A 72089-nucleotide genomic window follows, 5' to 3' on the forward strand; every position below is an offset into this window, starting at 1 on the left:
AATGCTCGGTTGGACTTTTTCAGTTATAGAGTTTGAAAAAGGCCAAAAGAAACTGCTCTGGAGATCTAGGCAGAGGGTGTGCCAAACCTTTCGCGAAACCACAGAATACGTTTTACGGTACGGGTGGTCGATCTTCGTGAATGCTGTGTTCACTGCATCGCGATCAGTAGGGCGGCCGACACGGCTTCCTAAGGATAAAGGATAAATGCCTATAGGGGTCTCCCAATATACGCGACGGTACGCGGGAGCACAAGTCCGTATTAGTGCTATCGTCCCTCAGGAGGAATCACCCACCTTCGTAGAGATCGACAGTCACTACGTTTAACGACGCCGGAACACGTCTCTACCTAGACCTCTATTGTGAGCGTTATGTTACAATGCGTTTTTAGATTCATTCAATATATTTTAAGTTGATCTTGTTTAGCAGTTTGTCTTTCAGGATCACCACGAGATGTATTGGTACAAATTCCTAAATGCAGCTAAAATGATAAGCAAGCTTTACAATCTTTTTAGCTTTGAAAATCCTAACTACTGAGGGGAGAGAAAAACATTATCTTTCCACACAGAGCACAAAGCACAAACTAATGCACTTTCTCCTAGATCAATCACGCAAACTTATCAAAATGCAAATGCAAGATGCATGTATTTCTTTTCTTTTCCCTTAATGTTGATGTAGACAAAAGGAAACTGTTGTATAATTTTCGAATTCAATTTGAAGCGTAAACAAACAAGTTTTGTCTAAAATGAAAAGACACCTTACAGGTACTTGTTTCGACACTAAAAATATATGAATTCAAACCATAAGATGAAAAACAAACAAACTCAAACAGCCATGAACAGTAATAAAACTAGCTCTTAAGATCACAAAGACACTTTTACAGTTCAGGATCTAAGAGGCCACAGCTATACTGGTTCGCTTTTCACAATGGGAAACTGTAACTGAAGCAAGAAATACTGAAAGAACAATCACAGTTTCATCACACAACTGAGGCGGAATAATGTCAAGGAAAGTTGGTTTACAGCAAGTACAAATGACAAGCAATCAGCAGCAAAATAACAGTGAAAACAGGGCTAAGACACAGTGGGAAACCTCAGGAAGACATAGCCTAACTGGATCAGCGCAGGCTCTGGTCTGTCAAATTGACTCTCAGCGCAGTTCCCGAAGGGGGTACCTGCGCTGAAATGCAGACTGCCTGTGGACAGCCTGCACTGAGACACGAGAGTTGCGTTTACAAGGATTTCCGGGTTATAAAAAGCTCAAAAATGCACTGTTTTTGTTGAAATAAAAAGCTATAGGTCAAGTACAAGCTAGGGGATGATCAAGAGGATGAAAAGCTATCACAAAGAGTACAAGAGTCTTTTGTAGATCAGCTCTTCAAATCATGAATCTGCTCAGAAAAATGAGCAAGAGTAGCAGGCCCTCTACTTCGCTTTTGATATAGTCAAAAGCTTTTCGATTTGGTACTCTTTGGTTCAGGAAATGAATAGCAAAGATACTACAAACACCAACAAGATACTAGGCTCCCCAGCGGAGTTGCCAGTTTGTTGTGGGGAAAAGTATCCGACTCGGATGACCCTATCCCTACTCTAAGGGTGACAGTCCTTAGCAACAACTGAAAGTAAAGCTTTGATATTTTCCTTTATGAAAGTACAGAGAAGGGAGAAAAGATTGACCAACCGGTGTCTTTCGCTTTTGTCGATTCTGTCCTCTCTCTTTGTCTCTTGTTCCCAGCTCCTTGCTCCCTTTGCCGGCCCAGCTACACACAGATCCTGCACAAACAAGAGAGGGAAACTACAAGAAACATGTACTCATAACTGATGCATGGATTAGAGTGAATCAGATATACAAGTAAATACAATACATCAATGCAATACAAGTATATAGGAGAACATTCAAAGCTTTATTGATAGAAGTAAAAGGGTTCTGAGAAGGTTACAACCATCAATGGCTCCAATCCAGCAGCACCTCCCCAGCAACAAGAAATCTCCTCTTCACCTCTATAAAAGAAATCACCCAATAACCCTAACTGTAAACCAACAGCACTTCCTTGCTTTGCACAAAATTCCCGCCTCCTTAGACCTCATAGAAGAGCTCTATATATAGGAGATTTGGAGAAAGGATGAGTCAGCTTGAGGCTGGCATAAAGCTGACTAGTGTCCTCTCCCACTTTAGTTAAACTTCAGTTCTTGAGTCCACTTGGAGATCCTTGCTTACACATGGAGATCAAGTACCTCTTACTCATCACAGGGCGAATCCCTTGAACCAAGTGTCAGTTTGGAAGCTTCCTGGGCAATTGACACCTTGCAGAATGACTGTGCCACTTGGCCAATCTCGCCCAGCGCAGGTAGCCTTCATTAGATTTGACTTTCAGCGCAGGTACAAGGAGGAGCAGTTTCATTCCAGCGCAGATGCTCAGTGGAGCAGCTGACATGATCCAAAAATAGCCTGTTTCTGAGTGTTTTCAGGTGGAGAACTGATGGGAAGTGCTGTGGTTTGCTGACCTTGTTCTTCTAGGGGTAAGAACAACATGTTTAGGGACTGAGGATCCCTGTAATTATTGACATTTCATGCTCCATGCTGCGAGGCACAAAAATGTCTATAAAAATACTCTCATCACTATGCATCTTAAGAGTTTCATACTGAATTCTGAGAGTTTGAAGCTTAGCACGTTTTACCTGAGAGTCTCCTTCATAGCTCTGAACGATTTTGTCCCATATCTCTTTGGCTTATTTGAACTGCATGACTTTGACAAACTCTGATTGTGATAATCTTCACAATAAAGTATTGACAGCTTTGGCATTGGTTTCATATTGCTTTTTACTTGCCGTGTCTGTAGGAATTGCTGTTGGAAATTTATATCCTCCTTCCACAATTTCCTAGACATCTGTTCCAAGAGATTGTAGATCGGTTGTGGTTCTTAGTTTCCAATAAACAAAGTTGCTCCCATCAAATATTGGTGGTCTGATGGATCTCATGCTTTTGTGATTATTCATCTTGATGGATCTTCCTTCAAGTGATCAAGCTTCTTCTGAAGGACCTGCTCTAATAATAATTATTGTAAAAAATACTGAGAGGGGTGTGAATCAGTATTATCAGATCAAGAATTTTTCTTTATCATAATCAGATTTATATACACTACTTCAGAGAGGGGAACTAGCATGTACACGCAACTATCTTTAAGGAAACTAGCATTTATGCAGTAAACTTATGATTCAGTTAATTCATCATATAGTGTGGTTCATCCTCAGGACAAGGTGAGAAATCCATAGATCAGAAGGAATAAATAGTAAGGATTCAACATTGCCTAGAGCTAGCCATTAAAAATTAGCTGTTGGTGGATTAGTTAGAAGGTAAAGAAAATAATTATTTAGGGGCTAGAGGTAAGGAAAAATATTCTATATTTCGTTAAAAATTGTTGTTTAAAAAAAAAAAAGAGTAATTAAATATTATTTTGTCTGTTATGGGTTGACTTATTCATATTATAAAACTAGCTGTTAGGAAAATAAATTTAATATTTAACAAATATATATATCTATATATCTATATATATATATATGAACAAATATATAAATAAAAATAAATAAAAATAGGGAACCAGGCAGAAACAGAAGAAAATAAACCAAAAAGAGAAGAGGAGGAGAGAGGAAAAGAAGAATGATGAGTTAAGATGAGAGAGCTGGAATCCAGCTCTTACTCAATTTCCAACCATCATCCCTATTAAGATTTCTGGCGTGCCTTTCGATCTCAATCGCCTCCCTAAGCTTCATATGGTGGAAATGATCTACTTTAGCGATAACTTTGGATTCTTCAATGCAAACATGGTGCTTCGATTTTTCTGCATGTTCAACTAAGGCTGATGAGCAAGACGGATTGTGTCTGATGTCTGCTGCCTGCTCATTGATTTGTTAAAGACCCTATTGACCCTAAGGACTCAAAAGGGGTCTACCTTGTTCCCTGCTCCTGTGGTATCCCCTACATTGGAGAAACAGGTAGGTCTATTAAATAGAGGATCAATGAGCATGCAACAGACATTAGACACAATCGCTCCCACTCATCAGCCTTAGCTGAACATGCAGAAAAATTGAAGCACCATGTTTGCATTGAAGAATCCAAAGTTATCGCTAAAGTAGATCATTTCCACCATATGAAGCTTAGGGAGGCGATTGAGATCGAAAGGCACGCCAGAAATCTTAATAGGGATGATGGTTGGAAATTGAGTAAGAGCTGGATTCCAGCTCTCTCATCTTAACTCATCATTCTTCTTTTCCTCTCTCCTCCTCTTCTCTTTTTGGTTTATTTTCTTCTGTTTCTGCCTGGTTCCCTATTTTTATTTATTTATATATATATATTTGTTCATATATATATATATATATATATAATTTTATTTTTACTTTATTTTTATTTATTTTTTGCGCCCCTCTATTAGATAATTTTAAACATGTTAATATTATTTTTGATCCATTTTTATTAAATTTATTTTCATAACAACTAGTTTTATAATATGGATAAGTCAACCCATAACAGATAATATAATATTTAATTACTATTTCTTTTTTAAACAACTATTTTTAACTAAATGTATAATATTTTTCCTTACCTCTAGTCCCTAAATAATGATTTTCTTTACCTTCTAACTAATCCACCAACAATTAATTTTTAACGGCTAGCTCTCGGCAATGTTGCATCCTTACTATTTATTCCTTCTGATCTATGAATTTCTCACCTTGTCCTGAGGATGAACCACATTAGTTGGTTCGAAACATCGACCAAATCCTAACTATGTGATTAATCCGAAAGACTTTCTTCTACAATATGGATCACAAAAGTCTTAGATTTAACATAATTCATCATATGTTCATCTTTAATCAGTGCATGAGTACTTCATTAATCATTAAAAAGTAACCATGTGCATTATAAACTTAATAAACCATTACACATAAGAAACACACATGAACACCAAGATTTAAGGTGGAAACCCAATGTGGGTGAAAACCACCTACTACTGTCATCTCTGCCTTCTTTTAATAATAAGAAAATCTGTTTACAACCTTGTACTGGTGCAGATTCATACCAGTACGCAGGCTTCTACCTGCAGAAGGTTACAACCTTCTCTCATTCTCCAGCTTTTATTGGAAGGGAGCTACAACCCCCTAGCTCTTGTACTAGCCAATATGTTTACTAGTACGTAGGTGCCAGCCTATAGAAAACTCCACTCTTCCACCAGGGACCATGTTTCATGAATTTTTAGACTGGATGCTCCTAGCACATATCAAGACATATGAAGACCTTGACTGATCAATAACCCATTAGAAATTTAGAAACTCAAACTTCATCAACCAACATGCAGTTAATCTGAAACAATCAGATCACTGTCATCAGAACACCGTGCTGAATCCAGAAACTTGTATCAACATCCAAAACCAATTGAAACCTCAAAAATTCATGTGTTAGACTATATATGCTACTTCAATGAAGAAAACCTGCGTGTATACACTACTTCCTTCATCCCAACATGTGTATGCCTCTAAGATCTCTGAATCATAAACTGTACCAACCAGCAGTGTACTAAACATCTACTATCAACTTATAGAACTTTACACAGGCAAGAAATAGAAAACATTTCTTCTCACTTATAAAATCAATCAAATATCAACCTCCTTATGCATTCATATTTCCACTCAGACCTAAGAAGACTTCATTGAAAAAAAAACAGTAAAATAGCTGCAACAATGAATCAACAATACTGATATGATAGATTAGTCATCTCTGAACGTCAAGCCTTTCTTTTGTATATGCTACTTGAAAGAACAGAACTTGCATGTATATGCTCTTTTGCTGAGATGAACCTACATGCAGATATGCAAATATTGACTCAAAACTTTGTTGCAATTTCAGACTTCAGAAAAACCCAGATCATGATAGATAATGAATAAAGTAGACACAAAACATTAGATCTAGCCTCAACCAGTATCAGATCATTCAATAAGAAGTCATTTCAGGTCTCATGATCCTGATCCATTATTGAAGTCAAGGTGCACATAAATATTTCAGATGTAGTCCTAAACATAACCTTGCAACATAAAATATACTTCAGATAGAAGTATTCCTTAGAATCTTATTCACTTGCCCATATGGCCTTATGATCCTCTCTTCTTTACATAGTTTTTGGCCTTTTGAAATACCATGGATCGAATCTACTTAGGACCAATACCTTGGATCAAATACCACGGACCGAATGCCTCAGACTAAATACCTAGGGTCAATATCATGGTCCAAAGATACCTTGGACCAAATACCTCGGACCAAAACCATGGTTTTCAACATGTACGCGCTTCACCTTCTGTGGGAGTGCATGTGTATGTTATATGCTATTTCTGTCTTGAGTACCTACGTGTATATGCTGCTTGGACTAAGCTAACCTGCATGTATCTCTTAAACTGCTCTTACATCATATTTTTGCTTCAACTTATTTATTCTGATCAATAGACCTTAGTTCCATCTTCCTGATCCTCTGTATCGTTGCCCTATTGCCTCTGAATATTCCTATTAGCCTCTTATCAAAATTGAGTTTCTTGTAGATTTTCCATCAAGGACAATACTTGTATCATAATGCCAACACCAACCACCTTTGCTCCCCTCCGAAAGCTATTTTCTTCACCATAAAAAAACCACTACCCTATCCGTTACACTCCCGCTAATCCCCTCTCACCATCTCACTTGTCTGTTGCTCTCGTCAATCACATCCGTCCCTCCCAAATCAACCAATTAAGTAATTAAATTACCTAACCGTTAATGTAACAGACTCATGCCACCATCAACGAGAAATCTAGAAAACCATAAAGTCCCTTCTTTCGCCTATTCACAAGTTACTAATACCTCGTTATATTAATACCATCTTTCTGTGGCAGGTTTTCTATTCGAATTCCAATAGTTTCACCACCCGAGCATCACACCAACTAACGACCGTGCCCACCATTACCTCTGTTCAGCAGTATTATCAACCTATCGAATCATTTCTCCTAAAGATAAATCACAGGAAGAACCCGTAAGTCCTTTGATCCACCCTCTGATCAATTTTCACCGTATTCCTTTGGCAGACAGAGACTACAAAATCATGAAACCCTGTGAAAGTTTGATCTGTTTGAAATGTATTGTTGGCTTGAAGACAAATTCATTGACAAATCTAATGATATTTGACTATGGGAATCCAATTTAGCCCATTACATCTTTCCCCACACCCACAATTCCCTTGAATTCATTAGGAAATGCGAATATTCTTACGTACCCAGCCAAAGAACTATTATTGCTTGTACAGGAGAAGTTATATTCATCATAACTTGCAAAGATATAGAGAAAATTATGCAAGCTCCTATCATAGAATTCCACCCCTTTCTCTCATGAAGGACTCACTTAACTATATCATAAATTGGACTTTGCAAAAAGAGCCAAAATGCTTGAGATTTTCTTGACTGAAGATGCCCCATTACGTAAGAAAAACCCTCCTTATCCATCCTCCATTTTCCATAAGAAAGCCAAGTAGATCATTACAGTCATTTCCTACCTTGTTGGTTATTACTCAGATCAGTGGGTAGATGAGGCCATTATAGGTTTCCTTTTTATTTTATCTATAGATTCTAAGCCTTCCATGTTTTTCAACTTCAGCCAGTTCCTTGCAGATTCTATCCATGAATAGTTTTTCAATTTCCAAATTGAAGAAGTAGTTAAATATTCTTTCGTGTTAGTATATTTATTTTTGAATTTTTAGGGAGACAAGCTCAAGTTTGCATTACATAAATTGGATGAAGAGGGAAATCATTAATCAGTCATCTTCTGGACTACATTAGTAATGGAGCAAAAAGAATACTCATACAAACAATTCATAGAAATGTTTGTACATATGGCACTCAGTCTCCTAAGCAGCAATCCAGAGCCAATAACGATGAAGAAATATGAAAGGTTTTGCAATTATCATATCATGTCAGCATAGGGGATTGGTATCTTTACCAAAATTACACAGAGCTAAGGGTATATGTGTGTGAACTTGCTCCTTACAAATTGCCAAAATTCCTCCCAATGAGGATTTTTTCCCTGGAATACATCAGGAAAATTCTCAATATGGATGAGATTCATTTTGTATCTACCAAGAAGAAATATCAATTCAAAATCAAAACACAAATAGGGCCTTTCATCTGTAACAGTAGGGCAGTAGGGGAACAAGCAGACAAATTTATGAAATAAATCTAGTCTAGCCTCAGCTTCACATGGTCATATGATCTATTGGGTGTCATCTCCAAGTTAAGGGTAGAAAAAAAATCTACACCTTATCTTCATACATTCAAAACAGAGTTGTAAAGATACAAGAACCAGCTAGAATGGGTTGAAAACACTGTACAAGAGGTAGAGAAGAAATTATAGTCAACTTCAATAGTGCAAACTCCTGTCACTTAGCAGAAGACAGGAAAAAGGAATAGAGAGGAAGAGTCACCTCCAGTGACTAATATTCCCAGCAAAGACTTCAAAATCATGCACAGGAAGAGGACCAAGATCAATTCCAAACTAAACCTAAGCAAGGATTCAAATCAAGAGGTTATTATCACCACTAAAGAAACACCTCTTTCGTCACTACTAGGTGATCAAACTACACTTTCTACTACCACTTTGACAGCTTCATAGGATAAATAGAAAGTTAAGCAAACTAGTACATCTACCACAAGCTATAAAGAACATAGCGTATTTGATATATTCAAGGAGATTAAAGTGAGAAATGAAGATCTAAAGATCAATGCATATAATTAGTTTTGGAAGTAGACTTCCAGTTCTCAGAGCAGACTGTTGTCAACCATTTTCTTTTCAAAAGGGAAAATGTAGATGGCTTTTCTCCAAGCACAGATCCCACATCCCAAGGAAGCAGCATATTACAAAAGGACTTCATTTGAATTTGACATAAAAGACCTACATTAAACTGATCAAATGGAGATGCACAAACAAACTAGTCAGATGATTTCATCCACTCTCACTAAAACTTTTATGAGTTTGTCTAAATTGCAGGCTACTTTAGATAATGTTCAGTCACAATTGAAGATGGAGAAAGTCTCTTCACTTTCCAAAGACACAAGAATCAAAGCTTTGGAGGAATTGGTAATCAAATTAGGATATGATCCTGAAAATATCAATGCTGCAAAAGAGATCGTAAGGAAGAATAATACTGACATAGTAGCATTAAGAAAACAAGTGAAATTACTAGCCACAGAACATCCTCAGGCCAAAGAAATTGAAGAGACAAAAGCACAGAAGAAAAAAATGATGAAGTTCATCATGGAGAAAGATGTACAGTTGAAACAGATGGAAACCGAGATGGAGAAGATAATCAAAGAAAAAGAGCAAGCTGCTAGGATGTCTATTGTCCCTTTGGAAGTTGTTCCTCTTACAGTAATTCGTACATCTACATCTTCTATAGAAAACACAGGGAATACTGCAGATTAGTTGATAGGTGCAGTGCAGAATATGTCTCTCCAAATAGAAGAAATTAAAAGATTTCACGCTCAAGTTAATATTCTAGAAGATCACAAGGCAAGGGCTTAAATTTTTCGTGCAGTAGAGCTACAGAGAGCTCAGGAGCATATAGAAATATGGAAGAAGTCTGCAAGCGATTCCTCGATTGGCCACACACTGGGTCAAGTTAAGGAAATTATATGGACCAATATTATTGAAGCTATGGATGAAATTTTTCCATGTATTCAGATTACATTTGAGCATAAAGAGTTGACTCAGAGAGCTAATGAGGCCATTTCCACTATTAACCACAAATTGGGAGATATGCCTGCCACAGCCTACAACATCATCAAGCTTCTAAATTCCAAAAACAGATATGAGTTGGATGATTTGGGAGTGGATGACAGGACAAAGACAATATTGGAAGTGAAGAAAGTTCTTACAAAGAAAATATTGATTGTGCAGCTTAAGGAGAAATGTCACAGTTTGGAAATAGCAGTCAACATATTTTTTAGCAAAATAGAGTCATTAACCAAGAGGGGCCTGCCTCCTTTATTTGTAGTTAATGACAAAATGATGACCAGGGAAGAATATATGAATAAGCTTCAAGTTTTTGGGCCACTAGTTTGTCATTATTATTATCACTCTTTAACGCCTATTTCGCCCATTTCTACCATTCTTTATCATGCCATTTATCATTATTTATCATATAATTCCATTTTATAATTATTTATGCTCTTATGGATAAATATTATTTCTTCTCCTTTATTTTTAATAAATTGATTTTTATGCATGTTTTTACCAATGATGATTTATTAATAAATTTGTTGTAATATCACTCACCATTTTAGCCTCCAAGATATTTTCCAAATTACAGATTTGATCTCCAGCTCCTCATTAAATATGCCAATTCAGAAATTCGTTGGAATAAGTAGTGACAATTTTGCATTGGAAGTTTCAGGCGCATGGAGAAGAATCTGGAAAATCTGAAACATGGGTTTTGTTTAGAATGGACCAAATTAGTTTTTCAATGACCAGTTTTCCAAAATTCGGTCTGTATTAAGAGAAATGGAAGGTTCTCTAAAGACATTTTCTTAGATTCACTGTTGTGACCGGTTTCCAAATTATCCCAGTTGCAATACCAAATTAGACCTATTCCTATTGAATGCTGATGGAAAGATATTTCAGATATGATCTTTCTAATCAATTTATTGTGAACAATCCAATTTTGTAATGAAAATCATATTGTATTCATCTCGGTTGTAACTTCTCTTTTCTCTCTGTGTATTTAAATCAGAACAGAGATCAAAGAGAGGGAGGGGAGTATTGGATAGATTATTATAGGGAATATTAGAGATAGGATGACATGGGATAGGAGGAAAGGGGATGGATCTCTGTTATTTCAAGTTGTAAATTTGATTTACAGACTGGTGCTATCAAGAGAACAAGATTATATTATAATGTGACTCAAGTTCAATGATTAATATATAATTTGAGGTAGTTTTTCATTCGCCTTATCTAAAGTAGCTCAGCAGCATTCGCTGGTGGCTAAGGGCCTAGCCTCTGGTGGATTAAGCTACTACTCTGTATTATATCTTTCTGATTTCCACAATTTTGATGGTTTGATAGTTTTCTTGCTTTATGTGATTTGATTTCCTTCAATGTTTATTGTTTTCTTGTATTGACAGAATATCTCTGCTTTATATGATTTACAGCATTGTCGATTCCATTTACCCTCATTGCAGATTGAATTACTTTCGAATTGATTTAATCAACTGTAAAGAGTATTAAATATCACTATTGAAACTCTCAGATTGATATTCATTCACTGTTTAGATTAATTATTTAGGATTGGGTTTGATTTAGATTAAATCTGTTAAGAAAAGATGAGTTATCACTACGGTACTCTCAACTGATGCTACTGTTACTTGAATTGCTTGTGTGAGATTTGATTTCAGTAGAGGATTGAGTTTTGAACCTTAGCTGTCATATTTCCTTTAATAATTGTAATATGAGTTTATTAGATGCATCCTTTTATTCTTGTATCAAAGATCTATACTACATTTTAAGAAACATTGCTCTCTGGATTATAGCGTGCACATATTGTGTACACTCTTGAAATAAGAGGACTTTCCCGGGTTGATAACTAATGTGGGATAAATAGGAGTTCTAAATACACCTTTTATCAACCAACTTTTTGGTGTTGTTTTCGGGGTGAGTGTTGCTTTTTCACAGAGAGTGATGTATGTTTTTTTGCTGTTGGGAAAGAATTGGGTATTAAAAACGAAAGGTAAGAACCTACGTAACAAGCAAGTAAAGTGCTTGCTCCTTTGTCTGCTTTTTAGCACAATTGCATAGAAGTTGAAGTAGGTGTTTGATATTTTTCTGTTGTGAAAGAATTGGGTATTAAAAATGGAAGGTAAGAACCTACGTAATGAGCAAGTAAAGTGCTTGCTCCTCTACCCGCTTTTCAGCAGAATTTCATAGGAATTGAAGTAGGAAATTTAGAGGTAGAATTTTTGAAAAAATCTCATAATTCCACTCAAGTGGTGATGTAAGCACCACCCATTTCACTAACCAATTGACAGGAACATTTGAAGGAGGAGCCTCAAAGAAACACATGAAGAACATCTTCTATTATGGTAAGAAATAACTCACATTGCAATTTTTGAATTTCGTATCAAAGATCTAGGAGGAGTGACACAAATGCACATAATTCCCCCATCTTCTCTACCAAATTTTCATGGTTTGAAGATCCAGATACATTCTTATTTGAGTTCAAAATATTTTGTAGACAATATGATTATTGCACTAATGATCAAAGGTTGAAAGTGTTTCCTCTTACTCTAAAAGGAACAGCTCTCTGATGGTTCATGAGCCTAGGTGGGAACTGCATCCAAACATGGGAGGACATGAAGAACATATTCTTGAAGAAGTACCAAGATTACTGCAAATCCAATGAAGATATTTTTGATATGATACAAGGGGAACATGAAAGCTTGGAGGACTGTGTGGAGTGATTTTGATACAACCTTCAAAAATCAAAGCATAAGTATTTGGAAAAAGAGATCTTAAAAACACTCCTACTCAAAGAAATCAAAGATGAATTTTTAGAACTCTTAAATCTAATAGGAAAAGGTGATGTTTTTTCAGTTGTCATATGATGATGTTTGTGAATTGTGCATAAGGTATTCAAGAGGAATCTTCAAGGCTGGTAAGAATTCTAGAGACGCTTGTTACTTTCTTTTCCAAATCTGCTACAAGAACAAGAGACATAAGAGCTGAAATCAATGTTTTATTTAAAAATTTTAAAGTTGATTTTATTAGCTCTCTAAATTCAAAATTGGATGTTTTGCAAGTTAAGAAAAATCAAGAATTTGATGAAGTTTTTTTCCCTCATTACCAAAAGGAGCATCCCATAGATAGTTGTCCTTCCTTATCTAGGATGGAAGTAGCATATCAAAGAGATGGGGAAGCTGCAACAAGGTCAAAACCATGGAAATCATGGCCTACATGTATGGTTCAAAACACTTCCTCTCCATTCTCTTACTTGCATAATCCATTATGGAATACTCATGTGTTAGGGCAGCTATGTCCATCTCAATATAACCCCCACAAATCTTGTCTACAAGTCTGGCATGGTTCATATTATGATTGCATGACTACTCTCCCTCATCTTATAGCACAAACACATCCTCCATATTCTTCACCATCTCTTCCACAATATCTTGCTTGCCTATCAAAATCATCCACTCAACCCAATCAACTACATCATCAAAGTGCTCCATTCCGTACACAATTTCCTGCTCAACTCATTCCACACCCTCACCATAGTAAACCAGTACAACATGCTTATAGTGTTGAACTGCAAAATTTACCCACCCTTCCCACTCATTCTATCTCACATGCGCCATTGGAGAAAACCTACAATGAGATTCAGAATGTTTCAAATTCAAAAATTGTAGAAGTTATGGAAGAAAATGAGGTTTCTTCTAGTCTGCATCAACAAGTTGTTTTAAAAGCTATTTTAAATGAGGTTAATACTCTTTACAGTTGATCAAATCAATTCAAAAGTAATTCAATCTGCAATGAAGGTAAATGGAATCGACAGTGCTGTAAATCATATAAAGCAGATATATTCTGTCAATACAAGAAAACAATAAACATTGGAGGAAATCAAATCACATAAATCAAGAAAACTATAAAACCATCTCACTTGTGGAAATCAGAAAGATATAATACAGAGCAACAACTTAATCCACCAAAGGTCGGGCCCTTAGCCGCCAGTGAATGCTTCTGAGCTACTTCAGATAAGGCGAATGAACATCAACCTCAAATTGTATATTAATCATTGAAATTGAGTAACATTACACTATAATCACGTTCTCTTGATAGCACCAGTCTGTAAATTAAATTTACAATTTGAAATAACAGAGACCCATCCCATTTCCTCATATCCTATCCTATCCTTTCTCTAATAATCCCTATAATAATCTATCCAATAATCCCATCCCTCTCTTTGATCTCAGTTCTGATTTAAATACATAGAGAGAAAAGAGAAGTTACAACCGAGATGATTACAATATGATTTCCATTACAAAATTATTACTATAATACCCTTTTCTTATTCTCTCTTTTTATTGGAGAAGTTATTTCCTTAATTTTTCCCTGTTTTGAACCTTTACGCATGAGAAATTGTTTTCTAATCAATCGCATCATTTTTAGCTAGAATACCATCAGCAAAGCATCTTTTTGGCATATTGCTGTCCTTTTTCTTTTTCGCATAACTTATCATCAATCCAAAGCGTCCTATCTCTTATTCATAACTATCTTTACACACTCTGCTCTCATTATAACCATACCTCTTGTTGTCCTATCATTGATATGTGTCCTCTGCTTCATTTACTGTCGTATTGTTCATTCCCTTGCTTTGCCGTCAGCACAACACCTTTCATATGCTTTATGGTCATGGAATCCCTTTTCCAAATAGAGGGGGAATGTATGCATTATGGGATATCATGCGATATAATTACTGCACTTTGCCATAACTTGTTGAGTTGACAAAATATTAGTATTACATGTATACAAAAGTTTTTCTGATTGAAATTTTTTCATGCATCTTATTTGTTGTTATTCAAAACTAACACTGTAGATTCAAGAACATTGTATGAAAAATAGTGATTTGTTTACAGGAGAACAACAAGTATGGGGAGGAAACTCTATTCGCAGCATGACCACACTATTGCAACTAACAGAAGAGGCTCGAGCAACTCACGAACACAAACAATTGTTTAGACATGATGTGCTTGCTTGGATTCCACCTTTTGCATCACTTTCAGCATAAACTCTGCCTACATCAGCTTCAACAAATGCTAGTCCATACATGTCATTCCACATTTTTTTCGGAGGTAAAACTTGAGGTAAAATAACATAATTTTCTGATTTATTACGAATTTAGGAGAATTTCATGAAAATCCATTGAGCATTATTTATCATCATTCATTCCATATCTTTACCACTTCCCATTTTTCAGAGACATATCATCTTTTAGTTTAGGGGAGTGTTGCTTTCATTCATTTCTTTTTTATGACCATGTCATTAATATTCTTTATCATCCATTGATATTATTATTCATTCTCAACACCTCCCTTATTCCATGTTGTTTTACACCAACCATAGATTTCAACAGATGGTAGCGACCGTCTCTATTTGTTTTCTAGCATTGCATAAGGGCATGCTAATTCTCCAGTTTGGGGGAGGAATTGCTACACATGATGATGTTTTCTACTTTCTTTCTCATTTAAGGCATACAATTTCATTTTTATATAGTATAGAAATTTATTGGCGTATGCCTCTAAAACTATGAACTAAATTCTTGTGATTTATGGATAACAAAGAAGTATCATTAAAATACACAAACCCATAAAATTTCAAGTTAAATTAGTTTGTCAAATTTCAGAAATCATGCACTGTCACCTACAACCATTTTGCTTATATCTCATGATCACTACATCAAAACGATCTGATTTTTAGATCATAGAAGCATTAATATAGTAGAAATATAATTGTAAAATTTCAACAAAATCTAGTTTGTAGTTTTTGAGAAATTGGTTAATGGAGTTTGTTGTTACCTATATCATATTTTGCTGCAACTTCATATACATATAGTTGAACGTCAATGTAAAAATTGTTAGACCTTCATCAACATTGCTAAAATTGAATATTCATTATTTGTTGAAGAGTTCATTTGTTCCATCCATTTCATGAGTTGGGATGAACAATTTTTGTATTATTGCTTGGTTAATACAGAGTCTTTGGGTTGCATGAGGACATGCAATATATTCAGTTTGTAGGTATGTTGGGCCGCTAGTTTTTCATTATTATTACCACTCTTTAACGCCTATTTCATCCATTTCTACCATTCTTTATCACATCATTTATCATATAATTCCATTCTATAATTATTTATGCTCTTATGGATAAATATTATTTCTTCTCCTTTATTTTTAATAAATTGATTATTATGCATGTTTTTACCAATGATGGTTTATTAATAGATTTTTTGTAACATCAGTCACCATTTTAGCCTCCAAGATATTTCCCAGATTGCAGATTTGATCTCCAGCTCATCATTAAATATGCCAACTCAGAAATTCGTTGGAATAAGAAGTGACAGTTTTTCATTGGAAGTTTCGGGCAAATGGAGAAGAATCTAGAAAATCGGAAACATGGGTTTTGTTCAAAATGGACCAAATTAGTTTCGCAATGACCCGTTTTCCAAAATTCGGTCTGTATTAAGAGAAACCGAAGGTTCTCTAAAGACGTTTTTCTCAGATTCGCTGTTGCGGCCGGTTTCCAAACTATCCCAGTTGCAATACCAAATTCAACATGTTCCTGTTGAATGTTGATGGAAAGATATTTCAGATATGATCTTGCTAATCAATTTTTTGTGAACAATCCAATTTTGTAACGGAAATCATATTGTAATCATCTCGGTTGTAACTTCTCTTTTCTCTCTGTGTATTTAAATCGGAACAGAGATCAAAGAGAGGGAGGGGATTATTGGATAGATTATTATAGGGATTATTAGAGATAGGCTAGGATAGGATAGGAGGAAAGGGGATGAATCTCTATTATTTCAAATTGTAAATTTAATTTATAGAATGGTGCTGTCAAGAGAACGCGATTATATTGTAATGTTACTCAAGTTCAATGATTAATATATAATTTGAGGTTGTTTTTCATTCACCTTATCTGAAGTAGCTCAGCGACATTGGGTGGCAGCTAAGGGCCTGACCTCTGGTGGATTAAGCTACTGCTCTATATTATATCTTTCTGATTTCCACAAGTGCGATGGTTTGATAGTTTTCTTGCTTTATGTGAGTTGATTTCCTTCAATGTTTATTGTTTTCTTGTATTGACAGAATATATCTGCTTTATATGATTTACAAACTGTCGATTCCATTTACCTTCATTGGAGATTGAATTACTTTCAAATTGATTTAATCAACTATAAAGAGTATTAACTATCGTTGTTGAAACTCTAATATTGATATTCATTCACTCTTTTGATTAATTATTGAGGATTGGGTTTGATTTAGATTAAATCTATTAAGAAGAGATGAGTTATCACTACTGTACTCTCAACTGATGCTGCTATTACTTGAATTGCTTGTGTGAGATTTGATTTCAGTAGAGGATTGAGTTTTGAAGCTTAGATGTCATATTTCCTTTAATAATTGTACTTTGATTTTATTAGATGCATCCATTTTTCTTTTATCAAATATATATACTACATTTTAAGAAACATTACTCTCTAGATTATAGCGTGCACATATTGTGTACACTCTTGAAATAAGAGGACTTGCCCGGGTTGATAATTAATGTGGGATAAATAGGAGTTTTGAAAGACACCTTTTATCAACCAACATAAGTCATAACAAGGGATACTGCTAAATTTTCCCACATTAAAGGTTCTATGATAGGGAGATCTTTTTTTGATGTCATCAGCAACGATATTTTCATTGAGCATGAGATAAAGCACATTTTCATGGTAAACCCCACTTTTTCTCAATATACTAAGGTAGATGAGATCTATCGTAAGGACACAAAAATCACCATCCCAGATGAGAAGGGGTGGGACAAATTGTGCGAATTTTAGGACTAAAGGAAAAGGATCAGCTACACCAACACAACACCCAAATTGTGGCAACTCAGCAACTGTTCTCTGCCAAGATAGTGCTAGAAATCTAGATCACGTCACCAAATTCACTCCTTTTGGTCATATTAGTCCATTACGTTATTTTTGAAATCAATAGTAGATTTCCTTGCTGACATGGCATTCATTGGAATCCTTTTTGGAAATTTAGTTTAATAAATACTTCATTCATTTGAAGTATTGGAAGCATGTTGTTTCCAATTTTTTTCTCCATTGTATGATCATTTGAAAATATAATTGTAAAACAGGAAGTCTGAAGAATAAGATTTGTTAATTAAAACACCTTATTGACACTTGTTTACAATCTTTATGTTTTTCTTCTGAATTCTGATTGAAAAATTCTCAAATTCTCAAATTCTTTTCAATCATTACTGAAATCACCTCTTCTTCATTTCAAAATTCACTTTAAGGATCCAGTAAGTGTAACTAGCTTGTTGTTATGAAACCAGCTCACAAAAGATAGAAAAGATAGATCAACACCTTAGAAATTAGCCTCTTCGAGGGGGAAACCTCCTTTACATTACACAAATGAATAATTCTTGGATGATACAAATGAAAAAACCTCCTTTCTATATATAGGAGTCTAAGGGGTTAGAATATAATCAAAGGCAGAATAAAAATAATAAGATAAGGGCACAAAAATAACAATAGTGGGCTTCTATGGGGCACAACAATAAGAATAAGGGCTACAATAACAATTGTAATGGGAGAATCACTAGTATTATAGGGAACTATCATGACCCTCTCCTTCAAAAAAGTTTTTTCGTCAATGCTTAAGTAGTTCCATATGCTTCTGTATAAATCTCTCATCCTTCCATGTGGAATCGTCAATGGGTAAGTTCTTCCACTTGAGGAGATACTCCGAAATTGGTCAATTTCATAGCTGTTGAGTTCTTATTTCTATGACTACTTCAGGTTCCAATATGATTTTTCCTTCCTTGTCAAGTTCTAATAGTATTGTTTGAATTGGGAGCTTGTCACCAATGACGTTCATTAAGCATGAAACATGGAAAACTGGGTGCACTCAGGAAGATGTAGGAAGCTCCAATTTGTATGCCATAGTACCAATCTTTTGCAACACCTTGTACGTACCAGAATACTTTGGTGATAATTTATTATCCTTCTTGGCTTGCTTGAGGTACATTTGTTTATATGGTTGTAGCTGTAGAAATGCTGAGTCGCCTACATCAAAACTTCTTTCGCTGCGATGTTGATATGCCTGTTGTTTCATTCTATTATGTGCCAAAGTTAGGTTATCCTTTAAGAGTTGGAGAACTTGTTTTTGATGCTCAATGTGACCTTCCACTGCTTGAACCTTAGAATTTTCTCTTAAATATGATGTGATGGACAGTTGGTGATATCCATAAAGTGCCATAAATGGGGTTATTTTTGCTACAGTATGGAAGGAAGTGTTATACCACCATTCAGCCAGAGGCAACCATTTGACCCATTATGTTTGTTTATTAGATACAAAGCAATGAAGACATCCTTCCAAACATTTTCTTACTATCTCAATTTGTCCATAAGATTGAGGATGATAAGATGAGCTATGAGCTAACTGAGTACCAAGACAAGAAAATAACTATGTCCAAACAATTCCAGTGAAAATGGGATCTTTGTCACTTACAATAATCTTTGGGTTTCCATGTAGCTTTTGAATTGTTTCCATAAATGTAGTAGAAACTGTACTAGCTTTAAATGTATGAGATAATGCACAAAAGTGTGCATACTTGGTAAGTATGTTAGCTACCACCATGATGACACTCTTTCCTTTGGACTTGGGTAAACCTGTGATAAAATCCATTGAAATATCCTCCCAATGTTGACTTGGAATGGATAAAGGTTGTAATAGACCTAGGGTCTTAATTGTTTCAACTTTATTTTGTTGGTAAATCAAACATTCCACCACAGACTTTTGAATATCAGATTTATGGCCATCCCAAAAAAATTCCTTCTTAATCCTGTGGTAAGTCCTTAAATATCCCGAGGGCATGCATTTTTCTAGCTAAATGTATCATATGTACTGGGATATTGTTGTATCTTTCGAATCAGTGCCCACACTTCTTCTCCATTCTTCCATTGATCCCTTGCTTTGTTTATCCAATCTGGTTGGATAAGAGAAATTGAATAAAGCAATGATTCCACATCCTCATCCTTTCTTGAGAGTGCATCTGCCACAAAATTGTTCTTACCTTTTTTGTAGATGATTTCAAAGTCATAACCCAACTTCTTTGTGACCCATTTTTGCTTCTCTTATGAAGATAATATTTGTTCTAAGAAGTATTTAATACTATCATGATTCATTTTTACCTTGAAGTGTCTTCCCATTAGGTAGGGTCACCATTTTTTATGTGCATGTAGTATTGCCAACATTTCCTTCTCATACATAGCTTTGTGTAAATACTTTCCTTTAATTGGATGACTTTCGAAAGAAATGGGTCTTTCTTCTTGCATTAAAACAACACCAATTCCATTTCCTGGGGCATCACATTCCATAATAAAGGCTTTTTTGAAGCCTGGTGTAGCGAAGACCGGTGCTTGACACATTTCCTCTTTAAGATGTTCAAAGGCCTTTGTTGCTTCTAGAATCAATAAAAATGCATTTTTCTTCAATAATGTTGTTATAGGTGCTTCTATTCTCCCATAATTCTTAACAAACTTGTGATATTACCCTTTCAACCTGAGAAATTCTCGTAGATGCTTTATGGATGTGGCGATTTTCCATTCCCTAATGGCTTTAATTTTTCTAGGGTCGACCTTAACACCTTCATGAGATACAATATGGCCTAGATATTCCACCTCTTGTACTCCAAAGAAACATTTGGAGCTTTTTTCATATAATTGTTTCTCCTCCAATAGTTTGATCACCCTGTCAACATGTTGAACATGATCCTTCCAAGACTTGCTATAGATTAATATATCATCAAAAAATACTAACACAAAATTTCCAAGGAAGGGTTTGAAAATGGAATTCATCAAACCTTGAAATATAGTAGGTGCATTGGTAAGGCCAAAAGGCATGACCAAAAATTCATAATAACCCTCATGATATCTAAATGTTGTTTTCGTAATGTCTTCAGTCTTCATTATGATTTGATGATATCCTAAATGAAGATCCAACTTGGTGAAGTAAATTGATTCATGCAAGTCATCCAATAGTTCATCAATGACACGAATGGGAAATTTATCTTTAATAATGAGCTTGTTGATCTCCCTATAAACCAGACACATGCACCACAATCATCCTTCTTGTGGACCAATACTACTGGAGCAGAGAAAGAACTTTGACTAGGTTGAATTATACAAGCCTCTAGCATTTCTGCAACCATATGTTCAATTTCACTCTTTTAGGCATATGGATATATGTAAGGCTTGATGTTTGGAGGAAAAATTCTTGGAATCAAATGAATAGCGTGATCGTGATCATGAATAGGTGGGAGACCTTTAGGAGTCTCAAATATCTTGGAATTATTTTCCAAGACTTTTTGGAGATCTAGAGAAATAGATGATTTCAATGTTTGAACCTCTAGTGAGCATAATTGTGTGATTACGCCTCATTGTTATTTATTTAGAATCTTTGTCATGCCATTAGAGTTGATTATCTTTCCTAGTTTCCCTACAATACCCCTTAATTCAACTTCCTTTCCTTCCAAAAAAAAAATTCATGAAATGTTCTTGAAAATTAAAAAATATTGTACCCAAGGATTGTCTAGCACAACATCAACACCACCCATTGGAATGGAAAGCATTGGGATATGCAATACATATTCGCCCCTGGATAGCTTGATATTATGGAACTTTCTAGAGAAATTTATCATTCCTCCACTTGCAACCATCGCGTGACACTCTGGTGCTGGATATAGTAAGCAATTCAATTCCTTGGCTATCTTACAATGAATAAAATTATGGGTACTGCCCGAATCAATCAACACTATTACCTTTTACTTCTTGATATGTCATTCTATATTGATAGTTTGAGGAGTGGTAATTCTGGCCAATGCATTACAAGATATGGTAGGATTCATTTCTTCTTTCTCTAAGGTTGTTCGTGGTGTATATCCTCTTCTTTTGGTATTTCTTTCCGTTTCTTCCTCCTCTTCACAATCTATGTAAAATAATTTTTTCTTAGCACACTTATGACCTTAAGTGTATTTACTATCACAACTGTAACAAAGCCCTTTTGCTCTTTCTTCTTCCAATTGTTGGGGTGTCAACCTTGTAGGTTGTGGAAGGTTAGGGGAAAGAACACTTCCATCCTTATAGTTGTGAATGGTAGGCTTCCTTGCCATAATTTTGCTTTCCATTTTTCTTGCCAACCTGAATGCCTTCTCCAATGAGTCAGGTTCCCAGAGACGAACCTCATGTTGGATATTTTCCTTTAAAGTCCCTATGAACACATCAATACTATTACCGTCTAGAATATCGTTTACCCTTATATTCAATTTTTTGAAGTCCTCAATGTGCTCCATCATTGGACCCTTTTGTTTGAGGTTTATCAATTGGCTAAAAATAGTGTTTCTTTTTGTATCCTCATAATGTGCTAACATTTCTTCCGTAAAAATTGCCCAAATGACAATTTGTTTACAAGAGCAAAGCCATCGATACCATACAAACAGTTTTGGTTTCAAATATAAAGTTGCAATGCGTACCTTTTGTGTGTTTTGCATATTATGGAGATCAAAATATTGCTCAATCTATAGTATCCATATTACGGGATTCTTGCAATCAAACTTCCTCATATCAATCTTTGGAATGTGGAGGGTCTTTGTTCCAATGTTAGAGTCTATGAAATCATGATTAACATTTGAATCTCTTTTTCTCATAATGAGTTTCCTATACCACCTTTTCGCCATTAAGAAGCCTTTCTTGTAGAAACTTTGTCAAAGCTTCCTTCAAAACTTCCATGTTTTTCTTCAAATATTCAATGTTGTCATTCTTTGAATCATGATTAACATATCTTTTGTTCTCATTATGAGTTTCCTCTACTACCTTTTCCCCATTAGGAAGCCTTTCTTGTAGCAACTTTGTCAAACCTTCCTTCCAACCTTCCATGTCTTCCTTCCAATCTTCAATGTTGTCTTTCATACCATCCATCTTAGCTACCATTCCTTTCTTTAAACCATCAATATTAGATTTTGTTACCTTTTGTGAGAGTGAATTTTGTCGCACTTGGTCTCGTAATTTTGATATATCATGTTGCATTTCTTCCTCTTCTTCATGAGTCATGCCAAATATTTCATGTTCCTTACTAGGTGTTTCCATTTTCTTTCTTCGGGGCATCATTTAATGATAATTATGCTTCACTATGCCTTTTGAAATTCAAACTAATTTTTCAACCCAAACTTATACAAAATTTTAAAAAGACTAAACACCTTTTTTCTCTTTGTAGAAGCTCGATATTGAATCTATTGTATCTATGTGATTGCAGATCTCCAATGTCTGAAATGGCTTCCTTCTGTAGCACTCTATGTCCTCTTTCAAATGCCACTAGTCTGATCAAAATTGGATTCTACAAGAAAGCATTATGCTCAATCTCCCAAGATGTCCTGATTATATACATTTTCAGTAGAGTGAACTTGTATGACATGCCACATGTCACTGTTTCGACCTTTGGATTTGAAAAACCCATACAGAAAACTACAGCTCGTCCTCATTCTGTGACTTCTTAAGAAATTTCAATCTGATGTTGGGAGAGAAAGTTATGACAATTTTCCAAATGTCACCTGTTTGAAATGTAATTCAGGAGTTTGCGAAAATCCTAACTTCCTCAGATCATATTGCCTAAAATATAACGCGACAAGATTTGAATTTCGGACTTGAGGTTCAGAATGATTTCTTCTCAAGTGGGTTTCCTTTTAACCTCTGAAACTTTGTAGAAACAAAGTTATAGTGGACATGCCATGATAACCTGTTTGGAGCAGCGAAACCCTAGAATCGAAAGCTCTGATACCAAATGTTATGAAACCAGCTTAGAAAAGATAGATTAATGCCTTAGAAATCAGCCTCTTCGAGGGGGAAATCTTCTTTAAATTACACAAATGAACAATTATTGGATGATACAAATAAAAAAACCTCCTTTCTATATATAGGAGTCTAAGGGGTCACAATATAATCAAAGCTGACATAACAATAATAATATAAGGGCACAAAAATAACAATAGTAGGCTTCTATGGGGCACAATGGGGACAATAGGAGAACAACAATAACAAAAAGGGCTACAATGACAATAGTAATGGGGGAATCGTTAATATTATAGGGACCTAACACTTTCCATGTGATTACTCTTTTGAAAATTTGATGCAATATCTAGCTTTATTGACTTCATAGCCCAATGGAAAGAAAATAATTTAATCAGATCAACCAATCAAACTAATCAATCAAAACAAACAACCAAGAATAATCATAACTAGCCTAAAATCATCTCAAAAAACAAAGTTAAATTATAAAGAGAGATCCCTCTCTCGAGCTGGCAAGGCTAGATCCCATCTTCAAAAGTGGTTTCATATTGTCCTCTATAGTTATTCTCTCCAAATCTTAAAATTGTAAAATGATAACAGGTGGGAGGGCACATCTATAGAGGCAACCTGCTTTGAATGTTGCTCCATATTTAAAATGGACATAAATCGATCAATATTACTCAGAATCTTTAATATAACCTATTTTTGGAAATATAATGCCCATTTTGCATGTTCCCATGTGATTGAAATCCCTACTTGGACACTCTGGAAACTCAGATTCGCGCTGCAACCGTCCCACTATCACAAAAGTTTTGAAAAAATGGCTAATTTTAAATCAGCAATATCTCCCTCATCCAAACTCTCATTCGACCAATTGTTTTTTATAATTTGGGTGATTTTTGATAGAAGCTTAGATATACAATCATTTTTCTGAAATTTAGCACAAAAACTAAAAAAAATGATAGGAGAGTCATCATCCACAAATTGTTGTGAGAAACATTTCTACAACACAATAGATTTTAAATCAAAGATATCTCCCTCATTCCGACTCTTATTCAGCCAATTGTTTTTTTTAATTTAGGTATTTTTTTGTAAGGAAACAAAATATGTTATTTAGTTTTGTAAATGTTGCACCAAAAGTTTTAGATCTGATCTACAAACTCGCTACCCAAAAAAAAAATATGTAAACAAATGAGAAAATAAAATGTATTCCCACTTTTCCCAAGAAAGTGCTTGGTGGAGGTCGTAGCACGTGCCTGAATTTTGTTGAATATTGCTAAAAAAAATTTAAACTGAAATATGTATCAAACCCTCATTCCCATGGAATCGTAACCTGAATCTGATACCGTTGATCCAAATCTTTGGGGGAGGCCCTCAAGATCTGAAAAATTCAAATGCCAGAAGAAAATAGGAGAACACAGAATTAAAAAACTACAAAGAAATCTTTTTTTTATTATTAAAACATATAATAATTGTAAATGCTACATTTTGGTGGACAATCTGTCCTTTTACAAAATGTGACTTGTTACTTATAAACTTTTTTGGTCACAATACCACAGGTAAATTCCATGGGTGGATAAATACCAAGAGTGAATGAATACCATGTGTGGATGTCACTTACAATGCCATGGGTAATTTCCATGAGTGAATGAATACCAGGGGTTGATGCCATTTACAATACCATGGGAAAATACCATAGGTGGATGCCACTAACAGTATCATGGGTAAATTCCATGGTTGGATAAATACCATGGGTGGATGCATACCATGGGTTGATGCCACTTACAATAGCATGGGTAAATGCCATGGGTGAATGAATACTATGAGTGGATGAATACCATGGGTGGATGCCATTTTCCATTCGGACCAATGATCTTGGAACCCTTTAGTATATAGATGAGTATTGTATCTTATACCCTATGATTTGGCCATGTTCTCTCATTTTCCACCTTATTTCATATTTAAAGGCCAAGCTACATCACAGATAGATCATAATGATAATGTGGAGAACTCTGTGCTAGTAACAAGAATGGAAATTTAAGTGTATCGTGTTGAATTTTTGGAAAAATCAAGTAATCAAAATTATTAATTATATCGTGTTATTGCAGCTTTGTGATACATTCTCTGTATCCCTATACCAGTGTAACTTTATGGCACTATATTTTTGATCTCATGCGAAGAATTGATATTTAGATAAAAATCGGTCTTCATATCTTTTCTTGATGGAAATCATTTTTGTTGGACAATTGGCATTGTCTGGATGACTCGTGGCAGCGGGTGTGTTGGAATTGATGTCAACAGTCATGCTGGAAGATGTGTTGGGTAGTTGGCATTGTCTGACAGTTGGAATTAGTGTTGGCATTGATGTCAACAATACTAGCATGGATGTCTGTGGCATCAAATGTTAGCTATGATGTCCACTAGAGTAGCTTTGATGGTAATAATGAGCCTCATAAATGAGTGATTATATGGGCTCATTTTACCTCCTAACCTAGTCAAATCATCCATTCTCTTAGATTATTTTATGATTTTCTTATTATATTTATGCTTATGGAGTGAGTTGAATTAGTTATGATGCCATGTGGTCTAACATGTGTTTAATGCAAATTATTGATGAATTTTGAGGTCAAAGTCAAGGATCTAGTGGAAAAATGGCAGCAGTAATTCGAAGTGGACAAAGGAGAGGGCTTATAGGAGGGAATCCCCCTCATTTATTACTCCTCACTTCGAATTCCACTTCATTCAACTCGGAGTACAAGAAGCCAAGTCATGCACTAGAAGGCAGCCGAGCAAGTGGAGGATGATTGATGATTATCTCTAGTTTTGGGAGCCAAGCCTCCCTGATTTTAAGGAAGCTATTGGTAGCTTCATTTGCATAAGTAGAGAGGCCTAGAGCTTCACTAGGGTTGGATTTTTGCTTATGTAAACTCTGCTCATCTTCGAGTTTATTATTTTGTGATAGATCATGTAATCTTGCTATTGTTTTGGAAGTAAAGATGGAATCCTTTTTGAGTTAGCACTGATTTACCTCAGAGGACTGAAGCTCTTGGGTTAGGGCCCAATCCAAGTATCGAAGCTCCTCTTTACCTGTATTTGTATGTTTTATTCCAGTTTGTAGATTAGGTTGCTGTTAGATGTATTTCTTTTATGGTTAAGAATAGGTTGCTTTTGATGATTCAGTAATTTGCTTCCATGTGTGCTTTCTATAGTATGTTAAGCAGTGATAAAGAAAAGATTCAAAAGGCTAGAAATAGTGCCTTGGCCTCTCTTCCTCCCTTTGGGACCATGATTTGAGGTGAAGACCCTCTCGCTGCCCCAAAAACACAGATTTTCCTCATTCATAGGACTTATAGTTTTTGCATCTTTTTAGTGGTTAATAGTCTAGTTCTGCTTTGCTTCAGAACTTATTCATCATGCTCACTTCTTTATTTACAATAGTCTTATTTCATGCTTTCCTTTCTTGCAGCAGGTATCAACATTTCCTTCCATAGATCATAGTTTAGACTATTCTGATGCAAAACTCTGTTATCCTAGATGCACTCATTTCATTTCTTGCTTGATTTCCTTGGTTGACTGTCAGTTTTGTTATGCAGTAGATCTCTTCTAGCAGCAGGCCAGCCTATAAGCCATTTGATCCATGCCCTACAGGACACCCAAGTCTCCCTTCAATTCTACCTTAGTTTCCTGCATTTTCCATGGAATTTCTTCCTCTCTCCTTTAGAAAATCCAATCATATTTCTCTCTCCTGATGATTCTTGGTAGACCATAGGTGCCCTAACACCTCATTCCAACATTCATCTACCTTTTCCACCCACTCTCACACCCTCAAAATAGTGAAAACTGCTCTCGGCCTCCTCCTGTAGGCCTCCTGTAGTTCCCTGTTTTCCTCCAATAGATTTCTTGTGTCCTCCTATAGATTTTCTTGTAGGCTTTCTTTTGAAGGCCGAGTGTGGGAAAAGCCTCTAGAAGGCCACATGAGACCTCTTGGGACCCATACACACCATCCTACATCCTCGCAAGTCCCAAAACCACCCTCCAACGCCACCTATTCGCTGCCACATTCACAAACAATAAATTACATGCATGTCAAATTCACATAAAAATAAATAAAAATCCAAAAAGATGTTTATTTTTCTCATTTACTTCCAGAAATAGCTTAGTTAGATGTTGTTTACTTCCTTGAGTAGGTAATGGCATTCTTTTCATGGTTTTCATAGTTATTATTGCAAAAGTTGGGATTAGTTGGCTAATTTGGGTTTACTAACTTTGCTTTACATTTCAGACTTTCTCCTTTCTGCAGATAGAGTAGTATCTATAGGGTAGTATTTCTCTCCTTTCATCACATGTAGAGCTTCTTCTGGAATCCATAGAAGTTGGATTGAGCTCCTAGTGATCTTGCACCAACTGACCAAGTGACAACCTACAGGAAGCCTAGGAGTTGCAGCATTATTGCTGCAATACTGGTGCTCACCACTTTTTTTTGGCACCGTTGCTGGGGAAACATCAAAGTATTCTGTGATTGTTGCTTTCTTCTATTTTCTATTGCAACATTCTGCTAATAGGTTATTTCAGCAAAAGTAGACTAGTCATTTCTCTTCTCTCAAGTTCTGCATTTCCTTGCTTTCCTCTTCAATTCTGCAAATTTCATTTCAGCAAAAGTAGACTAGTGATTTCTCTTCTCTCAAGTTCTACATTTCCTTGATTTCCTCTTCAATTTTGCAAATTTCATTTCAGCAAAAGTAGACTATTTATTTCTCTTCTCTCAAGTTCTGCATTTCCTTGCTTTCCTCTTCAATTCTGCAAATTTCATTTCAGCTAGTTGCAATTTGTTTTGTTCAATCAATTTTAGTTTTGTAGGTACTATCAGTGTGGGGAAAAAGAAACAAAAACCAACCAAAAATATTTCCTTTCATGCCTCGTAGGAATAGAGATAACTCAGGAATTTTTTTTCCCAACACCCCCACTGCTTCACACAGCCAACCTTTTCTCTTCTTTGGTGGATGCGATCAATAAGAACCCTTAGGTGAATAGCTAGACATATTTAAAGAACCTATAGGGGAAGAAGAAGAAGAAAACATTCCTTCGGAGCTAATGGTTAAACACAAAAATGCTAGGGGGAATGCACCTCATTAGGGGTGGAGGCCCGAATACAACTCTCTTCCCGCTCTTTTGCCTCCACCACCTACCCAACCACAACCATTACCTCCTACTCCACCAAAGCAACCCCAAATGCCTTCCCAGCCAAATATGAACTCAAACAACAGACATGCTCAGCCAGTGTATAGTGGGGAACCATCATACCCAACTTACACTATGGAGATTCAGGAAATTAACTTGCGATCTAGGAAAGTTCTCCCAGATAGCCAACCTCCACGTAGGGAGGTTGAGGAAGATAAAGAGGAAAGTGAACCCAAAGAAATTCCACCCTTTCCTAAGAGACTATTCGTGACAGTCCAGCCTACCCCAGAAGGAACTGAATTCTTGGGAGAATTGAAACATTTATCTGTGAAGGTACCACTTCTCCAAGCCATAAAGGATGTGCATATCTACAATAGGTTGATCAAAGAGAAGTGCTTTAGGCATCTAGGAAGGTGCAAGAGAGATGCCCCAACCATCAATGTCATAAGGCAACTGTCTGACCTGATGTTGGGGCAGGAAATCTGTCCAAAATATCTGGACTCTGGAAGCCCAGTAGTTGATGTCCACATCAATGGCACCATGATCCCACACACCATGATTGATATAGGAACTGCCATTAATGTGATGACAAAGGACACAATGCTCAAACTCAATCTCCAGGGCTCCTTGAGGAAGACCACGACTGTGCTGCAGCTAGCAAACTGCTCCACTATGACCCTTGAGGGGATTGTGGAAGATGTGATGGTCTCCATTGATTCTTGGGAGTACCCTGCTGATTTCTTAGTTCTCTAGCCAAAGGAAAATCTCACTAGGTATCCTTTCATTTTGGGAAGACCCTGGTTGGCTACTGTCGATGCCTACATCAGCTGTCGAGTTGGGAACATGACCATAAACAATGGGCATATGTCCAAGAAGTTAATTCTATATCCTCCTGCCCAACCCTTGCTAGAACATGATCTACCTCTCTGGTTAGAGGAGGAATATGAGGATGAAGTCTATTCTGCACCGCTTTGTGCATCAGAAATCACCATGGGGAGAAAACCGCAAGATGAGGATGATATGATTGAAAATATGATTCAGAATCCACCTTCCAGTGTATCAACATTAGAGGACATAGTAAGATAAACCCAAAACAACCCCTCAATTGATCTCTGTGTGGCTGACTCCACTCCTCTCCATGTTAAGAATATCGAGTTCAGTGCAGAAAGAACCTTGAAAATCAGTCCATCCCTATCCACGTCCAAGGAGAAATAACTATGTAGCCTGCTGAGAAAACACCTAGATGCCTTCGTCTGGAGTTATAAGGAGATGAGGGGAGTTCACCCTTCAGTATGCACTCATCATATATACATCAAGGATGGTTGCAAGTCAGTCATGCAGCCTCAAATGAGGATGAATCCATCACTTAAAGATATTGTTAAGGAAGAACTGCAGAAACTGCTTGATGTAGGATTCATCTATCCCATCTTCTATCCCATCTCTGACAGTGAATGGGTCTCTCCTTTGGTGCTAGTGCCAAAGGAAAATGGTAAGTGTAGAATCTATTTCGACTATTGGGAATTGAACAAAGCCACTAAAAAGGACCATTTGCCCTTACCTTTCATAGATCAATTGTTAGACGGTCTGGCAAGGAAAAAGTTTTTCTATTTCCTAGATGGGTTTAGCAGGTTCAATCATATTCAAATTAGCCCGGAAGTCTACCAAGATAAGACCACTTTCACTTGTCCTTGGGGCACCTTTGCATACCGAGACCTTCCTTTTGGTTTGTGTAATGCTCCAGCCCCTTTCCAAAGAGCGGTACTAAGTATATTTTCTAAATTAGTTCATGATGCAGTAGAGATATACATGGATGACTTTACTCCTTATGGCTCTGACTTTTAGGAAGCTTTATCTAACCTAGGAAAGGTTCTAGACAAGTGTATTGAGATGAACCTGTCCCTCAGTCCAGAAAAATGTGAATTTTTTATGACTGAAGGGACTGTGTTAGGTCATGCAATATCTCAACAAGGACTACAGGTGGACCCAACAAAATTTCCATCATCCAAAGGGTCCCACCTCCTCAAAAACTGAGAGATGTCAGAATTTTCCTAGGCTTAGCTTGGTATTACTGGAGATTCATTAAATATTTTAGCAAGCTAGCGCCTCCTTTGTTTTGCCTCTTAGGCAAAGATGTCGAGTTCATATGGTCGGAAAACTATCAAGAAGCCCAGATACCTTGAAGAGAAAGCTCGTGACTGCCCCAATTCTGAGAGGCCCAAACTAGGCCCTACCTTTCCACATTCACACAGATGCCTCTAACAAAGCAATAGGAGTAGCCTTGGGGCAAATTGATGAAAAGTTGCCTTATGCCATATACTTTATAAGCAAAAACCTGTCAAAGTCAGTGTTAAACTATACAGTGACCGAGAAGGAACTCCTAGCTATCGTGCATTCCTTAAACAAATTCAGAAATTATATCATAGGCTATCAAACCTTTGTGCACACTGATCATGCTGCAATTAGATATTTAATTAACAAACTGGATGTAAGTGCTTGCATTATTAGATGTTTGCTTTTACTGTAGTAGTTTGATTTGACCATTATTGATAAGCCTAGTAAAGAAAATGTTGTTGCTGACTTTTTGTCTAGAGTAAATTTGCCTACAGGTGAAGAAGGAATGGTGGATCACCAAATTCCAGATGAAAATCTATTTTCTATCTTAGTTCTCTCTCCATGGTTTACTAATATAGAAAACTACTTGTTTTTAGCACAGTTCCCACCACACCTGTCCTCAAAAGAGAAGAGTAAGATAGTAAGGAAAAGTGCCCCTTTCACCTGGATTGGGGGAAATCTCTTCAAAATTGGCCCAGATCATATCTTGAGAAGATGTTTCAAGGAGGAGGAAGTATTTGACATCCTCCTGACCTCTCATGACAGGCCTTGTGGAGGTCATTTTGTAGCAAAAATAACTACCTTCAAGATACTGCAAGTAGGCTACTACTGGCCCACTCTTCATCAGGATGTGAGGAGATATACTAACCAGTGTGATCAGTGTCAGAGGATGGGGAAACCTACTCCAAAGGATGAGACGCCCATGCAACCTCAAGTGACCTTTGAGCCATTTGAGAAGTGAGGCATGGACTTTGTGGGTCCTATAAACCCTCCTTCAAAGTAGAAACAATACATCATTGTGTGCACTGATTACTTGAAAAAGTAGACAAAGACAAAAGTAATCAAAGAAGTGACAGAGGAAAAAGTAGTTGAATTTTTGAGAGAGAACATATTCTACAAGTTCGGGTGAGATTTGGTCACAGATCAAGGTAGTCAGTTCACTTCCAATTTGATTGAATACCTACTCACACATCATAGAATCAAGCACAGGACATCGACGCCTTACCATCCACAAGCCAATGGGCAGGTGGAGGTCAGTAATAGAGCATTGGAAGGGATCCTGACAAAGGTAGTGAGTAGCAGCAGAAAAGATTGGGCAGACATATTAGTTGAGGCCACTTGGGCCTACAACACAACATAGAAGATCACCATAGGGTTCACGCCCTATGAGCTGGTCTATGGGAAGAAGGCTTTGTTGTCAATAGAATTTGAATTTAATACCCTAAGGATGGCAGCTCAGCTGGACCTAGACCTCAGCCATGCACAGAAAGAGAGATTACTTCAGCTCAATGGATTGGATGAACACAGAATATAGGCCCTTCTCCATACAAAGGTAGTTCAACGTCAGAGAAAGATATGGCATGGTAAAAATATCTAGGAGAAGCAATTACAAGAGGGAGATTGGGCACTGCTCTATGATTCAAGATACAAAAATTTCAAGGGCAGGCTAAGGACAAGATGGATGGGACCCTACACTGTGGAGAAATGTAATGAAAATGGTTCAGTTCTGATCAGAACCATTGACAATGAAGTCAACCCCATTCTTGTCAATGGACACCGGTTGAAAGTCTACAAGAAACCCTTCTCCAAGCGAGAGTTCATTAAAGATTTGAATAAGAAAGTGATGGTAGTGGAGCATGTCTTAGCCTCCACTTCACCCACTCCCCAAAGAAAAAGAAAAAATAAAAAAATAAGGACTCAAGTGAAAACCTCCACGAGACGCTTCAGTCCCATCATTGGGTTGAAAACCTCTTCTGAGGTGGCCTAGTGATGTCAAAAAAAAAGGAGAGAAAAATAAGATCCCTGGGTGAAAACCTCCCTTGGAGGCGCCCAGAGCAGGCAATTAGGGTGAAAACCTCCCTGAGGCGCCCTAGCTATTTTCAAAAAAAAAAAAAGAGAAAGAGAAAAATGATTTTTATTTGCATTGCAGGTTTGCAGGAGGACTACAGGATGCAAAAGTAGGTGCAAAGGGAATCCTGACATCCACACCAGCACCTATCCTACCTTCCCACACTTTTCTCCATCATTTTTGGCATTTCTTTCACCCCACTATGCTTCTTTTTCAAAAATTGTGTTTTCTACAAGAGGCTCCTGTAGGAATTACAAAGAGCCAGAAATGGGTATAAAAAGTAGTTTGAGGGATAGGGAAGCTTCATAAAGAACCTATAAACCCTCCTATAGTCTTCAAACCTCCTTGCCATCATTTCTAAGCTTACATCACACCCCAAGCATCATCCTTCCTCCTATCCAAGTAAAACACAGAAAAAAAAACAGTTTTTGAGGAAAAGAAAAAAAAAAACAAAAAAAGAAAAGAAAGGAAACAACACCATCCACCTCACTTGAAGCCTACCTATTACCTCTCCATCTCTATCTACATCTCTAGCATCATCCTCACAGCCCCAAGCATAGAAAGAAACTAAAGTTTCAAGGGGAGAAACAACTACACGAGCTCCTGTAGGAATTCCTGTAGCAGCTGATCCCATTAAAATCCAGCATCGACAGCAAGAGATTGAAAACATGAAGATTGAAGAAGACACCTGAAGCTTAGATCCAGCCAGAGAAGAACCTACAGAAGACACAGCCACACATCAACAAGCAGATAGCATGCATAAAAGGAAATAAAGGCATGCAGCAAAGAGAGAGAGCCACAACACCTCACAGCAAATACATTCAGATCATAGGTAAGTAACTAACACGCTCCTCTGTTTACATTTGTGTAATTAGAAGGCATGCAAAAGAAATGATATGGTTGAGCTTGAACGAGGGAAAGGTGGCCAGTTAACTTGGCCACCTTCATCTAATTGACTGCACTCATTTGAGATGTCACCCACACATGCGCACAATCAACTCAAGAAATATGTCAAGGATAGGTAGTGGAGGAAGTGTAAACTCCGATGCAATCATGAGGGATAGTTATGAGGAGGGGCCATGATGACAAGGCATGTGGGGACCAACAATCCGAATATGGCCAACGTATACTTTGCTAGCTCACCCTCCATCACTAGAAATATCCATAAAAGGCAATAAGTACTCCTCCCCGAGCACTTTCACCACCTTTTCCTTTATTATCTTCTCGAAACCCAGCTACAATAATCTCCTCGTGCCCCCACAGCCTTGTAACCATTTCTCTCCATTGATCTCTCCCATATTCTTGCTATCGGCTTTTTCTACAAGAGCACTTACAAGTTCTACAAGAGCACCTACAGGAATTCTACAGGAGGGACAACAGGCTTCTACAGGAGGGGCAATGAGTTGTTTTGAGAGGAGAAAACACGATTTTTAGCACGGTTTTTGGTCTGAGGAGGTAGGTTCCATGCATGCCCCCGTTGAATATCAATATATGCAAGTAGTGGTTTAAATTTGAGGGGGAAATAAAGCCTTTAGGAGGAGGAAATACATAAAAAAAAATTTCTGCTTATTTAAAAGAAAAAACACAGTCTCCTATGTTTCTCTGTTTTCTTCAAAAATTGTTGTCTCCATCTCCACATTTGGTTTCCTAGAGGAGTATAAACAAAATGACAGGAGGATTTATGAGGAAGGATCCCACCAACTCCTCCAGGCTCCATGCACATCCCCAACTAGTGGACATATTCACAAAAGCAAATTGGATGAACATTTTTGAGAAATTCTGAGGGTTTGATGAGGAAATTGCCCAAGAATTTGCCCACTCTTTGGTCCCTCACGCCAGAACACATGCCACTATCACCTTTAGAAGTCTCTCCATGGATATAACCGCTAAATTTATCAATAGGGCCACTACCCTTCCTCTTGCGCTGCCTTGGAGTAAGGATTAGAAACCAATTGGCTAGGCTCCTAAGAAAAACTTTTTCCATAACAATGAAACCCCTATAGAGGATAAAAATGGCATTAGAAGGGCTAGCATACCATATCCTGGGATGAAGTTAGTTATCAAATAATCAAATACATTTCCTATGAGGGGAGGTACAAAATTGTTTATGGTTATCACTTTAGAATCCTCCATGAATTAAGTTATGGAATGGACACTCCAGCACCTTAGAAGCTCAGCATCCCCTAATTCCTCCTATAGTCCCTCATTGACTCCAGCACTAAGGTTCAAGCAGGAAATTTAGAGTAGCTAGCTCACCATGGGTTAATCAAAATTTTAGTGGAAGAATCCCTCCATACATTTACACTCCCTATAGCATGGGAAATCTTCCGAAACATGACAGCTGAGGATGACATAAAGACCCTAACCTATGATATCAATCCTACTGGTAGTGAGGAGGAAGACCAGTAAGGGGGAGAAGGTGAAGCAACTGGTGACTTAGCAGAACAAGAAGGGAAGGAGGAAGAAACTAAGATAAAGGAGGAGAAAGCTCAAGAAACAGAGCATGAAGAAACATAGCAAACAGAGACAGAAAAAGAGACAGAAGGAGGAGAGAAATAGGTAGAAAAGAGAGAACAAGGAGAAGTGTCCCATTAGGCTCTGGAAAGAGAGGCATCAGCTACCCTCACTTCCCTCAGTACACCAATCAAGCCAAAACAAAAGAGGAAAAGGTAGGCTTCCATGTATTTTAGGGCTAGGAAGAGCACAAGAATCAAAGCAGGGAAACCTCAGCCCTCTTCAAAAGTGCCAATTACAATTGAAGATTCACCCTCTACCCAATGAAAAGAATCCCCTTCCAAGTCACCTATCGCATATGAAAGAGGGACTCCTAGATCTCCTACATGGAAAGAAAAGGTATAACTATAGGACCCAAAAACAGTCCTACAGGAAGCTCAGACAGTTCTACAGGAGACATTGTCAAAACTATAGGAGAACCAAAAGCTTGAGAAAGAAATGGAAGGACAGCCACAGGTAAAGGAGGAAGAAATAGAACTATAAGAACCTGATCCCCAGCCTAGTCTTGACTCCTACTACAACCTTCTAGAGGGCGGAAGAATAATTCCACAAAAATTTGCAATTCCACTGTTCTTTGAATTAGAGAAAGAGAGAATAAGAACACATAGGTGGATGCAAATAGCCAAATCCAAAGGAGTTGAGGATATTGGCCATATGGAGAATAAACTCATAGAAATGGGAAAAGAGTTGAGTGTTATCAGACACAGGGAAGCAATTACAAGAAGCCACCTTGAAACTAAAAATGAATTCCTAAGGAGGCAGCTACAAGAGAAAGAGACCCAACTGGCATGCATGGCTAGCTTATCCATGGAGGCATTGCAATGTAGAACACCAGAAAAATCCTGACCTATATCTGAATGACCAATGGTTGCAATTTCAGATAAAGACTTTGGCACAAAGAGGCACAATGCCTTTCCAAGATTATAGGCAGTTTATGGACCTGTGTGACCAAAGCACATCGGAAGATAAGGCAAAGATGGCAGAATTATACCTACATAACATGGCCCTCACAGACATAAATGTGCGGGACCCCAATGCCAGGCCAGGGGACCTGCAACTAATGGCCATGGCCTCATGGATGAACCATGAAGAGTTTAGGGCAGTAGAAATAAGAAGGTTGATGATAAAAGAGTAGAATGAGCCATTAATGATCAGAGCTGAGCCATCAGATCCCATGGCACTCATTAGCACACATAACCTGCTTGCCAATAATCCTCAGATTTCCCATTGATATATAAGAGATCAGGCACAAAGCATTGCACACTTTGAGGATATGCAAAGGCTACTTGGGGATGATTGTGTGCATGCATGCATGAGGAGATGGAACACCTTACCACATAGTCTGCAAATCAAGGAATACCATTCCCCCATGAGGATGAAGGAGGCATTAAGAAGAGTGCTAATGTACAATCACTCCATGCAGAGGCTGAAGGTCACTTGGATTGGCCTCAAATTGAGTCCCCCACTGCTGTTAGGCATGCTGGAAGGCAAAAGGGAAGAAGAATAAGAGGAGGAGAAGTGGGAAGAGATAGAAAGGAAGGCAGGATTCTAAAAGAAGGAAGAGGAGACCACATTAGAGGCTTGGGATGCTATGGAGGCCACTAGGGCTATAAAAGATGAGGAGATGGACTAAGTTTCTTAGAGGATGAGCAACACTTTCAATAGGGTGGTGATGATGAGCCTCATAAACGGGTAATTATATGGGATAATTTTACCTCCTAACCTAGTCAAATCAACCATTCTCTTAGCTTATTGTATGATTTTCTAATTATATTTATGCTTATGGAGTGAGTTGAGTTAGTTATGATGCCATGTGGTCTAACATGTGTTTAATGCAGATTATTGATGAATTTTGAGGTCAAAGTCAAGGATCTAGTGGACAAATGGCAACAATAACTTGAAGTGGAAAAACGAGAGGACTAATAGGAGGGAATCCCCCTCATTTTTTACTCCTCACTTTGAATTCCCCTTCATTCAGCTTGGAGTATAAGCAGCCAAGTCATGCACTAGAAGGCAGCTGAGAAAGTGGAGGATGACTGATGATTATCTCGAGTTTTGGGAGCCAGGCCTCCCTGATTTAAAGGAAGCTATTGGTAGCTTCATTTATATAAGTAGAGAGGCCTAGGGCCTCACTAGGGTCAGATTTTTGTTGGACTTTTTCTTATGTAAACTCTGCTCAACTTCGAGCTTATTATTTTGTGACAGATCATGTAATCTTGCTATTGTTTTGAAAATAGAGGTGGAATCCTTTTTGAGTTAGCACTGAGTTACCTCAGAGGGCTGAAGCTCTTGGGTTAGGGCCCAATCCAAGTAGCCAAGCTCCTCTTCACTTTTATTTGTATGTTTTATTCCAATTTGTAGATTAGGTTTCTGTTAGATGTATTTTTTTATGGTTAGGAAAAGGTTGCTTTTTATGATTCAATAGTTTGCTTCCATTTGTGCTTTCTATATCAGGTTAAGAAGTGATTAAGAAAAGATTCAAAAACCTAGAAATAGTGCCTTGGCCTCTCTTCCTCCATTTGGGACCATGATTTGAGGCAAAGACCCTCTTGCTGCCCGAAAAACATAGATTTTCCTCATTCATAGGACTTCTAGTGTTTGTAACTTTTTAGTGGTTAATAGTCTAGTTCTACTTTGCTTCAGAACTTATTCATAATGCTCACTTATTTATTTACAATATTATTCTTTCATGCTTTCATTTCTTGCAGTATTTATCAGTATTTCCTTGCATAGATCATAGTTTGGACTATTTTGATGCAAAACTTTGTTTTCCTAGATGCACTCATTTCATTGCTTGCTTGATTTCCTTGGTTGACTGTCAGTTTTGTTATGCAGTAGATCTCTTCTAGCAGTAGGCCAACCTATCAGCCATCCCATCCTCCATCTAATCCATGCCCTACAGGTCGCCCAAGTCTCCCCTCAATTCTGCCTTAGTTTCCTACATTTTCCATAGAATTTCTTCCTCTCTCCTTCAACAAATCCAATCATCTTTCTCTCTCCTGATGATTCTTGGTAGACCCTAGGTGCCCTAACACCTCATTCCAACCTTCATCTACCTTTTCCACCCACTCTCACACCCTCAAAACAGTGAAAACTGCTCTCGGCCTCCTCCTATAGGCCTCCTGTAGTTCCCTGTTTTCCTCCTGTAGATTTCCTCTCTCCTCCTGTAGATTCTCGTGTAGGCTTTCTTTTGAAGGCTGAGTGTGGAAAAGCCTCCAGAAGGCCACTTGAGACCTCTTGGGACCCATCCACACCATCCTACATCCTCTCAAGTCCCAAAACCACCCTCCAACGCCACCTATTCGCTGCCACATTCACAAACAATAAATTACATGCATGTCAAATTCACATAAAAAAAACATAAAAATCCAAAAATATGTTTTTTTGCTCATTTACTTCCAAAAATAGCTTAGTTAGATGTTGTTTACTTCCTTGAGTAGGTAATGGTATTATTTTCCTGGTTTTCATAGTGCTTTCTGCGAAAGTTAGATTAGTTGGTTAATTTGGGTTTACTAGTTTTGCTTTACATTTCAGACTTTCTCCTTTCTGCAGTTAGAGTAGTATTTGTAGAGTAGTCTTTCTCTCCTTTCATCACATATAGAGCTTCTTTTGGAATCCATAGAAGTTGGCTTCAGCTCCTAGTGATCTTGCGCTGGCTGACCAAGTGACAACTTGCAGTAAGAACTAGTATTTGTGCATACAACACCGTCGCTTCCAAGTTTGTTACGAACTACCGGGTTGATAAGAGTAAAGTAGGCAGCCCAGGAGTTGCAACATTATTGCTGCAATACTGGTGCTCACTAGATAACTAGGCTAGCATTGATGTGTATGATGTGTTAAGCTCATGGGAAGTCTCATGTTTGTTTTGGTATATTGTAGGGAATCATCATAGTAGCAGGCTTATTCAAGAAGCCATAAAATGATGGTTATGATGGTTGGGAGTCCTAGACTTTGGAGGAGATTTTTCCTTAAGAGATCAGCTCATATACTCTTGGAGATGGCACAATTGGATAATTATTTGAAAGAAATTTCTAACGGTATAATGAATTCTTGAGATGGCCTTCTTCATCAGGGGTTACAACCAGTTGAATTTCAGAGAATTTTTTTTGTTTTGTTTAGGACTTAGGCATTTTTTGGACTAAGGTCGAGACTTAGGTGATTCAAGGCTAGTAAGAGGTCAGGACACACAACAGAGTTCGGTAGGAGAACAAATCTCTGACCTATGACCCCTGACCTGTGTGGGACTAGCTCGTAGTAGAGAATGTCTATTTGTCAGTAGTCGGCCAAGTAGAGAGAGGGGTATATTCAGGACCAGTCGAAGGTTGGGCCACGCAGAAACGTTTAGGAGGATAAAAAGACCAGACCCCCAACCCCCGACCTAAGTGGGACCCCATACAGGCAAACAAATGGAAAAATGTGATTGTCTCGTAGTGTTGTGTTGATAGCAACATGGAAAATGACATCATCATGATGTGGAAGTATGGAGGACATGTGGCAAGAAGTTTCAGCATTTTCAGGTGGCCTAGTGGACCAAATTTAGGAGACACGTCACCATACATAAGGATCTAGATGGCCCATATAATTTTATCATGACATAAACTGATAATGTGGAAGAGCCTTGATGTTCAAGCCAAGGGGTCGTTTTGTCATTTTTTCCCAGTGTGTTTTGTCTTCAGCATTGAATCAATAAAACATGCTTAGAGAAATGGAAAAGGCCTTTTAGTTGAGCCTATAAGCAAGTCAAGTTTCAGAAAAATGCAGGTGCATAAGCGAACAAAGTGGAATGACTCCCGACCTCCCGACCTACATTGGAAGGTGTGCCTAGGACTTGGTTTCGTGGTAATTTTGCATGTTTTAGTGACCATTGGCCATTGTGTCGAAGACAAAGAAAATGTCACCATGGGCTTATGTTTAAAGGCATTTATGAGTTAGAACCTTGGAGATAATTCCTTCATATTGGGTAGTTATGCCAAATTGGTTATTTTCCATAACATATTTAGGTAGGCATTCAAAGGATGTATGGGTTGGAAGATCTTGGGAATTGTGTGAAAAATTCATCGTGGTCATAGTTGGAATAAGCAAGGCTAGCGAAGCTAAGAAAATTTTCATAGTAAGGGTTGTGTCACTAGCGTAATGGCAACTGCAAATATTGCTAAGTCATGGCAGCAAGGACCACAATTGTGCAGGATGATTTAAAGGGCATATATTGAGCAGAAGCAAGCCACCTCTATTTTCCCGTGCATGCTACAAGGGATTAAATGAAGAATAGATCCTTAGAACAAAATATTTTATTACACGAAGGATATTAATGCCTAAGGTACGTGTTAGTCCTTGGGAGGCAATTTAGAAGTATGTCATGAGTGTTAAAGAGCCATACTATTGGTACAAGTTGAATTTAATGGAAGAGCTTATTAGGTCCCTATAATACTAGTTTAGCCACTTATTTTTATTGTTAGTATATCCCCCTTATTATTATCATTATTCCGATGTAGTCCCCATATTGTTATTATTGTGCCCTTACATTATTATTGATATGTAGGCTACGATTATATTGTGACCCCTTAGACTCCTATATATATAAAGGAGGTATTTTCATTTATATCACACAATAATTTTTCATTTATGTAATATAAAGGAGGTTTCCCTTTCGAAGAGGATAATTTTTAAGTCCTTGATCTATCTTTTTGTGATATGGTTGCATAAAATTTGGTATCAAAGCTTTGGATTCTAGGGTTTCGCTTCTCCAAAAAGTTCATCTTGGAAGTTTCACTATAAATTTGTTTCTACAAGGATTAGGAAGATATAATTTGGATCACATATATCCAAAATATTGGTGAACAGGATGTACGAATTTCATACCCTTGGGTCCCTATAATATTAGTGATTACCCCATTACTATTGTAGTTATACCCCTTATTTATATTGTTGTGCCCCTATTACCCCCATGTTGTTATTTCTGTGCCCCATAGAATCCCTCTTTTGTTATTTTTGTGGCTTTATATTATTATTGTTAGGTCGATTGGATTATATTGTGACTCCTTAGACTCCTATATATAGAAAGGAGGTTTTGTCATTTGTATCATCCAAGAATTGTTCATTTATGTAATGTAAAGGAGGTTGCCCCCTCGAAGAGGCTGAATTCTAAGGTGTTGATCTCTCTTTTCTATCTTTTCTTGAGCTGGTTTCATAACATTTGGTACCAGAGCTTTGGATTCTAGGGTTTCACTGCTCCAAACAGGTCATCATGGCATGTTCGCTATAACTTTTTTTCTGTGATGTTTCAGAAGTTGCAAAAAAAAACAATTTGAGAAGACATCGCGCTGAACCTTGGATCCAAATTTCAGAGCTTTTCGCGCTATTTTTGTGGAGTTATGATCTGAGGAAGTTGGTCTTTTTGCAGACTCCTGAATTACATTCCAAACAGGTGACCTGGGGAAAATCGTCATAACTTTCTCTCTAGGGAGCAGATTGAAATTTTGTAAGAATGTACATGAAGAGGACGGACTGTAGTTTCTTGTATGCATTTTTCAAATCCAGAGGTCGAAACAGTGACACGTGGCACGTCGTACAATTTCGCTCTACTGAACTAGTCTATAATCAAGTCACTGTGGGAGATTTCACATAACTCTTCCTTGGAGAATCCAATTTGGGTCAGACTTATGGCATTGGAAAGAGGACACAGAGGGCTACTACAACTCACAAATTCAGAACTAGATGATTGGAAGGTACAGAGATACATCAGAGGCAATATCGAGCTCCTACAAAGTGAAAAAAGGTGTGTAAATTTTCTTAAATTTTTGCTTAAGCTTGGTTTGAAAATTTATTTTGAAGGAATTCAAAGGGAATAGTAGAGCATTATTATCAGTAACTGATGCCCCGAAATAAAATGCAAACACCTAGTAAGGAACCTGAAAGCTCTAGCATGACTCATGAAGAAGAGGAAGAAATGCTACATGATATATCAAAATTACAAGAACAAGTGCAACACATGTCACACTAACAAAAGCTAACAGAAGCTAAGATAAATGGCATGGAATCTAAGATAAATGGCGTGGAATCTAAGATAAAGGGCATGGAAGCTAAGATGGATGATTCGAAGACAGAACTAAAGAGAGACATGGCAGATTGGAAGACAGATTTGAAGACAGACATGGACGAATTGAAGATAAATATGAATAAGTTGCTACAAGAAATGGGCACTAAGGGCGAAAGGGTACTAAAGGAAACTCATGATGAGAATAAAATAAATGTTAATCATGATTCCATAGACATTAATGTTGGATCGAAGACTCACCATATTCCAAAAATCGATATGAGGAAGTTTGATGGCAAGGATCCCACCACATGGATATTTTTTTTCTCCGTAAATGCTAATTCTATTAAATAAAAGTAAAAAATATATACAAGGAGGTTAAAACCTCAAAGGAGGCCGCGGCCATTCCTCTACCAAAAAATCAGAGACCTTGCAGTTTAGGCTTAATGCCGAATTTACAAAACATACTACAAAATTTTTGGTTCGGGCCCTGACATACTGAAAGAGATTGCCCAGACTGAGTTCTTCATGCCCTTCATTGACAACAAAAACTGAGAAGCAACTATCATAGCGATTTCTATAACAAAAAACAGAGACTGGAATGACATTGGCCACCCTCTGTAGCCAGAGTATGGACCAGACAGAGACATCTATCCTTAGAATTGACGACACATACCCAAAATTGCTTAGATCACCCGACAGAGAGGAAATAGTTCTAGTCTGCATGCTTTGGTGAATCCGACATTTTCTTTTCCGCCTGGCTAGAAGAAGCGACCCAGGTCACAAAACCACTGTCATCATATACTGGTGCGCCAGCATCAGGAGTGGTCACCAAATTTAAAATACCACCTGCCCACTGAGTCGGGCCGCAAGGCACAATATCACTTTGAGCCGGATCCACGGGTTGTTGCGGCACCTCCGAGACATGGCCAACCTCTTGCTGGTTGTCTGCCTGGAACACCATCCCTGTCAGGTCCCCGAGAAGCACACTGTCTCCTTGAGATTGAGAGGGGGTAGTTGTAGCCGAGCTGACCTGATTACTGTCTTCCTCCGCAAGAACAATAGTGAAAACAGGCCTATTAAGCTGGCTTTGAAAAGTGAATCTGGCGGTCTGGAATGTACTATTCGAAATGGGCTTGGCTTGTTCCAGAGGCAGAGAAGAAGGGGATGCTGAGGCAATAGGGATAACATTCTGAGGAACAGGGCATGAAGGTTGGCCTCTATTCCCTGTGTGACTGTCTCTACGGGGAACACCTCGGCGCTGAGGCATCTTCAGAAGCACAAATTGACGAGCAAAGGGATTGAGACAAAGTAAAACTATTACATGAGGAACGCAGACAGCTTCGAAGAGTTTACAAATCCACGCTAACAGCGAGATTTAGAACACTAGACAGAGGTTCTGAGGCAGCTCTGCCTCGCTATGAAACAGTTCAGTGAATGAAACAGGCGTAATGAACCGATTCATGACAATAAACCAAATTATCTGCCGATCACGCATGCTTGCATTAATGCCGGACTGCAAGACCAACATCCGAGACTGCCCAGAATTGAGTTCACCTACGCTTAAGCCCTTTTGCCCACCTGCTACGCGTACCCTGCAAACGATCCACCTGCTGTTTGCCAGGCCAGCTGCCTGTGTTATGCGGCTTGTTATAAATGTGACTTAATACCACCCGCATCCGGGTCCCGCCACATGGATATTACATATGGAGCAATTCTTTGATCTCAATAATGTGAAAAACACACAAAAGGTACATATGGAAACTTTATATTTGGAACCAAATCTGTTTGTATGGTATCAATGGCTTTGCTCTCGTAAACAATTTATCACTTGGGCAATTTTTATGGAAGAATTGGTAGCACATTATGAGGATACAAAAAGCAACACTTTTTTTAGCCAATGGATAGATCTCAAAAAAAAGGGTTCAATAATGGAGCACATTGAGGAGTTCCAAAAATTGAACATAAGGGTAAAAGATATTCCAGAGGAGCATAGCATTGATGTGTTCATAGGGTCTTTAAAGGATAATATCCAACATGATGTTCGCCTTTGGGAACCTGATTCATTACAGAAGGCATTCAGGTTAGCAAGAAAAATGGAAAGCAAAATTATGGCAACCAGGAAGCATACCACTCACAACTATAAAGACGGAAGTGTTGTTGCTCCTAGTCTTCCACAACCTATAAGGTTGACACCACAAAAATTGGAAGAAAAAAGAGAAAAAGGCCTTTGTTACAGTTGTGATAGCAAATACACTAAAGGCCATAAGTGTGCTGAGAAGAAATTATTCTACATAGATTGTGAAGAGGAAGAAGAAAGGGAGCAAGAAAGGTCGAAAGAAGAGGATATACTCCAAGAACAAAGCCTAGATGAAGAAAAAATAAATCCAACCATATCTTGTAATGCATTAGCAGGAATTACCACTCCTCAAACCATCAAGATAGAAGGACAAATCAAGAAGAAAAAAGTAATAGTTTTGATTGATTCAGGAAGCACCCACAATTTTATTCATTGTAAGGTAGCAAAAGAATTGAATTGCTTCCTATATCCAGCACCAGAGTGTCAAGTGATGATTGCAAATGGAGGAACAATAAATTGCTCTGGAAAGTGCCATAATATCAAGCTATCCATGGGAGAATATGTATTGACTAGCCCAATGCTTTCCATTCCAATGGGAGGTGCTGATGTTGTACTAGGAGTCCAATGGCTACAATCCTTGGGTACAATAGCTTTTAATTTTCAAGAACTTTTCATCAAATTTTCTACGGAAGGAAAGGAAGTTGAATTAAGGGGTATTGCAGGGAAACCAGGAAAGATAATCAGCTCTAATGGTATGACAAAGCTTCTAAAAAAGGAGCAAAGAGGTGTAATTGCACAATTATGTTCGCTAGATGTTTCCACATTGGAATCATCTATTTCTCCAGATCTCCAAAAAGTCCTGGACAATCATTCCAAGGTATTTGAGACTCCCAAAGGTCTCCCACCTATGCGTGATCATGATCATGCTATTCATCTGATTCCAGGAAGTGTTCCTCCAAACATCAGGCCGTACAGATATCCCTATGTCCAAAAAAGTGAAATTGAACGTATGGTTGCAGAAATGCTAGAGGCTGGTATAATTCAACCAAGTCAAAGTTCTTTCTTTGCTCCAGTAGTATTGGTGCACAAGAAGGATGGATCATGGTGCATGTGTCCAGATTATAGGGAGCTCAACAAGCTCACTATTAAAGATAAGTTCCCCATTCCTGTCATTGATGAATTACTGGATGAATTGCATGGATCAATTTACTTCACCAAGTTGGATCTTCGTTCGGGATATCATCAAATCAGAATGAAGATTGAAGACATTCCGAAAACGGCATTTAGAACTCATGAGGGTCATTATGAATTTTTGGTCATGCCTTTTGGCCTTACCAATGCACCTTCAACATTTCAAGGTTTGATGAATTCAATTTTCAAACCATTCCTTAGAAAATTTGTGTTAGTATTTTTTGATGATATACTAATCTACAGCAAGTCTTGGAAGGATCATGTTGAACATGTTGACAAGGTGCTACAACTATTGGAGGAGAAACAATTATATGCAAAAAGATCCAAATGTTTCTTTGGAGTCCAGGAGGTGGAATATTTGGGTCATATTGTATCTCATGAAGGAGTTAAGGTAGACCCTAGCAAAATTAAAGCCATTAAGGAATGGAAAATCCCCACATCCATAAAGCATCTGCGAGGATTTCTTGGGTTGACAGGGTATTATTGCAAGTTTGTTAAGAATTATGGGAGAATAGCAGCACCTCTAACAACATTATTGAAGAAAGATGCATTTTCATGGACTCCGGAAGCAACAAAGGCCTTTGAACATCTTAAAGAGGCAATGTGCCAAGCACCGGTCTTAGCTACACTGGACTTCACAAAAACCTTTATTGTGGAATGTGATGCTTCAGGAAATGGAATTGGTGCTTTTCTAATGCAAGATGAAAGACCCATTGCTTTTGAAAGTCGTCCAATCAAGGGAAAGTTTTTAAGCAAAGCTATTTATGAGAAGGAAATGTTGGCAATACTCCATGCACTTAAGAAATGGCGACCCTACCTAATGGGAAGACACTTCAAGGTAAAAACGGATCATGATAGCCTTAAATACTTTTTAGAACAAAGATTATCCTCTGAAGAGCAACAAAAGTGGGTCACAAAGATGTTGGGTTATGACTTTGAAATCATCTACAAAAAAGGGAAGCAAAATGTGGTGGCAGATGCACTCTCAAGAAAGGATGAGGATGTGGAAGCATTGTTGTGCGCCATTTCTATTATCCAACCAGATTGGATAAATGAAGCAAGGGAGGAATGGAAGAATGATGAAGAAGTGTGGGCACTTATTCGAAAGCTACAACAAGATTCCAGTACGTCTGATACATTTAGCTGGAAAAATGATTCGTTATGGTACAAAGATCGCTTATACCTCTGTAAGAATTCCCAGCTAAAACAAAAAATTCTTATGGAATTGCACACTTCTCCCTTAGGAGGGCACTCAGGATTTTTAAAAACTTACCACAGGGTTAAGAAGGAATTTTTTTGGCATGGCCTTAAATCAGATATTCAAAAGTTTGTGGCGGAATGTTTGGTTTGCCAACAAAATAAAGTTGAAACAATTAAGACACCGGGTCTATTACAACCTTTATCCATTCCAAGCCAACGTTGGGAGGAGGTTTCAATGGATTTTATCACAGGTTTACCCAAGTCTGAGGGAAAGAGTGTCATCATGGTGGTAGTTGACAGACTTACCAAGTATGCACACTTTTGTGCATTATCACATCCATTTAAAGCCAGTACAGTTTCTACTGCATTTATGGAAACAATTCAAAAGCTACATGGAAACCCAAAGATTATTGTAAGTGACAGAGATCCCATTTTCACTGGAAATTTTTGGACAGAATTATTTTCTTGTCTTGGTACTCAGTTAGCTCATAGCTCATCTTATCATCCTCAATCTGATGGGCAAACTGAGATAGTAAACAAATGTTTGGAAGGATATCTTCGTTGCTTTGTATCTGATAAACAGACACAATGGGTCAAATGGTTGCCTCTGGCTGAATGGTGGTATAACACTTCCTTCCATACAGCAACAAAAATGACCCCATTTATGGCACTTTATGGGTATCAACCACCATCCATCACATCATATTTAAGAGAAAATTCTAAGGTTCAGGCAGTGGAACATCACATTGAACATCAACAACAAGTCCTCCAACTCTTAAAGGATAACCTCGTGTTGGCACAAAATAGAATGAAACAACAGGCAGATCAACATCGCAATGAAAGAAGTTTTGATGTAGGTGATTGGGTATTCCTACGGCTACAACCATATAAACAAATGTCCCTAAAGCAAGCTAAGAAGGATAATAAATTATCACCAAAGTATTATGGTCCATACAAGGTGTTGCAAAAGATTGGTACTATGGCATACAAATTGGAGCTTCCTGCAGCTTCTCGATTGCACCCAGTTTTCCATGTTTCATGTTTAAAGAAGGTTATAGGCGACAAGCTCCCAGTTCAAACAATATTGCCAGAACTTGACGAGGAAGGAAAAATTATATTGGAACCGGAAGCAGACACGGAAAAAAGAACTTGACAGCTACGAAATCGATCAATTTCAGAGTATCTTATCAAGTGGAAGAACTTATCCGCTGAAGATTCCACATGGGAGGATGATAATTTTATGCAGAAGTATCCAGAACTGCTCAAGCGTTGAGGACAACACTTTTTTGAAGGAGAGGCGCATGTTGGGTCCCTATAATATTAGTGATTACCCCATTACTATTGTAGTTATACCCCTTATTTATATTATTGTGCCCCTATTACCCCCATGTTGTTATTTCTGTGCCCCATAAAATCCCTCTTTTGTTATTTTTGTGGCTTTATATTATTATTGTTAGGTCGGCTGGATTATATTGTGACTCCTTAGACTCCTATATATAGAAAGGAGGTTTTGTCATTTGTATCATCCAAGAATTGTTCATTTATGTAATGTAAAGGAGGTTGCCACCTCGAAGAGGCTGAATTCTAAGGCGTTGATCTCTCTTTTCTATCTTTTCTTAATTTTTAAGTCCTTGATCTATCTTTTTGTGATAGGGTTGCATAACATTTGGTATCAAAGCTTTGGATTCTAGGGTTTCGCTTCTCCAAAAAGGTCATCTTGGAAGTTTCACTATAAATTTGTTTCTACAAGGATTAGGAAGATATAATTTGGATCACATATATCCAAAATATTGGTGAACATGATGTACGAATTTCAGACCTTGGTTTGCTATATTTCTGAAGATATGATCTGAAGAAGTTAGGGTTTTTACAGGCTCCAAAATTCAGTCTCAAATAGGTGACTTAGGAAAATTGTCATAACTTCCTCTCTAAACATCGGATTTGAATTTCAGTAAAGTGTCTGAAAGTGCATGGGCTGCAGTTTTTTGTGAATCAATTTCCAATCTTAAGGTCAAAAAATTGACATGTGGCATTTTGTACAATTTCACTCTACTGAACCAGTTTATAATTAGGTCATTGTGGGAGACTGGGAATAACTCCTTCTTGAAGACTCCAATCTTATTCTGACTTATGGGGTTGCAAAGAAGATGCACAAGGATACCTCAGGACGAAATTTTAGACCTTGGAGTTTCAAAATTACAGAGTTACAATAGATTCAATATAGAGTTCCTACAAAGCAAGAAAAATGTGTGCATTGTTTTGCATAAGTTTTATATGACAAATTAGTTTGAAGTGATTCAAGGGGCATAGTGAAGAATAAATATAATTCTTTGATTCCAAAATGACTCAAAGAAATAAAATATAAACACCTAGCAATAAAATACAATTCTCTACTATGACGCATGAAGAAGAGGAAGAAATGCAACATGATATACCAAAATTACGAGACCAAGGGCAACAAATTTCGCTCTCACAAAAAATAACGAAAAATGAAATGGAAGCTAAGATGGATGGTTTGAAGAATAGTTTAAAATCATTCATGTAATGTTTTAAGGATGTATTATAATCATGCGTGGAAGTTTTGAAGGATGGATTAAAAGCATACATGGATGCTAAGAGGGAAGGTTTGAAAAAGTTGCTACAAGAAATGCTTCCTAACGGTGAAAAGGTATTTGATGAAACTCATGATGAGAACAAAATGAATGTTAATCATTATTTTAGAGACTCTAACTTTGTATTGAAGACCCACCATATTCCAAAGATCAATATGATGAAGTTTGGTGGAAAGGATCCAGTAACATGGATACTATAAAGGGAGTAATATTTTGATCTCTATAATGTGCAACACACACAAAAGGTACTCATTGCAACTTTATATTTAAAACCTAATAAATTTGTATGATATCGATGTCTTCGTTATCTCAAACCACTTGAAACTTGGTCAAATTTTAAGGAGGAAAGGATAGCACATTATGATGACACAAAGAGAAACACCTTCGTTAGCCAATTAATATATCTCAAATAAAAGGGTTCAATGGCGGAGCACATTGAAGACTTCCAAAAATTGAATATCAAGGGAAATGATATTCCAGAGGAGCATAGGATTGATTTCTCCATATAGAACCTAAAGGATAACATCTAACATGAGGTTCGCCTTTGAGAACCCGATTAATTAGAGAAGGCATTTAGGGTGTCAAGAAAAACTCCGAACAAAATGATGGGAACAGAATTCTTCCACTCATAACCATAAATATGGAAGTGTTGTTTCTCCTAGCATTCCAAAACCTACAAGGTTGACATCACAACAATTGGAAGAAAAAAAAGAAAAAGGGCTTCGTTATAGTTGTGATATAAAATACACCAAAGGTCATAAGTGTGTTGAGAAGAATTTTTTTACATAGATTGTGAAGAGGAGGAAGAATAGGAATAAGAAATGTAAAAAGAAGAGGATATACACCAGGAACTAACCCCAGAGAAATAAGAAATGAATCCGAACATATCTTATAATTCATTGGTAGGAATTACCACTCCCCAAAATCTAAAGATAGAAGGACACATGAAGAAGAAAATGGTAATAGTGTTGATTGATTTAGGTAGTGCCCATAATTTTATTCATTATAAGATATCCAAGGAATTGAATTTCTTCCTATATCCAACACCGGAGTGTCAAGTGATGGTTGCAAATGGAGGAACTATAAAATTCTCTAGGAAGTGTCATAATATCAAGCTAACCATGGGGGGATATGTATTGAATAGTCCAATTCTTTCCATTTCAATTGGTGGTGCTGATATTGTACTAGGAGTCCAATGGTTATGATCTTTGGGGACAATAATATTTAATTTTCAAGAACTTTTCTTGAAATGTTTTTTGGAAGGAAAGGAGGTTGAATTAAGGGGTATTGTAGGGAAACTGGGAAATATAATCAGCTCTAATGGCATGAAAAAGCTTCTAAATAAATAACAATGGGTTGTAATCACACAATTATGCTCACTAGATGTTCAAACATTGAAATCATCTATTTCTCCAGATCTCCAAAAAGTCTTTGACAATCATTCTAAGGTATTTGAGACCCCAAAAGGCCTCCCACCTATTCATGATCATGATTACACTATTAATTTTATTCTAGGAAGTGTTCCTCCAAACATCAGGCCTTATAGATATCCCTATGCCCAAAAGAGTGAAATTGAATGTATGGTTGCAGAAATGCTAGAGGTCAATAGAGTTAAACCTAGTAAAAGTTATTTCTCTGTGCCAGTAGTATTGGTGCACAAGAAGGATAGATCATGGCACATGTTTTCAGATTATAGGGAGGTCAACAAAAACACTATTAAAGACAAATTTCTAATTCATGTCATTGACGAATTTTTGGATGAAATACATGGAGAAATTTACTTCAGAAAATTGGATCTTTTTTTAGGACATGATCAAATTACAAAGAATAATTACGACATTTTGAAAAAAAAAAAAAAAAAATTAGAACTCATGATGGGCATTATGATTTTTTGGTCATGCCTTTTTTCCTTTCCAATGCACCTTCTACATTTCAGGGTTTGATTATTTACATTTTCAAACCCTTCTTTAGAAAATTTGTGTTAGTAATTTTTTTATGATATATTAATCTACAACAAGTCTTGGTAGGATCATGTTCAACACGGTGAAAAGATGCTCAAACTATTGGAGGAGAAAAAATTATATGAAAAAACCTCCAAATGTTTCTTTGGAGTACAAGAGGTGGAATATCTGGGCCATATTGTATCTCACAAGGTTGTTAAGGTAGAATCTAACAAAATTAAAAGAATTAAGGAATGGAAAATCCTCACAACCATAAAGCATCTTCGAGGATTTCTCGGGTTGACATGGTATTCTCGCAATGTTGTTAAGAATTATGGGAGAATAGCAACACCTCTAACAAAGTTACTAAAGATGTTAGAAAATTATATATTATGGAGCAATGGAACACATAAAATATTGCAGAAATATAAACACAGAAAACGCATAAAACAAGAGAGACACAGATATACATGGTTCACCTAGTTTGGGCTACGTCCACCCCGAATAGCCAGTCCTTCCTTTCTATTATCCAACAAAATGAAGAGACACAACCTACAACAAATCTGCTGTAATATTCTCTGTTTTCTCTCACAGTCTCACCTCTCTGTTTCTCGCTCAAAGAATACAAATCTATCTCACAGCCTCAAATACAATGCCCTCATACAAAGAGAGGGGTTGTCTTCTAGGGCAAAAAAACCTAAACTAAACATAAGTTCTACCATCAGATCATCCACCTAATGAATGACCCAAATTGACTAGAAATTACTATACTTTTACAAGCCAATTTTACATCTTTTTTTTAGCTTCGAGGGCATTGCCCCCGAAACCCCCCGCCAAGGGGGGCTCCCAAAGGTCGCAGCCACCCCCCGGACCCCCCCTGCAGCGAATATTTTATGGGCGGCGTTGCCGCCCCCATTTCGAATTGGGGTGCAAAGTAGCGATACATTTGAATATAGAAGATAATCAGGCTCCACACTCAACAAAAGAAACATGCATTTTATTTGACTCTAGAAGAAACTAAGGCCTTTGAACATCTTAAAGAGGAAATTTTCCAAGCACTAGTCTTAGCTACACTAGCCTTCACAAAAATATTTATTGTGAAATGTGATGCCTCAAGAAATGGAATTAGTGTTGTTTTAATGCAAGAATTAAAACCCATTGCTTTTGAAAGTCACCCAATCAAATGAAAGTATTTACACAAACCTATTTATGAGGAGGAACCGTTGGCAATACTACATACACTAAAGAAATGGAAACCTTACCTAATGGGAAAACACTTCAAGGTAAAAAAAATATCATGAGAGACTTAAATAATTTTTCGAACAAATATTATCTCCAGAAGAACATAAAAAATGGTTCAAAAATATGGTGGGTTATGACTTTGAAATCATCTACAAAAAAGGGAAGAAAAATGTTGTTGCAGATGAACTCTCAAGAAAGGATGAGGATGTGGAAGCCTTGATTTTTTCCATTTCTACTATCCAACCAGATTGGATAACCAAAGCAAGGGATGAATACAAGAATGATGAAGAAGTGTTGACACTCATTCAAAAGTTGCATCAGGATACCAATACATCTGATACATCTAGTTGGAAAAATGAATCTTATGATACAAATATTGCTTATTTCTTTGTAAGAATTCCCAACTCAAACAAAATATTCTTTTGGAATTGCACACCTCTCCCTTAGGAGGGCACTCACTATTTTAAAAAACATACCATAGAGTCAGGAAGATTTTTTTTTGGGAAGGCCTTAAATATAATATTCAAACGTTTTTGGCAGAATGTTTAGTTTACCCAAAAAATAAAGTTGAGACAATTAAGAACTCGAGTCTATTTCAACCTTTATCCATTCCAAGTCAACGTTCGGAGGAGGTCTCAATGGTTTTTATCATAGGTTTACCCAAGTCTGAAGGAAAGAGTGTCATCGTGGTGGTAGTTGATAGACTTACCAAGTATGCATAGTTTTGTGCATTATCTCATCCATTTAAATCCAATACAGTTTTTATTGCATTTATGAAAACGATTGAAAACCTACATGGAAAGCAAAAGATTATTGTAAGTGATAGAGATCCCATTTTCACTCGAAATTTTTGGACGGAATTATTTTCTTATCTGGGTACTCATTTAACCTCATAGTTCATCTTATCATCCTTAATTTGATGGGAAAACTGAGATAGTGAAATTTGTTTTAGAAGGATATCTTCATTTCTTTGTATCTAATAAAAAACCACAATGGGTCAAGTGGTTACCTCTGGTTGAATGGTGGTATAAAACTTCCTTCCATACTGTAGAAAAAATGACCCCATTTATGGAACTTTATGGATATCATCTACCGTTCATCATATCATCTTTAAGAGAAACTTATAAGGTTCAAGCATTCGGGGATAACATTGAGCATCAACAACAAGTTCTCAAACCCTTAAGGGATAACCTCACTTTGGTGTGGAATCAAATAAAAGAATAGGAAGATCATCATTGCAGTGAAATAAATTCTGATATAGGCGACTGGGTATTTTTACGGATACAACGATACAAACAAATGTCCCTCAATCAAGCTAAGAAGGATAATAAATTATCACCAAAGTACAATGGTCATTACAAGGTTTTGTAATATATTGGTACTATGGTATAAAAATTGGAGCTTCCTGCATCTTTTAGAGTGAACATTGTTTTCCATGCTTCATTCTTAAAGAAGGTTATAGGTAATAGGCTCCCAGTTCAAACAATATTGCCAAAACTTGATGAGGAAGGAAAAGTCATATTGGAACCTTAAGCAAGCACAGAAACAAGAACTTGAAAACTATGAAATCGATCAATTTCAAAGTATCTAATTAGGTGGAAGAACTTACCCACTGAAGATTCCACATGAGAGGATGAGAATTTTATACAGAAGCATCCAAAACTACTCAAGCATTAAGGAAAAAACTTTTTTTAAGTAGAGGGCATGTTAGATCCCTATAATACTAGTGTAGATCCTTATTGTTATTGTTATTGTATCCCCTTATTGTTATTATTGTGCCCATGTAGTCTCCATATTGTTATTATTGTGCCCCATAGAAGCCCACTATTCTTATTGTTATGCCCTTATACTATTATTGTTATGTAGGATATCATTATATTGTGACCCGTTAGACTCCTATGTATAAAAAGGAGGTCTTATTGTTTGTATCATCCAAGAATTATTCATTTATGTAATGTAAAGGAGGTTCCCCCTCAAAGAGGATAATTTTTAAGTCGTTGATCTATATTTTGATGAGAAGGTTGCATAACAGATCTCCTTGATTCTACAGTGTGATTGAGATTTATGTCTCAGTAGGTTGAAAGACACTCAAGTGGAAATTCCTTGCATTAATTGTACTACAACCAGAGTTGGTGTGTGAACGAAGCCCACTCTTTGATTTTATGTTGCAGCAGCAGAATTCAAGCAATGAGACACAACAAAAGGATGGAGAAGCCATGCAAAGGTACACTTTGATAGTGTGAAATGCAGAGCGATGGCTGACAGAGATAACATCGATCATTGTGTTTCAGTGAAAGAAGATTTAGACTGTAGATGAGAAACTAGGAGGTAATGTAGTGTCTTTGATAGAGCTATGTGGATAGCTCTGGGTGTGCATTCACTATTGAGGAGAGGCCAAGTGTGCCTGGGCTGAAGAAAAAGGTTTTGCATGCTTATGTTTCATTGAAGAGAGGTTGAGTGGGTCTTTTTTGTTGTGTGAGGCCAAGAGAACCTGTGGGATAGAAGAGGGTTGAGAGTAGAAGTATGATGTTGTAGAGTGGAGAGAGAGTTTTGAGGGTTGAGATGAGTGAACGTTGTTGAGTTGAACAATTATTTTTTGTGGAGTGAGAAGAGGACATAATGTTGTGTTGGTTGATTAGAAGAAAGGTTATTAAGGAGAACAGAGTTGAAATTGCGTATAGTGGCTTCCAATTACATTGAACAAAATTAGTTCCTTATTAAGTGTGGGTTGGATCCTACATATAGGAAGTTGGGGCTTCCATCTCTAATGGGTGTCTAATGAAATATTGTGGGTTGGTGCCTCTTTCATAAATCCAAGGAGCTCCAAGTTGGTGCTTGCAACAAATCCATGAAGTTGGTGCTTCACATGGTGCTTCTGTTAAGTTGATCAGGTGTCTACAAAAGGAGGGAGTTAGTGCTTCCTGTTAGTGGGTGCTAGAAAGAAAACACCATAAGTTGGTTCTTCTTGTGAGTGGTGGCCCACAAACAGATTGATGTAATAGAGTAGGTCCTATTACTTTTACATCAATAATAAAAACAAGATTTGGTGGTTTTTCTCTTGAAAGGGTTTCCACGTTAAACCTTTCTGTCCTATGTATGATTTTCATGTTGTGTGTGCTTGTGTTGATACATATGGTTGTTGTTATGGTTTGCTAATGGTTTCTATTATATAATGGATGCTAAGATTGAATGAGTAAAGATATATATGCATAAAAGTTTAAATTATACTTAATACTAATTCAACCCCCCCACCACAACCCGCCCCCCACCACAACCCCCCCCCTCCCCATTAGTATTAACATTATTTCCAACAACTTTCATGTAATTTCTCCCTTCAAAGTGTAGCCATTAGACAAGAACATGAATGCATATTTTTTAAATTATGGTTTTTGACTTATCAATGGTCAATGAGGTCCCTATGCATGATCAATGCCTAACAAATCATATTTTCATTCGTGAATAGGGCCTATGTGAATGCAGATTTTCCTACATATCTACATGATCACATATTTACTTACATGAATAGTTTCCAAGAAATTTTCCATAGACAAGTCAAGAAAATGCCACATCATCCACTATTGAAGATGTACTTTGTATACAAGACATTAGCAGAGAGATATGTGTGGGATTTCATAGAGGAGAACAAGTTTGATTTCATTATTGTTATCCCCATATTGGTTTTGGGCCTTTAATCATGTAGACTATACCTTCGAGCATGATCACAATCTTGCCACTATTAATAGGTATGTTTAAATCTAATTTGGTCTCTCAATACACTCATGACGAGATTGTTGGTACATATTCACTTACTTATGTGTATACCATTTATCCACTTCAAAGTATGTTGGGTGTTTAATATTCACCCAAGGTTGATACTATCTTATTTTTGCAAACACTACAGTATGTGGTTCCTTGTTGATTTTGTGTAAACATTGGAGTTTGTAGTTCTTTGTTGATTTTCTTTACAAATAAAACTCCTTGTCATTGACATCAAAGGGGGAGGTTTTTTTTTTTTTTTCAAAAAACCAATAGGCCCAGTTTATATTAATAACCAATTGTTTACATATAACAAAAAAGTTTCCCAATTTTACACCATTTCTAGTATTTTTCTAAAAATGCTAATGATATCACATATACCTGTATGTATGTTGACTAGTATAAACATATACAAATATCTATATATAAGAAAATAAAATGCACTATATCAGAAAAAGTTATGACAATATACCTCAATTTGGCCACATAGATGTTTATCATCAAGAGAAAATATAAAAAATTATGTGTAGTTGATGTTCCCCCTTCCTTGTAGTTTGTCATCAAAGTAAGAAATATATATAATCTCCCCATGGAGAAATATGTGTCCCTCCTTTGATAATGCATCTACAATGCCATTTTGTTATCTACAAATGTGGGAGAAGTGTGGCTTACTAAAAAATTTAATAAATAACTTGATTCTTTTCAACCAATTTATGAGTGTAGGTGGGTCCATAGATAATATCTTTGTAACCCAATAAATCACAACATTTGAATCACCAAATACCTCCAAGGACTCAATGGCAAGACAAAAAACCCAAAATAATATACCCCATAGAGTCGTGAACTCCACTCTAGTGTTAACCCTCCTTCCATTATTCTAGTTAAAATGGAAATAGTGACCAGGTTTAATGACAATGACAACCCAACTACCATTCATGTAATTACAAGCAACCCAATCAAAATAACCAACCAAGAATCTACACCAAAATATTTTTTTGTCAATATGTGTCTAAGTGTACGTTTATAAACGAAAGACCCAATATGATTGAAATATGCAGATATATTCAAACATGTACAGTTAATGTTCTGTGGAGGATTGTTTAAAATACTGGCATTCCTACATCACCAAATACCCCAAAAAATATAGATTGCAAGTGTGCAATAATCCTTATAGTCCCTCCACTAGTCCATTAAACATGCTTAAATGGAAGAGTAATTAAAATCCACAAGTATGTTTAAGATCTCAAGTACCGCAATCCATATAGAAACCACAAATGGACAATTTATGAAAAGGTGGGGCATGCCCTCAAGTCCAAGTTGGCACAAAGCACATATCCCTGGACCAATGAACCCATGCGTACACAAATTATCCCAAGTTAATATTTTATTATGCCAAGTCAACCACCAAAATCATTTAATCCGATGTGGTATATTCCATTTGTAGATTTTACTTAATCAGCCCCAGGTCCCATATTAATCTTAAGCACTAGTGATATATCTATATGTTTCAACAACAATAATTTGTCCCTGTACCAATTTTCCATCCCAAACATAGTTATCCTACCCTCCATTCAATGTAATACCATCCAGTTTAATACTATCAATATGGCTATCCCAAATACCATGAATTCACCATTCAAACCCAAGTCTCTAGAGTTGATCCATGTATGCTAATTAGAACTAGAGACCTAAGGAACCCATAACTGATTAATGAAATAATATCAAAAATTATGTATGTGTCTCACAAGAATGACATGCATAGTATGGTAACCATCAAAACCCTGACGGAATCAAGTCCAATCTTCACATTATTTCCAAACCGAATCTCCTAACTAATATTACCCATCAAAACATTATTTTACTTTGATAAAAATGCTACAAATATATGATATTCATAGAAAATGTTACAGGGGAAATTTCACCCATGGGTGAAATTAGGGGGTTATTTATTTTGGTTTGGTGATTTTTTTACAAATAGGAGTTTAAATATGCATCGCACAATATTTATTTAAAATAGCCCATGAGAATGTGATGGGGAGGGTTGAAAAAATTATTTCTCCTTGCAAAATTAAAACTACATTCTCCCATTTTCCCTATCTTTATGGTAATGAAAAGTATCAATATATATTTCACCCTATTTTTATAGGAACACCAATTATTTGGATTTGTTTTTCCTCGTGGAATATTCCACTCTATTCGATTTTTCTATTAACCTAAAATGATTGGAAATTATTTCTTCTTTTTCCAGTGAAATTAACGTCGCACTTAATGAAATGTGGAATCATGGGTTTATAAGAATTTGGGTTTATATGAAATCCATTCCATCACTACTTAAAAAACCACTGCAATGGAGAGAAAAGTTAGTCAATTCTTCCCTATTGATTTGGCATACAAATTTATTTGACTTTCTGCTTTTTAATTTGGTAAGCACTCACCATGTTCAAATGAGGAAACTATCTAGCATAAAAATATGAATATGATTATTAAAATTTTAATTTTTGTTTTTTTTTTTTTTTATCCAAATAAACTATTATAATTTTTTCTTATTGTAATAGTATAGAATATGAGTAAAGCTCTATATAAATAGTAGAGGATGTGCCATTTTTTTATAGGTCTAGATTGAAAATTCATTTCAACTACTCAATCATTTAACTTAACGCTCTATATAAAAGAGAGTCAAATTAATAAACATAAAATACTTTGGCTATAAGATCGAGTTAATTGTAGACGTCACTGTATTCACCATCAAAACCATCAAAATTATTTAGGAATCAATAAAATAATAGTCAAGCAAAGATTGTTGTTGAGTGAGTTCACAAATTCCTTTAAAATGGACACTCCAGGATATTCAATGGGCTTAATCCACCATGTATCATGAAAGAGTGTTTGTTCTCATAACTGTAGAAATCTCTCCTTTCTAATTCAATTAGTTATAAATGATGGTAGTGAGGGTAGTAGAGCTATATTCCAATGTGGATATAAAAACTACTAACTACTAACTTGGAGATGCACATTAACTCACTTTCATGGAGCTTTAAAGTTTTGAAATCACCTTCAGAAATAATATTGTATAAATTCCTTTGATTTTACATCCAACTTTGTGTTTTGCGCGAGTCTAAAATTTTTATATGTTCCATTAAAATCTTATTCCTGTTTAAGGTATAAATCGTAGATCTTAAAACTTTTTGCACAATAGGTTGCAGATATTTTTCCCTTCAATGCATTGAAAGTTTCTATTGCTTACATGTTGTATTTGTTTGGTAAAAGTTTGTGTATAGAATTGAAAAATATAATCAGCAAACATATATAGATAAAATTAATAATAATTAAACCTTTTATGCATATAGAGGTGCATTCTACATCCCAATATAACCTTGATGTGTAATTATATTGCTGCTCAAAGTTAAATTTTAGCTAATGTTTGCCAACATAAAAATAAAAAACTAGAAATCTAAAAAAAAAAATGTTCATCTCTCCAATAAATAATAATAATGAAAAAAAAAAATACAATACAATTATCTCATGTGTGTAATAGTTATTTTATCATATACATTGAATTTGAATGTATCATAAGTTTACCTTCAACAAAATAATTTACCACATTAAAATTCAAACTTACCTAACATTGTAAACATCTTTACTCTTTACGAAATCCACCACCATTTCTTAAATCAAAGTAAAAAAGTTAATTCAACACAAAGAATCCAAAATATTGCTCTAAAATCTTTTAATATTTCTTTTAATTAATTATTTGTAAAATGAATATTTAAAAGGAAAAACATATCCTATGAATATATTAAAATCTCTATACACATAAATATTACCATTTCTTAAATCAAAGTAAAAAAGTTAATTCAACACAAAGAATCCAAAATCTTGCTCTAAAATCTTTTAATATTCCTTTTAATAATGATTTGTAAAATGAATATTCAAAATTAAAACCATCTCCTATGGATATATTAAAATCTCTATAGACACAAATATTTATAAGTCAAAGTTGTAATATTCCAAAATATTCATTTGATGTAGTTTTATTATAAATTTTGTTATAATTCCATGTTAAAAACATATTTAAATCTAATATTAATATTGAAAGATTAATACTCATATTAATATTATTATTGTATCTAATATTAATATTAATATATTATAATATTAATATTATTCAATTTAATAAATTTTAATTAATACAATATTATAGTTAATATAATATTTTTTTATATATATTATAATGATATATATTAACTCTAGATATATATGGAAGGGAAGAACAAAGACATAGAGTGATAGAGGTGGAGAGATAGAGGGAGTGAGAGAAAGGAGGAGAGAGGGAGGGATAGAGAGATAGATTTGGAAGGAGAGAAAGGGAGGGAAGAAGAAATACATAGAGAGAGAAAAATGGAGAGAGAGAGAGAGAGAGCGGGAGTGACAAGGAAGAAATGGAGAGAGAATGTGTATGCTTGGGGGTGAGATAGACAGAAAAAGAATGATTTATGGAGAGAAGTGGGGGAGAGAAAGATAAAGGGAGGGAGATAGTGATAGAGTTGGAGGGTGGAGAGAGAGAGAGAGTTGAGGGAGAGAGATAGAGGGAGGTGGGAGAGAAAGGGAGAGAGAGGAAGGGAGAGATAAGAAGGTTAGAATAAAGATGCATAGAGAGAAAGGCGGAGAGAGTGAGAGAGAGTGATAAGGGAGATAGAGAAAGGGAGAGAGGAGAGAAGCAAGGAAGAGATATAGAAAGGGGGAGAGACGGAGAGAAGGGGAATAGATAGAGTGAGGGAGAGAAAGAGGGGGGGAGAGAGATATATATGAAGAAATAGTGTGTATGTTTTGGGGGTGATATATAAAGAAAAAAGAGATACAAAGGGAGATATAGATATAGATGGAAGGTGAAGAGAGGGAAGAAGAGAGGGATAGAGAGATGAAGAGATGGATAAATGTGGAGAGAAAGAGAATGTGTGTTTGTGGGGGGCTGAGATAGAGAGAAAAAGAAGGAGATATTTAGGGAGATATAGATATAGATGGAGGGGGGGAGATGGGGAGGAAGTTTTATTTCACTAGATGCATTGATTTTAATGTAGATGGTGATTTCTAATCCTATATGATTTCTTGCACTAAAGGAGATAAACTAAATTAGAGGGGAGAGGAGGAATGAAAAGAGAGAGGAGAGGAGAGAGAGAGGGAGAGAAGGCTAATAGAGAGAGAGGGATACACAAATATGGAGGGGGAGAGTGGAGGAGAGAGAGAAGGAGATAGGGAGGGAGAAACTAACAAGGTTGGAGGGTAAAGACAGAGAGAGACTAATGGGAGCAGAGAAAGGGATAGATAGGAAGTACGAGAGAGAGAAGGGGAGGGGGAATAAGAGAGAGGAGGAGGAAGGGAGTGAGAAAGATATGAAGTTGGAAGGGGAGAGAGGGATGGAAGAAGCAAGACATAGAGAGAGAAAAGTGGAGAGAGAGAGGGAGTGACAAGGGAGATATGGAGAGTGTGTGTATGTTTTGGGGGTGAGATAGAGAGACAAAGAAGGAGATCTGAAGGTAGATATAGATATAGATTGAGGGGGGAGAGAGGGAAGTATATTTCTTACACTAGATGCATTGATTTTAACATACATGGTGATTTAATACTATTTCATTGCTTACACTAGATGCATTGATTTGAGTCTAGATGTTGATTATTAATGATATTTGATTGCTTGCACTAGATGCATTTGTTTCTGTGTATATGTTGATTCTAAATCCAATTTATTTTCTTGCACTAGATGCATTTATTTTAGTGTAGATGGTTATTTATAATCCTATTTGATTTCTTTCATTAGATGCATTGATTTCATTCTAAATGGTCATTTATAATCCTATTTGACTATTTTCACTAGATCCATTGATTTTAATGTAGATGTTGATTTATAATGATATTTGATTGCTTGCACTAGATACATTGATTTCAATGTAAATGTGATTTCTAGTCCTATTTGATTAATTGCACTAGATGCATTGATTTCAGTGTAAATGTGATTCGTAATCCTACTCTATTGTTTGCACTACATGCACTGATTTTAGCGTAGATGTTTTCTAATTCTATTTGATTACTTGCACTAGATGCATTAATTTTAGTGTAAATGTGATTTCTAATCCTATTTGATTACTTGCACTAGATGCATTGATTTCAGTGTAAATGTGATTTCTAATCCTATTTGATTGTTTGCACTAGATGTATTTATTTTTAGTGTAGATGTTTTCTAATTCTATTTGATTTCTTGCACTAGATGCATTGATTTCAGTGTAGATGTTGATTTCTAATTATATTTGATTGCTTGCACTAGATGTATTGATTTCAGTGTAGATGTTGATTTTTTATTATATTTGATTGCTTGCACTAGATGCATTGATTTCCGTGTAGATGTTGATTTCTAATCCTATTTGATTGCTTGCATTAGATGCATTGATTTCAGTGTAGATATTTTTTTTACCCATATTTGATTGCTTTCATTACATGCATTGATTTCAATGTAGATGTTTATTTTTGATTTGATGTAACTGGATGCATGATGGTACATTGATTTTAAATTGATTGGATTAAAATGTGATTGATTTTAGGGTAAGCAAAAAAAAATTATGACAATATGCATTAAATTTTGTTTTATAGTAATTCAGCCTATTAACATTGGAGAACAAGAGAGAAAAGGTAAGATGTTTACTACAATAGCGTGAGTTAAAGATTTGAATGGTTTATGATTTCAAATTAACTTTTCATATAATCGATATGAAAATATGGCAAAATGTTAAAGATTTGAATGGTTTATGATTTCAAATTAACTTTTCATATAATCGATATGAAAATATGGCAAAATTAACAGGGGTGACAGTAAAAATAGTACAAGAAAATAGTTGAGATTGATCACAATGAAGACTATTTTTAATTGACTACATTCTTATTATTCACATTTTTTCTCTTCGACACTATTACATTGTCATTTTGCATTCAAAATTTTTATTTCATCATTTTTCATAATTAAAGTTATTAACAATATGTATCATCTCAACAGATTGTGTTAACTCTGCAAATTTAAAATAAAAATACTCTTGAAGATATATTTAGTAATACCTGGAGGGACACTATTAAGAATTAATTAGTTTTCAAAAACTGTGATACCTAAAATTAAATGAAATATATGTGCAATATCAATCCTCTTACAAGCTATTGACAAGATTGTCTTCCTTCTTCATCACCAATTTATTACTTATAGACAGTTACATACACATATAGAAATATAACACAAAAATTGTAACATTCACAAACATTATCATCCAAATCCAAACACGTAAATACACAAACCACTCAAACCACTCAAAGCATCCAAACACAGACACAACCAAACCACTCAAAACATCCAAACACAAACATACAAACCATTCAAGGCCAACAAAATATACCAAATTAAAGAACATAATTATATGGTCATGTCAAGAAAAGAAAACATAATGTAAATTTCAAAGTATGTTGTCTATCTCAAACATATACATAATAATGATAATCTAAAAATATGACATTGCTTCCCTCAGCTAGAACCAACATAGATCCATCTAACTTTGGATCTACCATGCATTGAGAGGGATAGAATCCTTGGAGGTACAAATCTTTCCTCAAATTCTACACTCCAAAAAGAAGGTTTGCACCTCGAGGGATTTGATCCCATTCGGTGCATGATAGATCTGGAGTTAGATGGATCTACCTTGGTTACAAAAAATTATTAGAGATACTAAGTTTGTGCATGGAATAAAAAAATATAATTATTTATATAAATGGTTTGTTGGTGGAGATGAAGTGGGGACGATTCTTTCCATTCCTTCTATTTGTAAAGGTGGATTGGCTATGTTTTCTCATACAATTTAGATAAATTCATTTAGAATTCAGTGCTAGGTTTGTCAACCCATCTATATATATATATATATATATATATATGTTAGTTGTAGTCCAGTGCTCAAATGTATTTAAATGGATTTTGATGCAAACTTATAGTAACACCTAAGTCCCCCTTATCAATTCATTTGTACCATTTGATTTTATTGCATTGTATTTGGAAAAAAAATTATTGCTCATAGTAATAATATTAGTGATTTCTTTTACTAACATTGATTTAATTATTATTATTATTTTATCTACACTACTTTGAGCAAAGAAGCAAGCGCTTCACTAATCTTCTCATTTAAATTTAATAATTTGATAAAATTGAAAACACTTATTAGGGTAGGTTTTCTTTTTTAATATATTAATTGAACAACCTCAAATTATTTTTTTAATTAAAAAGATAAATGATAAAAAAATGAATTAAAAAATACTAATAATATAATTTATATTTTTTTTTTTTTTGTAAGCTGGGGTGGGACTCATACATCATACTCGCCTGCCTCGGCAGGATTTGAACCTGGGTGGGGGGTGCTACAGCGCACCGCCCTCACCATTACATCGTGCACCGAAGTGCAATATAATTTATATTTTGATTAGATTAGAAATTTTCTATAATTCATATATATATAAAGCTAGAAATTTACAAAAGATATCTTTAAAAAAAAAATATACGTGCACTTAAAATTATATTTATATGACTATCACCAATTTAAACAAAAATATTAGCTTTTAGTCAAAGTAAAAGAGATACTGGAAATATCTATATATAAAACAAATTACAAGTACTAAAACGTTATTAGTTTTAAAAAAACCTTTATATCTATGTATATTTTCCTCTAACAAAAATTTTCGCAACACTTGTAGATGACTTAAATTCATATAAGCATATAATGCTTAAAGAATAATGGAAGTAGAGATACAACGAAACTATTTCATTATGACAGAAGAATAATTAATGTAAGATATACATGGTATTTTTTAAGGATTTAAATATTTTTCTTATAAATAGTATTGTAGGCAATTATTCGGGGTTGAGAATTCATACTTATAGAACGTAGCCAAAGATTTAATAAAAAACATGTAATTTAGTATTAAAGTGGTAATTTTTGGTGAATATCATCCATTTAATCATATATATCTAACTATATATATGTAAAAAATAGGCGAATTTGTATCGAAATTGGCAAATATTTTGTTCAAATTATGTTAAAAAATTAGCCCATTTGGGAAGTTTTTTCCTTCAATTTTTCTCCATATTTATTGTCTTTAAATTTTTACCCAAATACACTAAGTATTATTATAATGGTATTTTTGTATAACTTAAAATTTATTTTGACTTTCTAACCATATTCTTTATATAACTCGATATAAAATAAAATATAAATAAAGACATATAAAATGTAAGTAATATTTTATATAATTAATAAAAAATATCGATGATGACGATGATGGTTAATGTCCATGAGACCAAACTATTATATAGCAAATATTATTTACTGTAATTTATGTTTTAATCTAAAAATTATATTTATCATAGTGTTGTAAATATTAAAAAATAATAAACATAAAATAATAAATGTTTTTGATTATTTATTTATTATTACTTTGATAATAATAATAAATATTTTTAATATTATTTACTAATTATTATATTTGTAGATGTGATTTTTTAGAATAGGGTTTTTAAAATTTTAATTTAATTATAGATAGTTATTTGGTAGTATAATTTGACCTACACTAATTTTAGCACTAGTCATGATAAGGGTTTGCGATTTATCACAAAAAACAAAACTTCTAACCAACATAATTGCCACCAAACCAACCATACTACAACTCACCAAGTGGAGAAAATACTCCTAAAAATGAGTAAGTTTGAAACTTGAAACATGGGGGTAGGGAAATAGTGTCACATAGATTAATGGACCTTTGAACTTTTCTAAGATGTTGCACTGATCTTGCCCAATCCCAAAATATAACTTGTCAAGGTGTTGAATGCTTTGAACATAACATCGTTGACTTAGCCACATTATATTGATAAGTAAAACTATTTGCAATGACTTTAAAATGTTTTATAATTTAGTGAAAAATGTGGGTAGGGATATTATGTCATGTAGATTAATGGTCCTTTGAACTTTTCTAAGATGTTGCACTGATCTTGCCCAATTCCAAAATATAACTTGTCAATGTGTTGAACGCTTTCAACATAGCATCACTGGCTTAGCCACCTAAGCACTATATTGAGAAGTAATACTATTTGCAATGACTTTACAATGTTTTATAATTTAGTGAAAAATTCGCCAAGGTTAAACAAAAAATTATAATTTTGTAAAAGGTTCACCAAAACACTATGTATACATATTATATAATTGAAAAAATAGCATGTACATTTTTATATATACCATGGGGATTCACCCATTTATTATACATATAATTTTGGTGGGGAGGGGGGGAGGTGGTTTCTTAAAATTTCTCCGGATGATATTAAACACATTGATCAAGCTCCATTCTTGATCCATTCACGAACCAGCCTATTTTGGATGTATTTATCTTTGATAAGTTGCTGCCAAATTCCTTCACCATTTAATGCTCACCAAAATATCTTAACCAATAATTCCCATCCAAACTTTTCAACATTCTTAATCCCCTATCCTCCATCCTCAGTCCTCCTAGTAAGCACCTCCAACCTAAAAAGATGTATCTTCTTTACCTCATACGTACCCACCCATAAAAAAAAATGGATATGAATGTGTTAACATTTCTGATGATGTTTTGTAGCAGTAGATATAAATGCATCTAATAAACCAGAATACTTTGCAAAACAAATTGAACCAGAATCACCTCCCCCCAAGTGTCAACCATTTATGGAGCCAAGATGACATTGAATGCTCAAATTTCTCAATAGGCCTACTCCAATATTTAATCCCATAATTATTAGGTTTTGGTAAGAAACCAAGATATTTGACATCATGATCTAATGGGACCACCTCCAATTCATATAACTTAGCAATCTCCATAATCATGGCATCATTCAACGATTGTGTAATCAAAAGAGATTTAGATTTACTCATGAGGAGTCTCAAGGCATATCCAAATTAGCTAATAATAAGATGAAATATAGTCCACTCCCCAACGGAAATTTTCCCTATAATAAGTACATCATTAACAAATATAAGGTGAGTAATGGAAATGGATTTTGTGATAATAAACCTAGAAAATGATCCCCTGGAGTGTGCCTTAGTGATGAACCTGCTCCTCCCTTCAATCAACAAAAGACATAACAATGGAGAAAGTGCACAACCCTTCCTTTATCCCCTAGATGCCTTGAAAAAATGAGTCGGGGTCCCATTAATAAGAAAAAGAAATTTTACAAGTAATGCTTCCTTTTCATGTGTAGTTGTCATGAGGAGTTATGAGGAGTCAGTCTAGAAGCTATTGATTCTTATATAATGATTTGGAGTCATTATCTAGAGGTGTCAAATTCATTGTATAATTTTCTATATATGTAATTGTTGAAATGAATAATAATGCATTGTGAGATTTGTGTTGTGGAAAATCACTCTCTACTCTCTTTTCTATTTTTCTAATATGGTATCAGAGTGGGCACTAGCCTGAATCCCTCCAGGGAGGTCTAGGAAGATGAGAAAACTTTGAGTTCTATAGTTAGATTAATTTAACAATATCTTATACTGCATTTGTTTTTTTTTCATATTGTTCAGGTGAAATTTTCTGTGTGTAGATTTATAGTCCAAAGAAAAGAATTGAGTTTAGAATGTGTAAAAGAGACAAAACGAAATGGGACAAAGCTTGTTTTAATTTGTTTTTGAATTTCTAGATCATGAAAAATAAGAATGGTGACTTCTCCTATTTGTATACAATGAGCAATGCACGTAGTTAATGCAGACAAATATTGCAGTGGATCGACACAAGGTATAACATAAGAAATTCAAATCGAGTTGATGTTGCAAGAAGATTGACCGAAGCAATGGTACTATGGTGTATTAATAATCTATGGTTTGATATCAAATGCTACAAGGTCATCCATGAATAGGAGCATGTAATTGTCAAATTCCATTTTGGGAACACTTATGTCTACGGGATCTAGTATGTAACAACTTACATCCAAAGCCACACTATCTTTAACGTCGAACTCATTGTTGTTGCACGATTTGATGCACTTCCACTTCAAGGTCGCCAGAAATTGGTTGTTTATGGATGGATATGCGTTGTGTGTGGAATCAATGTTTTTCAGTGGATTTTTTTAATGAGGAATTGTGTTGGTTCAACAATTTTTTTTGTCATCAGATCTTACTAGAGCAGAACCTGATTTACTCCCTCTAATCCACGATAGAAAGAAAGTAGTGTTATAATTATATGGTGTAGACTGACGGGTTTGATTGAAAGAAAAGAGGCTGTGCAACACATAAATATGATTTATATAGACAAAACATTTCTATGGAAAATAAATATGGCATCTCATTGGTTCAAGCATTCTTGAGATCAAGACCAAAAGGGGGTGGAGATATGATGGAAAACTTTATGAATAGAATATAGTTCATTCTTGAAGGAAAAATTGCCTCCTAATCCATTGAGTGAGAGATCCATGTCCATGAAGTTGTCTTCCCAGTAGATCTATGCTTGAGAGTGGCACCATCTGTGTGAGAAAAGTCCATTGACATATTGTTTCAATGGAAGATGAGATTTAAGGCTGTAGAATCTAGCTCTAGTCATAAGTTTTGGGGTTCATTGTCGTCTCTCTTAAAAGAACGTTGTTGGAGCATCAGATCAACTTTACGTGAGAAGTACAAAATAGTTTATTTTTTAATGGTGGGAGCCAACAACATTGTCTAGCAGTGTGTAGTTGTATATGTAAAGGGTAATTAGTAGTCTAATAGTGTGTTAGTGTGACCATATATGTAAAGGCTAATTTTTGTCGCCCATTTGTTTTTAAAAGAAAGAAAAAAAAGGTGTGAGATATTGTTTTGGTGTTGTTAGGGTTGGTGGTTCTTAAATTCGAAGACCCATTCTTGTGTGTTTTTTTATTAGTTATAAAAAGGGTTTGTGGTTCTTCAATTGGAAGCCTCGGTGTATGAAACATCAATTCTTGTAAGGTCAAGTTGTTTGATCAAAATTTGAACACATCCACAATCCAGACCTACATCCTAGAAACTAATGGATAACCGAGATAAAAATACCCGATAGATGCTGGTTGGATCATAGGATGGTTCATTACTTGATAGCTCTGATCACGGAAGCCCCGTCGAGTCGACGTGTCAATATTCTTTATCTTGCAAAGTTCATCAACGATGGTCAGAGGCAGTTACATTTTAAATGGAGGTCAAGTGATAACTCGAATATGTGGTGGTGAAAGAGTGGTGTTTGCGAGATTTTTGAGTGGATGTGAGTGTTGATGAAGACCATTCAGACTAATTTGTTCATTGTTGTAATATGTGTTTTGAGTGTTTTCCATGTAAGCCTTAAGGGAGGGTGCTGGAAGTAATGATTCCAAGTCATGTGTAGTTGTCTTTAGGAGTTACGAGGAGTCAGTCTAGAAGTTGTTAATTATTATGTAATAAGTTGGAGTCATTATCTAGAGGTGTCGAAGTCAATGTGTAATTTATTATATATGGAATTGTTGAAATGAATAATAATCTAGTGTGAGATTTATGCTGTGCAAAATCACTCTCTACTTTTCTAATATCACTGAGGCAACACAAGCCATAATTCAATCAACAATCCTCAAATAAAACCAATTTTTATGCAAAACCATCCTCAAATATTCCTAATCATCACAGTCATATGCCTTGATCAGGTATATTTTCATAAGAGTAAAATCTTTATTCTTAATCATTGTAGTATGCATACATTCATGAGCATTATCCACTACATCCTAAATTTGTCTATTTTTTATGAAACTAAATTTTTTAGTAGCAATAATTATAGAGAAATTATATTTTATCCAGGAAGTGATAATCTTTGATATCATCTTATACACAATATTGAAAAGTGAGACAGGCTTAAAATCCATGAAAGAAGAAGGCATAAATACTTTTGAAATCATAGTGATGAAAGTAAATTTTGTTTCCCCACTAATCGCAGAAGAGGACCTAGACTCCTGTGCCATTTGAGTAAATCCTACCCCATGATGTCCAAGAAATGAAGAAATAATTCCACAAACCACCTATCTAAGTTGAGACTTTTTTCCCTAGCAAAATTCTTAAGTACATTAACCAGTTCATCATATGAAGTTGGTCTACCAACATTATCATTGTAACATTCTTCAAACATAAAAGGATATGGTTGGATGACCCTTAGTTGATTTTCAATATACACCTCATTCCCAAAACCATTACAACAACCTAGGGTTAAAAGTTCATGTAATAATGTTAATAAAGGTAAAATAAGACCAAGGTCATGGGACACGTATTCCAACTGAATTTCGTGAAAATTATCCTAGTGGGCATCAATTTTTTGTTTATTATGGCTAAGGGGAAATTGGAAAAGGCATTGGCAAAGGCTTTGAAAAGGAAAAAAGGCATTATTGGCATTTATTTTATGAAAATGTAAGAAAAGGGAGGTGAAAGGTCATAGGTTTCATGTGAGGAGGAAATTGAAGGAAAATTAAGGAAAATGAGGAAATTAGAGGCACCAATAATAAAAAGGCTTCTATGGATCAGTCCACAACTATTGTTAGTCTAGATTTTGTTGGGTTAGCCTTTTGTCAGTTCAATTTCAGAATTGGTTTTAGAGAAAGGATAAGAGAACCAAGAGGATAAGGAAAGAAAGTAGTCAAAGGAAATAGAAGGAAAGAAAAATAAAATATAAGGAAAGTAAGGATAAAGAAAGAAAAGTTTGGATCAAGCAACTTCAGCTGGAATACTTGTAGGTAACAATTTTCATGTATGATTCCATAGTTGGTTTTGGCATGCATGATATATGCATGTGTGTATTTGGTTTAATTGTTGTCATTGGGATGGCTTTTGTTGGGTTTAGAATTGGTTTTATCCTTTCCTTTCCATTTCTAGATAGCCATGGTATGATGGGATTCATTATTGGTTGAGCTTTGGATTGCCAGAAGTTTTTTGATCTGGGTGAGGTGGTCTCATGAAAATCCCAAGGGTTGGGGATGGAGATGGTTTTCTTGGGAAGCCCTCAATAGGTGGGTGGAGATAAGAATGTTAGAAAATTATATATTATAGAGGAATGGAACACATAAAACATTGCGAAAATATAAACACAGAAAATGCATAAAACAAGAGAGACATAGATATACGTGGTTCACCTAATTTGGGCTACGTCCATGGAGAAATAGCTAGTAATTGCTTTTTAATTATCCAGCAAAATGAAGAGATACAACCTACAACAAATCCGATGTAATTCCCTATTTTCTCTCACACAATTTCCTCTCTCTTTCTCGCTCAGGATACACATATACATAGTCGCAATACAATTCCCTCATATGTAGTGAGTGGTTGCCTTCTAGGGAAAAAAAACCATAAACTAAACATAACTTCTACCATCATATTTCCACCTAATGAATGGTCCAGATTGACTATGAAATTACAACATTTTACAAGGTAATTTTACATCCA

Source organism: Pinus tabuliformis, chromosome 1_2, assembly GCF_031772625.1.
Source record: "Pinus tabuliformis cultivar Carrire ecotype Pingquan chromosome 1_2, CPIR1, whole genome shotgun sequence".
In the NCBI taxonomy this organism is placed as follows: Eukaryota; Viridiplantae; Streptophyta; class Pinopsida; order Pinales; family Pinaceae; genus Pinus; species Pinus tabuliformis.